At 46.1% G+C, this 71671-nt stretch overlaps 1 protein-coding gene and 1 pseudogene across 1 annotated transcript; both read left to right on the forward strand.

The window, feature by feature from the left end:
* The first annotated feature begins 29549 nt into the window (after nt 1-29549).
* LOC138274906 (ly6/PLAUR domain-containing protein 2-like) lies at nt 29550-60519 on the forward strand. The gene is made up of 5 exons (XM_069219023.1): nt 29550-29655; nt 48973-49101; nt 55221-55337; nt 58192-58363; nt 60219-60519. The coding sequence occupies exons 1-4, from the start codon at nt 29604-29606 to the stop codon at nt 58359-58361; spliced, it is 468 nt and encodes a 155-aa protein (XP_069075124.1). The 5' UTR covers nt 29550-29603; the 3' UTR covers nt 58362-58363; nt 60219-60519.
* LOC138283086 (stomatin-like protein 2, mitochondrial pseudogene) lies at nt 33501-34239 on the forward strand (annotated as a pseudogene).
* Nucleotides 60520-71671: the final 11152 nt, after the last annotated feature.

The following is a 71671-nucleotide window of genomic DNA, read 5'->3' on the forward strand; positions in this document are numbered from 1 at the left end:
ATATTTTAACCCCTTAAGTGCGGCCAATGGCAACACTCCTTCCCCAGTGAGTCTGTCAACCATTGGCCAACACTGGGGAGGACAATAAAGATCCCTCTGGTGCTTCCACCAGAGGGTTTCCTTTCCTTTGATTTTTGCTTGGGCTTGTCCAGAAGAGCTTTTTGAGCAGCCTGGGCCTTTTTTTGTTTGTTATGACGATAAGCACACAGGTCGCACTGACGTCATTACATTCAAAAGTGAAAGTAAAATGACCCAAAGGGCTAATTTCACTTTCACTGCATCAGTGCTCAGGAGGGCATATCTCATCTTACCAAGTACTTATTGTCTTGGGTGAGGCATCATTGGAAAGGGGAGGACCTCCCCTTTCAAATGGTACCTCTGTCCAGTGGATCCTTATATGGGGATTGTCACAGAAGAACAATACCCAAGTGATCCACTCACTAGACACCAGAGAATTGGGGGAGTGGCTCCTTAGGCAAGGGCTTATGCTCCCTCCACCCCACCTAATATTTTAGTCTTTCACACCCCCTCCCAGGGATAGTAGGAGGTGATTACTCCCAAGCTATCCCCCCGGTAGGGGGAGGGGTGGGAGTCTACTAGATGCTAGGGAAAAAATAAATAAAAATATTGGTCATGCCCCCACCCCAAGCAGGCCTCAACAGTCTTTCAGTTGGGGGTTATCACTCCACTCTGTGCATGGGGTGGGCTGAAAGCTCACTAGACACCAGGGAGAAATTACATAAAAAAACATACATATGTTTGTGGATTGCCATGCCACCATCCCAAAAAGGGCTCAACAGTATAGTCATGTGTCTAGATGCAGTGTAATTTGATTGTATTCAATGTGTAAGGTTTGCGAAATATGAGGACTGCTGCACGGATTTTCAACTACCACAACAGAGACTCGTTTTTGCAGAAAGCACATGTAGCATGTCCACTTACTACAGGCAATTCTAGAATGATAATCTTTCCAGACTTTACAATATGAATACAACACTTTAGAGCATATTTTCTACCAGTGAAAAAGGGACTATGAGAGATAAGTTTGAAGAATGCAATGTTGTTTCCCCTCTCACCTGAAGATTTTGGCAGACCAGAAAACCTATCTTTTCATGCCACCTGAAGATGCCCAACTCTGATTCCACCAATATTATCCCTGGGGGTCATCAGTTCAAGATGAGGTGGATAATGTACACACCGGCCCTGCCCTTGCTGCAGGAGGCATACCCAACCGAAGGAGAAACACTATCATGCCAAGCTGTCATCGAAGTAGCAACTACTTTCCAAACAAAGGAGTCAGTCACATCAGGGGAGGATGAAAAGATGACACATGAGACTTTGACATTAGTGGAGACTTGAGGGTTCTGCACCTGGTCATACCATTAACTATATCCTCTGACCAGCAATGAAAAGTTCCATCAAGTACTGACACATGCCCATCATATGTGGTATTGGACTTTCAAATCCTCACCTGGAGGGAGGATGCTTATGTACATTGATCTTACACTGATCATACATAGCCATGGACAGCTGCTCGGGCCAGACCACACAGTTCCCATGAAACACAATCCATTTGAAGAGCCACACACAAACCTGTGTCCATGGACTTTCAGCCATCACTGTCTCCGAAAATGAGATGATTTTTGATAGAAGATAGATTTTCAACATCACGGGCAGGCACTTATGCCTGATCATATAGAATGAGTGACCGGGCACAGTCCAACTAAAGCAGAACACACACCATGGTTTTGCTAGCCCCCTCATGCAAGCATCAGTCTAATGTTGCTATTCCTTTTGTATTATTGTTTTTTTTGGGGGGGAAGTACAGCACACCCCTTAGAGATGTGTACTATAATAGAACAAGGTATATGCTGCTGGTAAGAGGCCACAATTGGCAATAGCGCCATATGGGGCAAAAAGTGAGATCACACAGAACACTGTTTAATGACAGGGACACAGGATAGGTTTGTCATTACTGCCTGGAAAGTTAGGGGCACGAGGTCAATAAATGTGTGCTACAAAATACATATGCAATTGTGGAGATGTGGTACACACATTGCATTTCTCCAGAAAAATCACTTGACAGACACATGAGGCAGTAGACTTCAGAAGAGATAGCTAGGTCATCTATTTTACACATCCACTCAGCATATGCCTGGGGCATGGCAATCTAGATGAGAGTGGGGATGCCTTTTAACAAGCAGGAAGTCTAACTAGATTGGGAGGTATAATAATTGGTTGTAAAGGACAGGCTGGATGGGGATCCAGTAGTACTAAGCAGCATCTACTTCCCTAATGTCAATCAGCCACAAATCCTAGAAATACTATCAAGAACACTGGCACACCGTGCAGGACTACCATGGGTGATATGTGGGCATTTCAATAAAGCATTAGATGTATGGATGAATTGTTCCCATCATTGCTTATTGAGTATGCTGGTGATTCGTAATGCCAAGGCCCACCAGAAGTGGCTAACAGACTGGGGAATCCTCGATGTATGGATGATCATAAATGAGGGACTGCAAGAGTGATCCTATTGCTCGACACCAAATAACCTGCTTGTGCGACTCGATTGTGTAGAGTGCACAGGGGGTCTTTTCACAATCATCACCTTTGTCACCTACCCATGTAAAACCCTGTCAGATCATAACCCACTAGAAATAATGGGCCTCATTATGAACATGGCGGTCCGTTCCGCTCTGCCGGCGGTGGCGGCAGAAACCACCAACAGAGGAGCGGGCCGGACCGCCAAATAATGGTCCAAATGAAATTCAGGCATCCCGCGAACCACCCATCGCCAGCAGAGGAGTGCCGATGACGACGGCAGAGTCTGCCCGCAGGCCGTTGGAAAGGCCCAACCCGCCCATCAAATTATGAACCACCATTCCGCCGCCAGTTCCGGGGCAGGAACCACTGCCACACAAAGCCAGGCAGCAATGAACCAACTATAAGGAAACACTCACCAGAGTCCCGCAGAACGCACCATGGCAGACATGGATAGAGAGCTGCAGATCATGCCAGCCCTGCTCCTTGCCATATACCTCCACGACCGAGACCGCCGACTAAGACGACGACGGTAAGTACCGCAAACTTCTGAACAAGGGAAGAAAGGGCACAGTCACATACCCACCCACCCTGCAACGCCCCCCCAACACTTCACAGCAGCACAACCAATACCCCCATTATCAAGAGGTACTTACCCGACACAAGGCTAATCCAACATGACCATAGTACATACAAATGCCCCACACCCATAACAAATGAAACAAAAGACCAGGGTTCAACAGCATGCAGCCCAAACACAGGCCACACAGAAACTTTAATATGAAGCTCAACGAGCCAAACAGTTTAAACAGGGCCAATGGCCAGTCCGTGTGTCGACAATTGCCTTGGGCCACAACGGGCCCAGCCTTACTCCCACAAGTGGATGGTACTCCACCTCCCGGGGCACCATATGGGCATCCAGGCACCTCACGGAAGGGTGGCCGTGGGTGGTGGGGGTTGGGATTTTCAACGGGGTGGGCCTTTGACTTTCTTTTGGAAGGTGGAGGGGGGTGGGCTTGTCCTTTGAAGGGTGTGGGGGCTGTTTGGAACGGGTGGAGCTAGATGGCCTAGGCTCAGTCGGGGCCTTTTTCTTATCTGGGGAAGGGGCAAGGGAATGTGAAGGGTGGACAGGGGTGGGCTGTGATGTGGGAGGAGCGGAAAGGGCACGGAGGTGTGCACGTTTGGGGACAAGACAGGGTGAGCCAGTCGGTTGGAAGAGGTCAGCACAGGAGAGGAAAAGTTTCTTTGGAGCAATTGGGGTGGGCATGGATGAGGGCGTGGGAGTGGAGGCAGAGGGTGTGGATGTATGTGATGTAGGGGTGTGTGTAGTGGGTGCAGGTGACTGCTCAGTATGCTGTTGTGTGGTGGATGTCTGAGCGGTGGGTGTCATGGTGTGTTTGTGCGTTTTTGGAGGAATGGGGTGGACACAGTGGGAGAAGACAGACAACTAGTGTGGATGTATGTTGTGTGGGTGTCTGCAAGTCTGGTGAGTGTGCTGCATGTGTTGACTACAGTAGTGGTAGTGAGTGCAGGTGTGGTGTATAGGATGCATGTATGGATGTCTGCTATTGTGGTGAGTGCAGGAAGAGGAGCAGCAACAGTGAGTAAAGGTGCAGTGCATGAGGGTGTGGATATAGAAGGGACAGGCGGAAGAGGTAGGCACACTGGGAGAAGTGGACGTTGTTGTGTGTGCAGGTCTCTGTTGGCTGTGTGAATGCTTGTGGTGGGAGGTGTGGTGCATATGTTTTGAAGTGTGTTTTTTTGTGTGTTGATGTGCTTGACTGGGTGTCTGAATGTGTGCCTTGGACGGGTGAATGGAGTGGGGTGCTGGAAGGGGTAGAGGAGGTTGGAGGGGGGACGGAATGGCCAGGGAAACTGGCTGCCGTCCGAGAGGAGGCCAGAGCCAGAAAAGATCTCTGTTGGGCTGACACAGCACCGTGAATGCCATCCAAATAGGCATTAGCCTGCTGCACCTCTGATGCTAGCCCCTGGATGGCATTGACGATGGTTGTCTGCCCCACAGAGATGGTTCTCAGGAGGTCAATAGCCTCCTTTGTGAGGGCAACAGGGCTGACTGGGGCAGGGGAGGAGGTGCCTGGGGCGAAGGAGATGCCCACCTTTCTGGGTGAGCGGGCACGGGCAACTCGGTGGGGAGCAGAAGGGAGGGCGGTGATGGATTGGGGGTGGCGAAAGATGTCACGGTAGTGGTGTGTGCACTAGGGTCTGCCACCGCCGGGGAGCCCCCATCGGAGGAGGTCTCAGAGTCACTTCCTCCTGTGGCAGTAGTCTCCCGCGTGGAACTCCCCTTGCCCTCCCACCCACTGGTCCCCTGGGCATCGGTTGTCTCTGCCTCGGAGGATCCGTGGGCTGCTGCCTCCCCACTTGCCGGTGCCTCAGCTCCCTCACCTGATGTTGAATCTGTACCAAACCAACACAAGAGAACAGGGATGGGGAGACAAAACAGGAGAGACACTTGTAAAAAGCTGAATACAGGTACATAATGGCCAGACTTACACCTAGCCAGAAGACACACCCAACAGGCAGCACCATTCACTATGCCCATGGCCATGCCCCTCTCTAGTGACCAGAATACTGCTCTACACCCATCCCCTGGACTACCTCAGGAGGCAACGTATGGGAGACCTGCCAAAGACACCCCTACACCCCTTTGGGAACATAAAGTAGATGGACACCAGTGAAAGTCCCTGGCTCTAAGCAGCATGAACCCCAATGCACACTCAGACATCCTTCCAGACTGAAGTATGAGAAATGAGTACTCACCCCCTTGTGACTACTGTGCAGCCTTCAAGAGCCCATCCAGGTCTGGGTACGCCACCGCCAGGATCCGTTGCATGAGGGGGGTCAGTGCTCGACAGGCACCCATTCCACGTTGGGAGGACTTCCCCAGCTGGGCTTCACTGATCTTTCACGCCCAGCGCCGCAGGTCCTCCCAACTCTTTTTACAGTGGGTGCTCCACCGGTTGTAGACCCCCAATGTCCGCACCTCCTTGGCGATGGCATGCCAATGTGCCCTCTTCTGGTGGGCACTGACCTAAAAGGGATACACAGAAATGGAACACAGAGGTCAGGCACTTGCACAATAGGAACAGCTGGCTAATCGTCTACTATGGGACGGACAGTACTCTCAGACTTACAGGACAGTCGCACGCAGCTTGCCATGCACCATGGCCCATGCAGGCATGGAGGTGCACACATATGTCCAATCAACACCATCCATTACACACACACAGTGCCCCCGCAACCCAGACTCACCTGTACGTCTGGCCGTCTGTACAGTTTCGTGTACAGGGGCAGGACCCTGTCAACTAGCTTCTCCAGTTCCTCCTGGGTGAAGGCCGGGGCCCTTTCCCCTGCAACACGTGGCACATCCATAGCCAGAGGCAGGCCACACCAGTACAAAGAGTGGAGTACATTACCGCACGAGATCAAGTGATGACGAACGTGCGTACGGTCCGCGGCAGTATGCACCGTCACCACCGGTGGTGATCATGATACGCCAGGATTCCCCATTGGCATCCATGTTAGCCAATGAGGGTGCGAACAGCAGTATACAGCACCTTACGCTGTGACATCAACTGCTAGCGGTATGAGGTCACTTCCACAACAAAAGGGCAGATCTACAGTGGGCAGACATTTTGCCATCACCTACGCATCTAGAATTAATTACTACTCACAATGCAGGCCCTGCTAGCCACATGAAGCACCTAGGCCTCTGTCCATTCAGTATAGTAGCACACATGAAATACTCTGTTCCCTCCTTGTGATGTACATGTATATCTGTCAGGTAGCAGTTATTGTAGAGACACTACAATGAACAATGCAGTGCACAAATGATGACAAGTGTGCCTATGTATGTGTCTTCATCACTCCTTTTTGTAACCCCTCGTAGGTACCGACCCTTGTGGCGAGGAAGGGCACCATCGGTGTACAGACCACTTGTGGATATGGGGACCATGGTGGAGCGTCAGATCATAATCACTTACAGACTCACACGTGGTACCATTCAGGACCTTTGTGCATTACTGGATCCTGCACTCACTCCAGAAAATCGTAATCAGCATGCCATTCCAACTGAAGTGCAGGTGCTCTCCGCACTCCATTTCCTGGCCAGAGGCTCATTTCAAGTGACAGTGGGCATGGGTGCTGGTTTTTCACAGCCAATGTTCAGCATGGTACTGACAAGATTTCTGAATGCATTTGTCCAACATCTGCAGTCCTATGTGAGGTTTCCCCAAAGTACTGACCTTCCTGCCATCAAGTCTGAATTCTATGCCTCTACCAACATACCCCATGTGATAGGTGCCATAGATGGCACCCACATACCGATTATCCCCCCAAGAGTGAGAGAACAGGTGAACAGAAACAGGAAGAACTTTCACTCCATGAACATTCAATTGGTATGTACTGCAGACCAGTACCTTTCTCATGTGAATGCCATGTTCCTAGGTTCAGTCCATGATTCCTTTGTGTTGAGGAACAGTAGTGTGCCGCAGAAGATGGAACAACTACAAGAGGACAGAGGGTGGATCGTAGGTAAGTGTGCCTGTCAGCAACTGACACATTGCAGAAAAACTGCCTGTCTGACTAAGGGTCATACCAATGACGAGTCTGTATTGCACCATTTTCTAGGTGATTCTGGCTACCCAAACTTGTGTTGGCTCCTGACACCAGTGAGGAATCCCAGGAAGGATGCAGAGAGGAATTACAATGAGGCCCATGGATGTACTAGGAGGGTAATAGAGCGAACTATAGGTCTCCTGAAGGCTAGATTCAGGTGTCTACATATCTCTTGGGGTTCCCTGGCCTATGGGCCTGATAAGGTGTGTACAACAGTGGTGGCCTGCTGCATGCTGCACAACGTGGCAGTGAGACATCCTATCCCCCTCCTGGAGGTGGAGGGTGCTATAGGTCCTGATCAGCTTCCTCAGAGAGGTGAGGAGCGTGCTGGTGATGATGAGGAAGGGGAAGATGTCAATTCCAGGAACCAACTGATACAACTCTACTTCCAGTAACTGTGTGGGACTTAGGCCTGTCATTGGGGTTGGTGACTAATACTGTCAGTGTGCTCTGTCATATGGGGGAGTTGGTAATGACAGGCGAAACATAGCCCACTTCTGCATGGTACTTACTGAAAATATACGCATTTCCTCCTTGCCACCCTATGGGCACACAGGACTCCCATCATGCACAGATTCGACAATACAGTTGTTCTCTGCCTGTTGCATCCATACTCCACTTTGTTCACAATTTAACACAGGGGACAGTGTTACTGGTGTGAAAAGTGTTTTATTGGTTGAACTGAGTGAATTGTGCAATTTACACTGATGGGAAGTCGTAAGGGTGGGGTGTCCTCAAGACCAACATGGTGGCAGCCTTGTTCGTAGTATTCATGGGTCCATCTTGTCTAACAGTATTTCATCTTGCCTCTCAACAATGTGTGGTTGGTGATTGGGTGGGATGGTTGCTTTGCATTTGTTGCAGAGTTAATTGTTGGAGGGGGCCTTGTTCTTAGCTTGGGTTCCAGTGCTATATCATTGCCTGAGGGTCCGTTTGGGCGCCTGCTGTTGAGCTTCATGGGATGACATGGTAGGCCCTTGTGTTTCCTGTGTGGATGTTTCTGCTACTGGGGTGATCTGATGCTGGTTGTCCGGTGCTGTTGTGGGGGCCTCTTGTCCTGTGTGGGTGTCAGACTGATTTTTGACCAGCTGTAGCAGTGCTTCTGCTATGGTGGCCATTGTGGCATTGTGCTCTTTCTACTGCTCCATGGCCTGTTGGTGTTGTTCCTGCCGCATTCTCTGACTGTGCTTCAGGGTGGACACAATCTGTGCCAACCTGTCATGAGTATGTTGGTATGCCCCCATTACCTCAGAGATCACGTCCTGGGCTGCTGCATCCATCCTGTGGTCTCCCCCCTGGCCCACTGCGACCCTTGCACTTGCCCTAGCCACCTGTGCTTGTGTCCCCTGCACAGGTCTGGCAGTTCTGTTGTAGTTTAGCAGCGATTAGATTAAGCATTAGCGGAAGACATCTTGTATTTAGCAACTATTGTGAACAATTCGCGGAATCCATTTTGTATTCATGGCAGCCATTTTCTCTGCCACATGCTGCCATTTGCTCTGTCCTACCTTTCTGTGAACTACTCTTGAAAATCTGCCTAGTAACAAGTTATATTTAGCAACTCCCACTTTCACACATGCTCAGTAAGGTCTGCAGCTGTTAGTCCTTGAAAACTGTTAACTCCTCCTACCTGTCGACTGTGCATTTCCACATGACCCTATATGTATAGAAGTCTTGCTTCTATAATTGTACCACCTCCTTTTAGCCCCTGCATGGGTATAAAAGGACCATGCTCTCTCAGTTCAGTGTGCTACTTCAAACATTACCAAAGGGTGCTGTTTGAACTGTAGTACCACCTCATGAGGTTAATAAACTTTTGTCTTTTATTTCAGTTTCTGTGCCAACTTCTTCCTACAGGGTCTGAGGACTTTGTGCAGAGAAAGGTGAACCCCTTGCACTAGTAGGCCTTGCTGAGGCTTACTTCAACAGTACCAATTGTACTGAGACACTCGCCTTCCTGCATGTTGGGAGTGGGAGACTGTGGCCTCTGTACCTGTGTTCCACCAGTCTGTGCCTTGGGTAAACTGGTGTGGGTATGCCTGCTCTGGGCTGCTGGGCTTGACTGGGTGGTAGGGGTGACAGTGGTTTCCTGGGTAAGGGTGCTGCATGGTGAGAGTCCGGGACTGTGTGAGGGGCCTGCCTGCTCATCGGTGTCCAGGGATCCTTCACCAGTGTCCTGTGAGGTGCCTCTGTCTCCAGGGGGGGCACTGGCACTCCTTGTCCCGTCCGTGAGGGTGGCCTGGGTGGTGGTGCCTGTTGGGGGACATAGACATGTCTGTTACATCTGCATGAACGTTTGAGGTGTACAAGACTGGGCTATTTTGTGCTGGGGTTACTTTCAGTGGCCTTTCAGGGTGCCTTTGTGAGGTTGACATTGCATTTTGCACCAGTGTGGGGTTGCATTGTGGTGGGGGGTATCATTCCATTGTAGGTACGTGCAGGGGTGGGTGACTGTGCACGGGGGATGTGTGCCTGTTAGTGGGTTTGTGGTCATGCAGGGGGTTGAATGTAGTGGCTGATGCCTGGGTGGGGTGTAGGTCCTAGTGGGTGTGGGTGAGGTAGGGTGGTGCATGCATTACAGGTGTGGTGGATATGGGGTGATTGTAGATCACTTACTCCAGTGAGTCCAGTGAGTGCCTCTGGGTGCAGTATGGCCAGTACCTTTTCCTCCCAGTCAGTGTAGTCGGGTGGTGTTGGTGGCGGTCCTCCTCCAGTCTTCTGCGCTGCAATGTGGTGCCTTGATGCCATGCCCTGGACCTTCCCTCACAGGTCATTCCATCTGTTCCGGATGTTGTTCCTGGTGCATTGATGGTGTCCCACTGCATTGACCCTGTTCACAATGGTCTGCCACAGCTCCATTTTCTTTGCGATGGGTGTGTGCTGCACCTCGGGCCCAAACATTTGTGGCTCCACCTTCAAGATCGCGTCCGCCATGGTCCTTAACTCTCTTTCGGTGAAGCGTGGATGTTTGGGGGGACATGGTGAGTGTGGGGAATGGTGTCTTCCCTGGGAAGGAGATAGGGGTGCTCTTCTGTGCGTCGGAGGCGTGTCCTGTATGCTGGTGTTCGCTGTCTGGTTCTGGTGCTCTCTGTCTTCTTGTCCTGCTTTCATTGCAAGGGATTGTGGGGAGTGTCTGGGGGTGTTTTATGGGGTTCTGGATGTATGTCAGGTGTGTGGGTCATACGCCTATCTAATGTGTGCACTTCTTGCTGTTGAGGCCACTTGCCGCCCGTGGCGGTCGCAGCGTCAATGGTCGTCCGGCCTCCACTGTCCGCCGATGTGATTTGTGCATCATTATTTGGAGGGCAGGATGTGGGTGTGCTTGGCGGTGACGGGGTGGGGAGGTCCGGGATTCCCGCCGACGGTGTCATGGCGGAGAGTGGTGGACCGGTGATGTTTGGTGATGTTGGGATTTTCGTTCATTAAATGGCGGGTTTCCATTCACCACCAATGGCGGGATTCTGTTTACCGCAGCTACGGCTGTCGGCGGTCTTTCCCGCAATGTTCATACTGACCGCCACTATTCCAGTGGGGCACCATACCCAGGCTTGTCCCCATATAGAAACTCTAGCAGACATGGCTGATGGACCCAGTGATCAAAGAGGGTCTACATACAGCTCTTCAAGATTATTTTCATGATAACAAGGGAACATCCTCCTGCCCCACGTATAGAATGAGGAGCTTTTAAGGTCACAATGCGAGGCACATTTTTGGTGTGACCGGGGGGGTTGTGCAGATTAGTGGAAACCAGTCGGAAATCTTCAGAGCAGATATTGAGAACCTTAAAGAAAGCTGAGGTAGAGGACATCAAGCTAGGGAATGATCTTGCTTGGGAACAGGATAACTATGTGGAACTCACAGAGTGTCTCCAACAGCTGGCCCACTTAGACCCCGCTGAGCTACAACATACAGAAGGAGACACGGCTGGCCGACTCTTAGCATGGATAACTAAACTGCCACAGTCACCCACCCCCATCCTTTCCCTCTGAAACAATAGGGGAGAATTGATTTCAGACACAGAAATTAATAAATACTACACTCAGGTAATACTACACTAGCATATTCATAATCTTAGAAATGCAAAAGGACAAGGCCTTGACACACTTCCTCACAGGATTCCAACTCCCCCCACTGACCAGTGCAGTACACTAGGGGCCCCCATCAGCAAGAAGTAAGACATTCCGTTGGATTTTTAGCTGGGGAAGGATGCCATGTACAGACTGACAGCTAAAACCAGGAAGGAACACAAAAAAGAGGAAAACCAACATCAAATAACAAGTGTAGCTTGGCATTCTAAGTCACATAGAGCAAGGCAATTGACATTGTTTTCAAGGCGTGTGCAGTGAGCATTCAGCCTGTCTTATGGTAAGGTCCCACTCTCAGTCTTAGGGCCAGTCCAACATTGCCATCCGGGTACCATGCTACCTATCTCACATGCGTCTTAGTGGGTCCATAGCTTGTGACCACCTGGGTACGGCAAAGGCCTGTATTTTCCCAATGTGGGAAGGCAGTTAGTCAATGTTATGGCCCAGCAAGTACGACTGCAAGGGGCCGCCGTTATTCTTGGTCCGTTGGGGAGATCATGGAATAGTAGAGTTCCAGCTGGTCATTACAATATACCATATGTTTCAGCTTGTCCTGAGTTCCTGGTCCAACAGCAGCCCCGCTCACACAAGAAACTCACCCTTTACACCGCCAGTAGTGTTAATATTGGACTCGTTGATGTTGACACACACAGCGATACATTCATATACACAAACAAAATAGCATCATCATTATTAGATTCCCACATGGTGAACTCTCCGTCAACCCTGGCACGTAGGTACGTGGTCAGGCAGGCTCTGAGACCTAGGCCTGAGGATAATGAGTGACAGATCACAGGTGGGGTGACACTTAGCCAACAGCCAAACACACAATCAGGAAAACGTAGATCAGATCCCACTGATATGCAGCAACACCCATGCAGCAATAGTCCCCGGAGATTGGCCCCAATAAAACACACATGGCCAGAGGGATGCGTACATTCCCAAGAACAAAATGAAGTTAGAAGCCACATGTAGGGAAGTATACTTAGCCAATCAGGACACAGCACACACAGCAACCACGCGCCCCTCATGCAGGGAACGCTGGCCAACATTGTGTCCACAGCACACATAGAAAGAGGAAACACCTCTCAGGATTGTTTTTGTGCAGGAAGGTGCCCCTTCCTGCACAAAAACAATCCTGCATCCAACGAAGGCACCCTTGCACCATAGTGCAAGGGTGCCGGCGTTGGCTCTAGGTTGCTAAAATGGCACAAGCACAGGGTGAATGGACAGAAAAGCACCATGTTGCATAAATATGACTTGCTGTGCTGCCCTACACAAATCTCCATCAATTTGGCCTTAGGTTTGTGAGTGATAATGGTCTCTAAGAGTCAGGATATCAGGTGGTTTTTCTGGGCTTTAGCATCATAAGAAGGATAGATTCCTGCTTCAAAGGGGGGACTTCCACCCTGGTGCACCTCAATGTATACCTGCAATAACTGCAAGGCTACTAGGGGTGAATACTATTTATAAAACGTAGTCAGAAACCTGTCCCCTTTCCCTTCCAAGCTACACTGAGAGAGCCTAGCTATAGCTAACTGGACTTCCTCAAAAGCAGTTGGTTCGTCCAGGAATCATCACTTCGGTCATTCACTTCAGGCTAAGTACTGTATTTAACCCTCGCAGTGTGGTGTGATGCAGAAGGCATACAGAGTGGTGTAGTAGTCAACCAGTTCCAACTAAATGTCAGTCGCCTTGTATATTGTAGTGCTAGCCCCCTTTTGGCTTGGAGGCATCTATCTGGTTTATAGTTAGTTTCCTGTTTGGCCTCTCTACTTTGCCGTAGGCTTGAACCCATGAATATTTATGTGAGTGGTTGGCCTTTAGCTCTTCTGTTTCTGAAAATTCAGTCTGTTTGCACCTTATTTTTTAAAGTGCTGCTGCAATCTCTAAGGTTTTTAGTTCCCAAAAATATGCTCAATACTGGTTCGAAGAGCATTCCGCACTCCATGTTGTTTCGGTATGCAAATACCCCTATCATACTTTTGAATGCCTCCCAAATCACTCTAAGAGAGCGTACCAATCCCTCATTAGTCTGAAAGTACTGTAATATTTTGGTTTCCACCTCATTTGCAAACACTGTGTTAAGTAGAGCTTGCGGGGATAGGTGCCATGTGAAGGAGCAATGCCTGGGAGCAGGTGTATTTATAGTCAACTTAACAGGTGAGTAGTCAGACAGGGTGCGTGGGAGGTGGTCTATGTCAATTGCCCACCCACATATGTCCAGAATGCTCAGTTAATAGTCTAAGTATACCCAAGACCTGTGGGAGGTAGAAAGATGCATGCCCTCTGTGCAGGGGGCAAAGCGGATCCTCCAAAGGTCCCTCAGGGTTGTGTGTGGTTATGATATTGGAAAGGGCAGTCACAGCTGCTGGGTGAATGCGGGTGATAGCATTAGAGCAATGAAGATGCCTACCTAGCACCAGATTGAAGTCCCCTCCCCAGAGTATAACGGGAGAGCCAGAACTTGGCATTTTGTCTATAGACTGCTTACAAAGTCAGGGTCGTCTTTGTTGGGGGCATAGGAGTGAATGCGTTCATACATCAAGCAATAAGGCACTCCCCTCTTGATAGCAATAGCTGTCCCCCAAGCATAGGAGAAGTAATTAGATAAGAAGCAGTAGTCACCCAACCCAGAGGCAAAGTGGGTCTAGGAATGTGGCGCAAATTGTGTCTCCTGCGGGAGAGTGATGTGTATTTTGTGACCATCAAGCTATGCCAGCACCTGCCATGCTTTACAGAGGTTATTAAGCCCTCTCACATTCCAGTTTAACAGTCGGAGAGGAAGGGATTCTGTTAACCTGCTCATTTACATAGTCAATCAATCAATCAATCAAAAAATGTATAGAACGCGCTACTCACCCGTAAGGGTCTCAATCCACTGGGGGGGAGAAAATAAGGGGGGGGGACGGGCTGCCGTTTTACTGTTCGAAAAGCCATGTCTTGAGGTGTTTTCTGAAGGACAGGAGGTCCTGGGTCTTGCGAAGGTTGGTGGGGAGAGAGTTCCAGGTTTTGGGGGCAAGGTAGGAGAAGGATCTGCCTCCGGAGGTGGTGCATTGGATGCAGGGGACTGTGGTGAGGGCGAGGGCGGCGGAGCAGAGGTGGCCAGTGGGAATGTGGAAGTTCACTCTTTCGTTGAGGTAGGCTGTTCCAGTGTTGTGGAGGGATTTGTGTGCATGGATGAGGATTTTGAAGATGACCCTTTTGCTGATAGGAAGCCAGTGAAGGAATCTGAGGTGGGCGGAGATGTGTTCATGGCGTGGGAGGTTCACGTTGAGGCTTGCGGCTGCGTTCTGGATCCTATGGAGTTTCTGCTGAAGCTTGACTGTGGTGCCAGCGTAGAGGGCGTTTCCGTAGTCTAGCCTGCTGCTGATGAGTGCATGGGTGACGGTCTTTCTGGTTTCTATGGGTATCCACTTGAAGGTTTTTCGCAGCATGCGGTGGGTGTTGAAACAGGAGGAGGTGATAGAGTTGATTTGCTGGGTCATGGAGAGAGAAGAATCTAAGATGACGCCGAGGTTGCATGCGTAGGTGGTGCGTGTTGGGGGTAATCCTAGGGCGGTAGACCACCAGGAGTCGTCCCATATTGTTTTGTTGGAGCCGAAGATGATGATTTCAGTTTTGTTGGAGTTTAATTTGAGGTGGCTTGCTGTCATCCATTTGGCGGTGTCTAGGAGTCCGGCGTGAAGGTTGGTCTTGGCGGTGGTGGGTTCCTGGCGAGGGAGATGACGAGCTGGGTGTCATCTGCGTTCGATATGATGGTGATTCCGTGTGGGCGGAGGATGTTGGTGAGTGGGGCCATGTAAATGTTGGAAAGGGTGGGGCTGAGGAAGGACCCTTGGGGAACTCCGCAGATGATCTTGGTTGCTGGGGATTGGAAGGGAGGGAGGCGGACTTTCTGGGTCCTTTCGGCGAGGAAGGAGGCGAGCCAGTCCAAGGCCTTGTGTCGGATTCCTGCGTCATAGAGGCGTGTACGGAGTATTTGGTGGCAGACAGTGTCAAAGGCTGAAGAGAGGTCCAGGAGGATGAGTGCGATGGTCTCGCCCTTGTCGACTCTGGTTCTGATGTCATCAGTACAGGCGATGAGGGCGGTCTCAGTGCTGTGGTTCTTGCGGAATATAGACTCGGAGGCGTTGAGTGCGTTGTTTTACTCTAGGAAGTCAGACAGGCGGGCGTTCACTAACTTCTCAGTGACCTTGGCGGGGAAGGGGAGAAGAGAAATTGGGCAGTAGTTTGTGAGGTCATCAGGGTCTGATTTGGTTTTTTTCATGAGTGCGGTTACTTCTGTGTGCTTCCAGGAGTCTGGGAAGGTGGCAGCGTCGAAGAAGCTGTTGCTTATTTTGTGAAGCTTGGGAGCGATGGTTGGGTCGGCCTTGTTGAAGATGCGGTGGTGGCAGAGGTCCAATGGGGGAGCCTGAGTGGATGGAATTAATGTTTTTTTTGGTTTCTTCATCGTTGGTATGGGCCCAGGTGTGTAGTAGGTTGGGGAGGGGGGAGTGTTGTTGTTGGTCGTGTCGGTGGTGGAGGTGGTGGGTGCTGGTGGTGTGAAGCTGTTGTGTATGTCTAAACGTTTTGAGGTGGAAGTGGTTGGAAAGGGAGTTGCACAGGTTTTGTGTGTGAGTGGGGTTGATGTTGCAGGATTTGGGTTTGGTGAGCTCTTTGATGATGGTAAAGAGTTCCTTGCTGTTATGTGAGTTACTGTCTATGCGTTCCTTGTAGTAAGCCCTTTTGGTGGTCTGTATGAGTTGGTGATGTTTGCATATGGTGGTTTTGAAGGTGGAGAAGTTGGTCATTGAGGGTTCCTGGTGCCAAACTTTCTCGGTTTTGCGGCATTTACTCTTGGAGTTCAGTGGTGAACCAGGGGGCGTTCTTGATGTTGAGGGTGGTGATGTTCCTTCTAAGAGGGGCGAGTGAGTCAGCGCAAGTTGTAATCCATTGTGTGAGGTTATGGGCAGCAATGTTGGGGTCAGTGGTGTTGGGGGGGTTATGTGCGAGGTGGGCGTTCAGGTGTTTTGTGGGGATCTTGTACCACAAACGGTAGGGTGTGGTGTGTTGGTGGTGGTGGGTGGGGGGTTTCGAGAAGGAGAAGTGGACGCAGTGGTGGTCTGTCCAGTGGAGTTCGGTGGTGTGTGTGAAGGTTATGTGGTTGCTGGAGGTGAAAATCGTATCTAGCATGTGTCCTGCTGAGTGGGTGGGTGAGGTGACTAATTGCTTGAGTCCTAGGTTCGTGAGGTTGTCTAGTTGGGATGTGGAGTTGTGGTTGTGTGGGTTCTCCAGGTGAAAGTTAATGTCACCAAGGAGGATGTAGTCTGTGGAAGTGAGGGCGTGGGGGCTGATGGTGTCAGTCATGGCTTCACAGAAGGGGGGGGTGAGGTCCTGGTGGTCTGTAAATGAGGGCTCCTCTGAGGGTGGTGTTGGTGTTTATGTGAATTAGGAAGTGTGGGTGTTCTACGCTGTCTAGGGTGTCATGTGTGTTGGTGGTGATCTTTATGGTGTTTTTATGTACAATGGCGATGTCACCTCCTGGTTTGTTTAGACGATCTCTACGATAGATTTTGTAGCCTTCTGGGATGGCTATGGCTATGTCGGGCTCAGGTGAGGGATTCATCCAAGTTTCCGTGAGGAAGGCAATGTCCTGGGAGTGTGACGTGATCAGGTCCCAGAGTTTGACGGTGTGCTTATGTACGGATTGGGTGTTTAGGAGCATGCAGTTAAGGTGGTTGCGGGGACTGTTCTTGTTGTGGTGCGTGATGGTGTTGTTGTGGGGGGTGTTAGTGTTGTTGTGGGGTGTTAGTGTTGTTGTATAGCGTGCTAGCGTTGTTGTGGGGCGTGTTGGTGTTGGAGTGGGGCGTATTGGAGGGCAGGATGTGGGTGTGCTTGGCGGTGACGGGGTGGGGAGGTCCGGGATTCCCGCCGACGGTGTCATGGCGGAGAGTGGTGGACCGGTGATGTTTGGTGATGTTGGGATTTTCGTTCATTAAATGGCGGGTTTCCATTCACCACCAATGGCGGGATTCTGTTTACCGCAGCTACGGCTGTCGGCGGTCTTTCCCGCAATGTTCATACTGACCGCCACTATTCCAGTGGGGCACCATACCCAGGCTTGTCCCCATATAGAAACTCTAGCAGACATGGCTGATGGACCCAGTGATCAAAGAGGGTCTACATACAGCTCTTCAAAATTATTTTCATGATAACAAGGGAACATCCTCCTGCCCCACGTATAGAATGAGGAGCTTTTAAGGTCACAATGCGAGGCACATTTTTGGTGTGACCGGGGGGGTTGTGCAGATTAGTGGAAACCAGTCGGAAATCTTCAGAGCAGATATTGAGAACCTTAAAGAAAGCTGAGGTAGAGGACATCAAGCTAGGGAATGATCTTGCTTGGGAACAGGATAACTATGTGGAACTCACAGAGTGTCTCCAACAGCTGGCCCACTTAGACCCCGCTGAGCTACAACATACAGAAGGAGACACGGCTGGCCGACTCTTAGCATGGATAACTAAACTGCCACAGTCACCCACCCCAATCCTTTCCCTCTGAAACAATAGGGGAGAATTGATTTCAGACACAGAAATTAATAAATACTACACTCAGGTAATACTACACTAGCATATTCATAATCTTAGAAATGCAAAAGGACAAGGCCTTGACACACTTCCTCACAGGATTCCAACTCCCCCCACTGACCAGTGCAGTACACTAGGGGCCCCCATCAGCAAGAAGTAAGACATTCCGTTGGATTTTTAGCTGGGGAAGGATGCCATGTACAGACTGACAGCTAAAACCAGGAAGGAACACAAAAAAGAGGAAAACCAACATCAAATAACAAGTGTAGCTTGGTAGTTTGTGAGGTCATCAGGGTCTGATTTGGTTTTTTTCATGAGTGAGGTTACTTCTGTGTGCTTCCAGGAGTCTGGGAAGGTGGCAGCGTTGAAGAAGCTGTTGCTTATTTTGTGAAGCTTGGGAGCGATGGTTGGGTCGGCCTTGTTGAAGATGCGGTGGTGGCAGAGGTCCAATGGGGGAGCCTGAGTGGATGGAATTAATGTTTTTTTTGGTTTCTTCATCGTTGGTATGGGCCCAGGTGTGTAGTAGGTTGGGGAGGGGGGAGTGTTGTTGTTGGTCGTGTCGGTGGTGGAGGTGGTGGGTGCTGGTGGTGTGAAGCTGTTGTGTATGTCTAAACGTTTTGAGGTGGAAGTGGTTGGAAAGGGAGTTGCACAGGTTTTGTGTGTGAGTGGGGTTGATGTTGCAGGATTTGGGTTTGGTGAGCTCTTTGATGATGGTAAAGAGTTCCTTGCTGTTATGTGAGTTACTGTCTATGCGTTCCTTGTAGTAAGCCCTTTTGGTGGTCTGTATGAGTTGGTGATGTTTGCATATGGTGGTTTTGAAGGTGGAGAAGTTGGTCATTGAGGGTTCCTGGTGCCAAACTTTCTCGGTTTTGCGGCATTTACTCTTGGAGTTCAGTGGTGAACCAGGGGGCGTTCTTGATGTTGAGGGTGGTGATGTTCCTTCTAAGAGGGGCGAGTGAGTCAGCGCAAGTTGTAATCCATTGTGTGAGGTTATGGGCAGCAATGTTGGGGTCAGTGGTGTTGGGGGGGTTATGTGCGAGGTGGGCGTTCAGGTGTTTTGTGGGGATCTTGTACCACAAACGGTAGGGTGTGGTGTGTTGGTGGTGGTGGGTGGGGGGTTTCGAGAAGGAGAAGTGGACGCAGTGGTGGTCTGTCCAGTGGAGTTCGGTGGTGTGTGTGAAGGTTATGTGGTTGCTGGAGGTGAAAATCGTATCTAGCATGTGTCCTGCTGAGTGGGTGGGTGAGGTGACTAATTGCTTGAGTCCTAGGTTCGTGAGGTTGTCTAGTTGGGATGTGGAGTTGTGGTTGTGTGGGTTCTCCAGGTGAAAGTTAATGTCACCAAGGAGGATGTAGTCTGTGGAAGTGAGGGCGTGGGGGCTGATGGTGTCAGTCATGGCTTCACAGAAGGGGGGGGGTGAGGTCCTGGTGGTCTGTAAATGAGGGTTCCTCTGAGGGTGGTGTTGGTGTTTATGTGAATTAGGAAGTGTGGGTGTTCTACGCTGTCTAGGGTGTCATGTGTGTTGGTGGTGATCTTTATGGTGTTTTTATGTACAATGGCGATGTCACCTCCTGGTTTGTTTAGACGATCTCTACGATAGATTTTGTAGCCTTCTGGGATGGCTATGGCTATGTCGGGCTCAGGTGAGGGATTCATCCAAGTTTCCGTGAGGAAGGCAATGTCCGGGGAGTGTGACGTGATCAGGTCCCAGAGTTTGACGGTGTGCTTATGTACGGATTGGGTGTTTAGGAGCATGCAGTTAAGGTGGTTGCGGGGACTGTTCTTGTTGTGGTGCGTGATGGTGTTGTTGTGGGGGGTGTTAGTGTTGTTGTGGGGTGTTAGTGTTGTTGTATAGCGTGCTAGCGTTGTTGTGGGGCGTGTTGGTGTTGGAGTGGGGCGTATTGGGGTTGGCGTGGATCGTGTCAGTGTTTTTGGTGTTGTTGTTGTGGAGCGTGGTGGTGTTGTTGTGGGGGGTGTTAGTGTTGTTTTAGGTTGTGTTAGTGTTGTTGTAAAACGTGCTAGCATTGTTGTGGGGCATGTTGGGGTTGGCGTGGAGAGTGTGGGTGTTTTTGGTGTTTGTGGGGGTGCTGGTGAACCAGCATGCATAGCATGTAAAGGGTCCATATGTGTGCTTGGGGTTGGCTTGGCCACAGGTGGGGTGTAGATCTGGGTTGAGGAGGTGGAGCGTGGTGGCTGAGTAGTGTTGTCTAGGGGGGTAAGGGTTGAGAGGACCAGGGGGAGCGGCACTAGGCACGGTCCAGGCGTGAAAGGGCGCCAGTGGTGCTTGCCTCTGGTGCGCCTCCAGCGCGCCAGTGGCGCGGCTGCACATCGTCGGCCATTAAGAGGGGGAGGTGGGAGGGAGGAACAACTGGGAGGCGGGAGGCGAGGGACCAATGGGTACGCGAGGCGGGCGGGGACACAGCGGCAGGGGCTGGCAAACCAGTGTGAGCCAGCTGCGCCGGGCGGGCACTAAAAACAGGCACAGTAAAACAAAACTGGCAAAAACAAAGACACAATGGCAACTCCAAACAGTACAGTGAATAAAAAAACAGTTCTAAACAATGAAAAAGGCTAAATGCAATGACACAGTAAGCCTACCACTAGCTAGGCACCAGGTATGAGGCGCAGGCGGGTGTCTGCGGGTGTTGGAGGGCCTTGATCTCCAGGCGGCTGACGGGGATCAGTGGCACAGAGGCGGCTGGTGGAGCCAAGTGGACTCCTGGCCAGAAACAGGTCAGGGGGTCACACGGGGCTCCGCAGCGGGCGCCATTAAGAGGGGGAGGTGGGAGGGAGGAACAGCTGGGAGGCGGGAGGCGAGGGACCAATGGGTGCACGGGAGGGTGGGCTGCAGGGGATGCACCGGCAGGGGCTGGGAGACCGATGAGAGCCGGCTGAGCCGGGCAGGCTCTAAAAACAGGCACAGTAAAGCAAAATGGGCAAAAACAAAGGCACAATGGCAATTCCAAACAGTACAGTGGACAAAATAACATAGTAGAATATTGAGAACCTAAGTTCCAAGCCCTTTGTGCCGCCACTGTGTCATTTTTTTTTTTAAGCAGCAGTGGCAATAGCAGTGCTTCCTATTTACAAACTGACACATTGGGCCCAGTGCATCTGTTAGTAAAGCCCTTCCTATGGGAGACTCCTCGCATTGCTGGAGCTGCGTCAGTTTAACAACACTTCTCCAGTAATGCGTGAGTTTAGCGCCAACTGATGTGTCAGAATTTCTGATGCATCTGTGAAAACATGCATAATGGAGCTCTGTATTGTAAATACAGTGCTTTGATGGCATCATTAAAGGATGTGCAGAAGTGCAAGAAATCTGAAGCATCAATGGCGATGCATCATATTCTTGTAAATGACACTATGAGTGTCATGGGGCACACAGGAATACCTTGTGTTTTGTGAGTGGTCAGGTCGCTGAGTCGATCACTGTAGTTAGGATTTCCATGTGCCCTATGAGTGCAATTGCTCATCTTAAAGTTTTGTTCCAGCAGCATACATTCCTTATACTCCCCTCCCACCACAGCCATCCCAACCTGCCAGTGAAAGCACCCAAGATAAAACAAACAACCTACAAAAAATTCCAAAAAACAGAAACAACATATTGAGAGTTTCCCTGATCAAATAACGGTTCACCCCTAGGGGATTGCCAGCCTGTCAACTCCACCACCGCGAGGCTGCCTGCCAGGCAATAAAAGGGAACTAAAAGGCATTGACAGTCATCCAAAACAATTGCATGAGGGCACCCTTATCAGGCAAAGTGGGCAGAATGGGCACGTCTGGACCAGTTTACTCTGATACCGTGTTGTGGTCCATGTGAGCATAGAAGACCTATTCTGTGTCGCTTGCTTCAGCCTCCAGTGCCCGCATTTCCTTATGCAACGTCCCACGCTGATCCTTTAGTAACTTCTTCATGAACATCTCAGCTTTCTGAGGTGTGGCAAAAGGTGAGTTTTTCCGCTGTGAGTGATTTTCAGGCGCGCATGGTACAGCATGGCGTATAGTACTCCAGCCAGACATTGTTTACATTTTATGGGCACATACTTGCGGTGAGCCTCCTCTACAGAGAGGATAAAGTCTTAGGAAAGTCAAGATATTCGAGCCCTCAGACTTAAGGTCCTGCTTTTTTCCAGCTAATCTCACTGCAGCGTCCTAGTATTGGTAGTTAAACTGTCTATCAATTATTGGGTACGGGGGCCTTGGCCCAGGGACCGGTGCCCTTCCAATTGCAAAAAAAGAGGAAAAGTGGTCAGATTCCAGGAATGACTTTATTAGAGACTCAATATAGTCTCCCATATAGGTTGTGGCAAATGACTCAGGGAGGCATACTATTTGCAGATTGTTTGCTGTGCAACCTGGTCTCTAAGTTTCAATTCTTTGCTTTTTTGATGATGAGCACCTTCCCCATGTCCAGGAGTTTATCATTGCATTCAGTAGTATCATCTTCCAACTGTGAAATGTGGTTCTCTGCAGTGATGATGCATTAGTTAGTGTATCTACTCTGGTGGTGGGGTTATTTATTTTGGTGTCCACTGATGTAAGGCTCTTTTGGATATATAGCATTTATCTATGCACATCCATCTCTGGCTTTGGTGAGAGGTCACGAGAGGCGGAGTACTCAGGGGCATGTTGTGAGTTGGCTACCCTCTTGGTCTCAAATTGCAGCTTGGCCACTAGGCTCAGGCTTCTCCATCATAATAAGCTAATCTGCAGGGGGTTGTCAGCAGCGAACATCTCACTCTACACTGAGACCAGTCCCAGAATATCTCACAGTCAGAAGCTTCCTCACTAGGGGCCTGCCTGCTGCATCACTGCCCAAATAGATAATGGATGCTTTGTGTGCTGAAAATGTCTTTTGGGACCCGCAAGGGTCCAGTCCTGGTCCCAGCAGCTGTCAGGGTAAGTGTACCAAGTATGCAGTGCCTCTCTTCAGTGCCACAGTGAGTGTGGGGGGGCCAGGGCACAGTTCCCACGGGGCTCGGACCTTACTCCACCACTGCCTCAGCCCCTCGCACCACCTCATAAGCTCGCGGATCACAGACCTTAGGGCCTCGGTGGCAGCAAACAATACAGGGATGGAGGTCGGGCCTTGCCGCTGGACCAATTCACAGAACCGAGAGGCATGAGCAGTCCCGACAGTTTGTTCCGTTCTCCTCCAATTCTCCTCACCTGCCAGCAGGACCAATATGGGATGCTCCCATAAAGGCAGCCCACAGCAGGGAGGGGGGAGTGCAGGGCCCTGCCTACCGGCTAACTCACAGCACCAGGGAGGCATGAGCAGGCCCTAACAAGTCACCTGCTCTTCCCCCAGATCTCATTAGCTGCCACCAGCGTCCCCGTGGCCGACAGCCCTCTCAGGTCCCCTACCTCTTGGAGGTTGTACTCACCACCAGTTCCACTCCCAAGGCCACATGCCTACTCGGGCCAGAACCAGGACAGACAAACAATAGCGGGCAGCAGGCACCTGGCATTCCAAGGCTGCAGCACAATAGGTCGTCCTGGCCCACGGCCTCCGCCAGATTCGGCAAGGCCAATGCAAGGCTTCTCAGTCTGTTTCAGGGCCCACTCCTCCAAATTAAGCTGGTGACAGCGGCAATCAGGGCACATAAATAGGGTGGGCCATTTGGGCCCAAAAGAGTCTTTTGTTGAGTAGATCCTGCTCAGATGGCGACGGACAGATAAGCCGGCACAAGGAGCCTTACTAGATCACAGCCATGTTGGAGCCAGGCACTTTGGCATCCCTCTTCTAGTGCCTAAACTTCTCACAATGTGTAATGTAGATAGAATAAGATGTTGTTTCCTGATATAATTAGGGAATCAGTGATGACAGCCATACTTAAGCCAAATAGAGATGTAAATTTCATAGCGTCATATAGACCATTATCTATACTCAACACAGACTACAAATTACTCAAGGTTTTTTTTAACGTTGAGTAAGATGCCCATCGCAATGCATGGAGAGTTGGATGTGGGCCTGGACTGGCATTGTGCTGCCCCCACCCAAGCTTGCTGCTCCGGCACCCTCCTTGCCATCAATTGTCCAAGTCTATGCCCCTCCTCCCTCATTAATGGACTGTGTGACCGTTGTTCTGCCACAGCCCTTCCCACCAGCCCTGAACAGTTAGCTTGCTGCCCGATCCACCTCCTCCCTACCCTCTGCTGTCCGAGTCCATGCATCAGCCCTGTCTCTCCTTCCGTGCATGGTCCAATGTGCTGCCACTGCCTCCACCCTCCTGCCCTTCATGGTCCATTATGCTGCAACTGTCTCTCCTGTCTGTTTGGTATGGTCAGCTTCCAGAGCCACTAGCGGATTGCCATGACAGCTACTTCCCCTTTAATGTTACTAAGAATAATTGAGGAGGCTGTGTCAAAGTTGTGCATCAGTGTCATCCCATAGTCTATGGCTGTGGTAGCCCCATATTCATTTTGAATTTGTTTCAACACCTCTGGCAAATTAGCAGGTGTGGGAGTACCGTGTGTAATAGTGTGAATTGCATCAACAACTGGGCCCAAACTTCCCGGCTCTCTAGCAGTACCTCACCCAAAGCCTAAATAGTAAAGGTGATTTCTGACAGCCTAGCGCATGGATCTGGTAACCTCTCAGGGAATTCGTGGTGTACCAAATCTCACCCCTTTTCTCCCATTAGGAATACGTCTCTCACACAAACATAGGTAATGAAGAAGATGAAGGTCAGTTTTTAATATATATTAATGATAAGACGGAAATCTACGAAAAAATGCATGTGCTGCATGATTATGACAATTAGAAATAACAGAAGCAGAATGGTGAGGATAAAAGTGGTAAATATGAAAACTCCCAACATAGTACAATAAACATGAGATATGCAATTCCTAGTAAGAAGGCCTAAACCCTACCCTAAAGTGAGAGCTGGACAATATAAGCCTAATCTGTCACTACAGTGTCCATGAGAAACGCCCCCAACCACGTTACCTTGGGGTGAGATTGGCCCACTTAGTCTCCGGCAGAGGCAGGTCCTCGATCAGGGCGGAGGACCGTCACCCCTCTTTTCCCCCGCAAGCAGCAACAGCTGGAAAAACTTCACAGTGAAACAATAATAAACTGAGTTTCTTATTGTTTCCTTGTAAAGGGGCAGGGCCACCGGGGTGATGAGCAGTGAGGGAGAGTGTACAGCACTCCCCCTCAGAGTGCATGTGTGTTTGGCTGGCTGCCTCGGGCCGACCAAACACACATGCGCAGTAGGCTCTCTCCAGCCCAGCAACACAGTTGCCGGGCTGGAGAGAGCCTGCACAGGCTCCCAGTCTGCTTGGGAGCGCTCTGGCTGGACACTCCCAGACAATTCTGATGCTGCTTTGAGCAGCGTCAGGATTGGCAGCCGGGCAAGCAGGCGGCCTGTACCTGCACTCGAGGATGGAGGCGCTGATGGAGCGGTGTGGCGAGCAAGGTGTTTATTTATTATTTTTTTATTGAATTTTTATCACCCCAACTCGCCGCCCCACCCCTTCCGCATGCTGTGAGCCACGACTGGTCTCCGTATCAGGAATTGTAGACACAAATCTGTGATTCGCTGCAATGTAGCATGGAGTCTAGATCATGTATCCTGGTGGAACGCCCTCTAATTACCTTGGTCTTGTGAGGTGTTTTTACAGGGCACATGTTATTGTTTGAGCAGGAATCCTGACGTATGTACCTAAATATAATTTTATGCACGCAAACTTGTGTGTTCAGTTACATAACAAATACCTGACAAGTCCGCATTTTGTTCTAATAAATGTGAAACAAAGGAGCATGTTGACATTACCCATGTACATTACTGATATTGATGCTTTCTCAGAATAACACTGATCAGGAGAAGGGAAGCATTTCTCTAAAAGGCACAAATCTGCAATCAGTGCTAAAAGGAAATAAAAAATTAAATGAAATAAAACAGAGCATAAAAATAGGTCAAAGGGGATCAGGTAAAAAGGGCAACATGTCCACGAGCTAAAAGCTAAGCTATCTCCTGTGCCCAGGCAGGGAACTAAAATGGACCCATGACAATCTTAGTTCAATATTTAATGTAATATTGCATAGATTTTGAATATGGGCCACTTTTATGGTCATCTAAGTCACTAATGGAAGCCACTTTTATGCCCAAGCCTAATTTCTGACTCAGTCCAACCCCGGGATCTGTAACTGCTGTGATGTAGGACACGTATCCTGTGCACATTTTACCTTGTGCTATGCGCCTCGTGCTATGTCCTTCTGACATTCTGTACATCTTGTTATTATTCATATTTTAGTGCACTAGTGCATGAAGCGGACACTGGTAAGTATTAGCAGCAACAGACAGTTGCTGTCGGATCTCCAAGTCAGTTGAACGCAGCATGCCGTTGGCCGTTGGTAAATGATATGTACAAATAAATAAGCTTTATTTGTTGCCTGTTTTGAGTTGGCTTATTTACCACATTTAGCAACAATAGTATATCACCCACCAGTACACCCATGCCAGAATTTTTGAGGATTTGATTTTGGAGCCACATTTCTGGATCTTCATCGAGGAGTCGTTTCTGTGGTAGAGCAGCACAAGAAACTCAGTCTCCAGCTGTGAAGGGCTGTGGAGTTTTAACCCTGCAACCAAGGGGCATGAAGAGCTCCATGTAAGGCACGCTACATTTTTTGGTCACAGACATGCGTGCACTCGCTCAGCATTGTACGGTACCCTTGTGATCAGTGTGATACCATGTCATGACGCAGTGCTACGTTACAACTTTATGCATGGTGTCCATATTGATTATGGCTGCTGGTTCTGGGAGCATCAGCTGGCAGTAACAAGAGCAACTAAATAGCTCAGTTTAACAACAACCAGAGTGCCCGACGCCCTGAGTGCCTAAGGGCCAGATGTAAAATGCTTTTTCAAGAATCAGGGTGTTTACGACCAGAAAAAAAGCATTTCTGGATGTACAGACCCCATTTTTCGATTCACAAATCAATTACCGAATTGCAAAATGTTTTTGCGAGTCTTTATTAGGAAGGGGCACGCCAATTGCGTCTCTTCCTAATGGCAAGCCGCAGGGCCATGTTAGATTGTTTTTCTACCATGAATGCGGTCGCAAAACAATTGCAGTTACCACCAACTTCAAGTTGGTGGTAACTCATTTGCAAACGGGGAGGGGTCCCTTTGTGAATGGAAGCGAAAATATATTTTCAGAGCAGGTAGTGGTGCCAATAAAACTTTTTATTTTTTGTTTGAAATACATCCCGTTTTCCTTTAAGGAAAATGGGGTGAATTTAAAAAAAAATCTGCTTTATTTAAAAAGCAGTCACAGACATGGTGGTCTGCTGTCCCCTGCAGGCCACCATCCCTGTGAGTGCGGCCATTCCCAATGGGTCGCAAATTTCAATATACCTCATGAATATTAATGAGGTAGTTAATTTGCGACCCCATTGGGAATCGCTAATTCTGTCTCAGACACATTTGTACATTTAATTTTGCAAGTCTCTAACTGCCATTCACAATGAATCGCAATTAAAGCCTCACAAAATAAATAGCTGTACATCTAGCCCTTAGTAACAGGCCTGTCCAACAGTTACAGACATTGTAGGCAATAAATAATATATTATTTCTTGCAGCATCTCCAGCATATCAATTTGCTTTCATTTACATAATTTTGGTGACTCCCAAACTGACTCAATGATATTATGGGCCTGATTATGAGCCGTCGGCAGACAGCTTACACCATCTGCCAAACTTCTGATGGGGAGGTTGCCACCATACTTGCTACCTCTCCGCCTGGTCCATTAAGAGTTTCCCACAAGGTCAGCCGGTGGAAAACTGAGTTTCCGTCCACTGGCCTAGCAGGAAACAGGCTACAACATTGTCTCCGGCTCGTAATCGAGCCAGCGGCATGCTGTAGGATGTAGGGTGCACCAGCACCCTCGCAGTATTCAGTGTCTGTAAAGCAGACAGTGAACATTGTGAGGGTGCTGGCCTCATGGGCAAGTGCATGGGCAATGCAGGGACACCCCTGGGGCCCTCAGCAGCCATTCTCTACCAGCCTTTTCATGGCAGTCCTACCACCATGAAATCGCTTGCAGAGAATGACATCATAATCCCCAGGGCAGTGCTGCTTGCGGATTAGGACCGCTACCTCCTGCCAGACCGCCGAGATCACTGATCCTGACAATGCTGGCGGTCCCAGTGAGACCCGATCGCCAGGGTTGAAATATGGCGCTCAGACTCCCACATTTGGGGCTGCCAGACCACTATCCGCAAGTCTGACGGTCTTGTGACTGCCAGACTCGTAATGAGGGCCTATATTCAATATCCCCCAGTCTGTGCATATTTTCTATAGAGCTCGTGCAAAGTATCTCTACAATAACCACACATTATAGAGAAATATAAGGTGGATTTATGCACAGGTGAAGTAACATAATGGCAACTCTGCATCAAATTACTCAGCGTCCGCCATTTCTAAGAAAGCCGGGTAAACTGGTTATAAAATGGTCACAATGGTTCAGGTTGTTTGAGAACCACTTGGTAGCCATTGAGGCAAATGGGTATAATCCGGTCCGCAAGTCTGCCTGCTATTTGTTAGTCTGGGGCAAGCAGCACAGCAGAGATTTTGCAGTATACCAACTATCCCCCCTCCTCAAGCACAATCTGGAGATGGATAATGGAATTTATTTCTAGAGGCCATAGCAAGACTGAACAAACAATTTTCGGATGAGCCTAGCTTTTTGTTGGAACGCCATCATGTTTATTAACACAAACAGCTGTGTGATGAAAATGTGGAAGAATTTATATCATCTCTCACAGTATTGGCAGCTACATGTGAATTTGGCCCTAATCTTGGAAAGGATGGATAAGAACTGCTGATGCACGGGTCCAACCTGTCTGAAGAGTTTGAGGTGTTTATTGCTAACCTGGTGCATTTGCCTTTTATGGGCAAATAATTATATTTGGTGGTTATATGGGGGAAGGTGGAGGGCTGCTGGGAGTGAAGCTGTGTGATTGAAGTGTAGGGGGTGGGGAAATAACCAGGGAAGATGTTCCTTCTGTGGCGGTTTTAAGGGCAGAGGAGTGATAGATGGGCTGGCTAGCTTCCTGGACAAACGAGCCAGCCCTGGCGCAGAGGGAATGGAGTAACAAAGAGAGATTAAAAGTTCTGAAGTGTGAGGAATGGTTGAGAACAAAAAGTTTAAGACTAGGGGAGTTAGTGAAGTACTGTGATGAGTTTTGTTAACTTGTAAGGCAGTATGCCAGAGGATGTTTTAAGGCCTGTTCCCCTAAAAGTGGCCTTCTGCCACATTACGATTGCCCGTTGTGTTCGCGCTGGTTCCCCTATCTGCTTTCGGGTTTTATATGTATGTGCACTGGGATAGATCTTTTGCACCCAAATTGAGGATTAATTATATATAAAATAAATATACATCGATATAAGAATGCGAATCCTGAGAAGCGCGTCTTACAAACCTATGCCGAGGGCCCACATTTCAGCATGTTCGTGGAGCGCCGCCCTGTGTCCGGAGGAATTTGGGCTTTTGTTTATTTTTCCTTCAGCACCTCCTGCCTCCCACCGCTCCCATCAAAGGAGACAATCCATCACTGTCTGGCACACTGTGACGCCTTCTCCATCCTCCTAGAACGCACGGCGCGAGAGCACTCAAGTGAAATAAATGACACACTCTTTAATGGTACCTGAGAGCCAAAGAACCTGCCTCTCCGGGTTTTTTCACTGCTTCTGTATATAAAGCCATCGCAGACGCATTTCCTCTCTTTGGAGCGGGTAATCAGGCTGAAGAAATGAAGGCGAACTGCATCTTGCTGCTGGCTACGGCCATGGTGGCCGGCGCAGGTAAGTCGGGAGTGAGTGAGGAATTCAAGGTGGAATACCTTCTCTCCAGAAGCCAGACCTCAGGGCAATTAGTTGCCAAAAATTCTCAAATTCTTTTTCATTCTGCTTCAAGTCCACCCGGGGCTGCAGTTATCAGATATTTGCCCCTGGAATTCTAAAGCTTTAATTCTTGAGACACAATATAATGTCAAATGGAGCTAGAAGTCAAAGATTGAGGCTTTTCTGAAATGCATTTAAAATTAAGGCTATCTTTTGACAGCTTCAAACCTCAGAATCCTTCCGATAGTCCAGTATGGATGAGCAGCTGGTTCATACAAGGCGCGGTGTAACAGCTGAGCTTCACATGGCGCACATTTAGGGCCCATATCCCATGACTGCTTCTGATGCTATCAGAAGGTGCAAAAGTGATGCTGCGGACCCTCTTACATGAATGGAAGTGATAGCAAACACACATTGACAGAAGATGCTGAATGTAATTGAAATAACCAATGACAAGGTGTCGGACTCTCTTTTTAAAAATGGCGTGACTGGGTATAACTCAAGGAGCAGAATAGCTTTTTAACAACCTAATGTATTTATTTATTTCTACAACCGGGTTACAAGTGTATGCAGCTTATATCATTTTAATGAATTGACATAACGAGCATCACTTTATAGTCGCTGAAAGAAACGTTCATGGGGAATTACCATTATCAAAAGGCTTAAAAATATTTACAAGAAGGTCATTTGGAAGTTCAGCACCAATTCCAGGTCTTCATGTAGGTGTCTGGTGTCTTCTGCCCCAGCATTATTGCTTTAATTGACAGCTCCAGCTGGTCAGATGATGTCTTACTATCTAGGAGAAAACGTGAAACTGTCCTAAGATGATCACTGCTCCTACTTTTAAAACCATCACTGCGTTCATATGAGACTGCAAGCATTGTACACCGATTGGCCAGAAAGGCTAGAACGCTAACCATCCCAAGCGAGGGATTAATTCGAAGCCCGGTTATGGGTGGTACTGCTTGAGAATACTTCACCATCTGTCAGAATTCGTGAAATCTGGTGCTGGGCAACAAACATGGTCGATTCATGCCAGTGAATCAAGACTGATCCAGGTATCTACCGTTTGCTGTCAATGATCACTTCCCGAGTTGTTAATAAAGGTATTACTCCAGCCTCACAAATTGATTTCAGGAAACGTCACTCGACTCTCCAAAAGTAAACTTTTGATCCTACATGTTAGCTGTACACTGAAAATTAGCATCCTTCTTTGTGTTACACTCCGAGCTTGGATCAACCATTGTTTTGGCCCGAATTGCTAAAACTCAATGCAATACAACATCTGAATTAATTAATAACTCATATTCAAAGAAATGCTCAGGAGGGTTTCACAAATCCAATCTTCACCCTGATTTAACATTATAGTTAGAGATTTTGTTTTATTTAACTTTAGTTACTTTTAGCTCGAGCATCCCGAAAGAGGTGGGACTCTGCACCCTACTACGCACCTAGTAGTATCTGTCATATTGCTGGACCAGCATTGGTTACTCCTGCAACGTAACTTAGCAACAACATATTGATAAAGCACAATCGAATTGACGTGAACCAGTGAGTCTCAGACGCTTGATAACAAGAGCCTCGAAGCAGTTTCTTCCTTCCCATTTAAGAGATCACCTTTGATAATGGCCTCAGGTGGGCCAAATGTTTGATACCAAAAGGAGTTCTAATATCATTTGATGCAATGCCCTTATGGGATCACAAGTTTGGTTTGAAAGTTTCTACTGAATACCGCTGAAAGAAGCCTTCGCCGCTGTGGTAACTCCAGCGCACTGCTTAATTTGTGGTTGTTCTTTCCAGTGCTGATCACTGGCACTTATTTTTGAGGGCCGGGGCTTATTCGTATGCCTCAACCATTTGCTATGAACAAAAGACACACATGGGAAAGAAGGATGAAGGGAAAACGAAAAAGCGTCACAAAAGGAGAAAGTAAAAAGCTGCAAGAGTGAGCTGAGGGGGCAGCGAGTGGCTGTAAATGGATTAAAGAGGCCCAAGATGGCTTCAGGATTACGCCACCTGAGTATTCCATGTTCACACATTTAATTACAGCAGCCACGTGTTTAAGAGTAGGGCTTTGGGCACTGGCACCTCTGTATTTACAAATTAAGCACTGCTCCAGCGATGACCTACAGTTTTTCAGTTTATATATCTGCTACCATGGTCTTGCTTTTGATCATCTTCTGCAATGAGGTACACAGTTAGACTGGAAGTAATCCGTTCCCAGATTAATCTATTGAGAACTTGGAATTTAACCAAGTAATCAGATGTTTCTCTTGCCTTGCTTTTACACCATGAACTTGAAATCTTCATTTCAGTTATGGTACACCATCTATGTGGGTATTATCACAACCCTTGGGCACATTTACCCTCAATTTGCACTGGGTTTACATCACAACAGGGCCCTATTGACATCGTAGACAGGGCTTGGCACAAAAAGTAACACCTATTTAAGACTGGCCTTAACTTGGAGAAATGTTTTTATTTCTCCAAACAAATCCAACTTAACATGTGCGTTGCACTGTACGGCACACTTGAAAAGTGGGAAAAGTGTTAAACTATATCTACACATAGTATTTTGTTCTGAAACAGTACCCTCCTAGTACCGTTTTGATACAACCTTAAGTTTGGCATCACACACAATCCCGAGAGAAGAACACATCTCCACAGCTCGGTAGAAATGGGGTTGTTCTGCTCTCTCCCTTTCATGCAACACAGTGCAGCAACTTTGGATGGTGCCATGCATTGCATGAAGCATGAGTACATTTGCCCCTACAAATTTGTTACTTCCCGATACACTTCTTGCTAACGTTTACTTCTAAGAATAACAAAACTGATATAAATTCAGAAACAATAGGGTATGAAGGGGAAAAAAAACAGAAAAATCCGGGGAAACGAAGAGGGGAAGTAAAAGTTGTGGCATAAGAACAATTAATAAAAGAGATGAAGCCAGAGGAGGATTCAGGAATAAGATGAGGACGAACGGCATGCAAAATTAGAAGAAAATAAGAAGTTTGAGTAGTTACTCTAAAAAAGGGAAAGTAAAAAAGTAAATAAAATGCATGAAGATAAAATGTAGAACAGAAGAAAAAAGAAGTGTAAAATACTAAGTAAATTCTAAATTCCAAAATACACAATTTGGACACATGTTTCATTTTAAAACACTCTCTAGCTGTAGTACTTTGTTTGCCATCAAAATAGATTAATACTTAAGGGGAGAGAAGGCAACTGTAATTAAGGGCAATTTAAATGTCTGGCTAGGTTCGTGTTAACTTATTGTTTCTTCACAGTATTTCTAGTAGATTGCCCTTTCAACATCCATAGGTTAGAGAGCTTCACCATGCATGTGCTCAATTGCAACCATAGTCCAATTCCTCCCATTCAAACCTTGCCGAGCTTTGTCAATGAGAGGCAGTCATTGCTATGACAACTTTTGGTTGGTGTCTAACCTTTTCCACCTAATGCAAAACAGCTATGTTCGGCCTAATATTAAATAGTACCAATAAATAAATTGTCTAGTTCCACTACCTTTACCCTAAAAAGCATCCCATCATCAACATCTCTCTTCTCTAGGTTCCATTTTCTCATGCCTCTGGACGCGTGACCTTTATGTTCATTTTCACCATTAAAATACGTTCCCAATCTATATTAACTTGATAATCTTCCTCACAAGACCTGCCGTGCTGCTTCACCTTCCACAATTCCAAGACTGTGAATGAGTAGTTGTACACAACGTAGAGTGTTGTTCCAACCCCTGTCTAGCTTACCTTCACTTACCAACACATATCTCAATGATAAATCCTGATACCATGCTGCAGCTGCCATGTGCTGAGGAGTTGGCCAAAGGTTCTTGTAGAGTGGACCCCTATGATCTTGTTTGTCCCATACAGGAAGGGCGCAGGATAGAGCGCATGGGCAGGTTTCACAAGATACTTTGAGCCGGGTAAAGATTTCCACATCTCTGTTCTAACAGGATTAGATATGTCCACAGTCTGAAAGAAATAGTCATCAAAGTCACTGAGCAATCAGTTTTGGTAATGTGTCACTACATCCTGAAGGAGTTCCAGACCTTTGGATAATCTGATCCTTGTAAGGCAAGCAATAGAGTAGAAGATTATGAGTATACAGTAACTCTGCTGGCTCAAATCACACTGCGGGCAGAGGTGTCGTGCTAGACAAGGCTGTCCAGGGAAAAAAGTCTCTCAACTGCAAGACTGAGGATGCCATCAATCAAGCCACGTATATTTGGATGATTGGATTTCTACATAATGAGATCAAAGACATCCATGTACCTCACAGAGTCAAATAGTCCATACAGATGGAGGTGGACACAAAGAGAAGAAACCGGCTGTGGTGCATGACTACGACGGAGCTCAAGAAGTGGTCATAAATGTGTCAGAAGGCATGAAGCGGGCCCAAGTTTTGGCATATGAAGAGAGAAAGCGGGACAGATCCGCAGGTGAAGCAAATGCAATCCTGGCAGTTGTCACATGTAAAAACTACAATGTAGCATACCATGACTACCAGACATTGGAACTCACTAGCTAGGTGTACAAAATCCTCTATACTTTCCAACACTTTAAGAAAGGTTTCATTTTATATTACAAACAATTAAATAATGAATAGCTAGAGTAAGTGTGCATCTGCATGAAAACAGGCTCAGCAATGACCAAACTAAAATATAAAACATTTTGCAGCACCCGGAGTCCATCTTTCTGTGTCAGGTTCCATGAGATTTTGCCCTGTTAGCAATTGTCTCTCTCCCACTTAAGCACTGCTGTCCTTTTAGGCTGCCGGGCAGGCACAGAATTGTGGTCATTTCTCCGGTCATCTTTTCTGAGGAACTGGAGACATGAAGGTTCTAGGGTCTGTACACGATGTTGAGTTAGGTGACATTACTTTGCAGTATCTACACCAGGGCGCTACGATGACCAGGTACATGCAGTAATGTAGTGTCTAAATGTATCAAACTACAACTCCTAGCACATAAGAGGCGTGTTAATATTGATGGGCTGCTGATAAGGCTCTCATAACATCTTTTAGTGAATTGCGTAATCTTGTCTTGTCTTATTCTACATCTAAACTCAAACAATGCATAACAAGTCTTGGTCCTGGTGGTAAGGTATTCAACCCTGACTGACTTAGAGATGACTTGATGCTCTTAGGCTGCATGCTGCTTTCAGACTTTTCTCCTCTTACTTGTTAATTTGCTTCCAGGTCACAATATCGACCTGGGTGCTCCCTCATGCACTGGTCACTCCTAAAGTATTGAGTGAAATTGCTCTCAAAACCAATATCCTGCTCTGCACCTACTATTTTAAAGACAGGGTGTTTTTTCTCTGCAAGTCACCTATTATTGGAATTAAGGGAACATTGACTGTCAAATGTTTTGCAAAGTCACTTGAAATCTGGTTCCATAAACATTGATCCTTTCTAATGCCATGAATGCCTAATTTCTATGTATTTTCCTTCTGAATTCTGTTCTTGCTTCACTTGCATTGACCATCCTTCCTATAAACTATTTTATGTTTTTGTGACCTATGCATTGTGAATCTGACAATACCTCTTGGGATACTCCCACAATTTTGCCTTCTCTTATCTTTGTTACCCCATTCTTCTCTGTTTTCTCTTACCCCTTACTTGAACATTTTTTATATTATCTTCTATTTACGTAAGCTTTCCCACCTCTTTACTGTACACACTATTATATTCTCCTGCCTCAGAAATTTCTCTCTTGAAGTACAGATCACTTTATTGACTTATGTTCAAGAATTAATTTTCTGCCTTCAACATTCTTGTGTATTCCTACTGATGGATATGTCTTTGGGTTTATGTGATTTCATTGAAAAAAACTATTTCATGGAATACCATTACTGGGAAACTATTTCCTCTAAACATTGTAATGGACATTTTCAGAATGAATGACATTTACCTTTTTATTGAAACACATTCATAGAATGTATTTTTGGCAGAAATTGGCTTTTGAATGCTTATTTTTTTTAAAGTAAATGTAATGGTTGCATGTCTTACTTCCAGAAAAAGGTTTGTTGGAGATATTTATTTCTGTGCTTTATTTCATGGGACATTCATTCATAATTATATATTTTACATTGTCAAACAATTACTTCAAATACTTTTCATTTGCTGACCCATCACCACCAATAGAAAACCCTTTCTACACCTAAACCCCAACCATCCCATACCTCTTAAAACATATCAACACAAGCAAATTCCAGCCATCCCTGAGCCTTAAAAAATCTTCAACTCCCTTAAATCCATGACCCATAAGAACTCCTCATCACCCTAAAATACTCATCCCTGAACGCCCTAAAATCATTCTACATCTAAACTCAAACAATCCCTGAATACTTAAAGCGCCTCGCTATGTCAGCTGCTACCCATATTTGTACCTTAAAAATCTCATCAGTCCTAAACTCGGTCCATCCATGAACCCTAAAACCCCTCTAAACCCCTTACACTCCTCCCATCTCCGAACCTTAAAAACCCCTTTCTTTGCCCAAATGCCAATCATCCTTAACTCTTAAAAAAAAAACATCAACCTAAAAATTATGCATTCCTGAACAAGTTTATTATAACTTTGGGTTTTCCCCCCAAATTATCTTTCTTTTTAACATGTTTCCTTAAATTTTTCATTTTTTTGTATTTCATTAAAATTGTCTTTCCTTGAAATTGGTTTTCTGTGATTTGATTTACTCCAATGTGGTTTCTCAGTTTTAGTTTTCCATTAACTCACACACATCAATCTATCTGACAAATATTCATTCTTTTTGTTTGCTTTGTAATTTCTTTTGTTGATATGTCATTTGGTAAGTTCAACCATGTTACTTGACTGATCATTTGTAAATTGTTAAAACAAACTTTTTCACCATTTAAAAACACACATACATGAAGAACCTTCCTGGCATCCTAACATGTAGAATCTATGTCTGAGATGGAATACAACTGACGCTACTTTTATGCACATGTTCTGGTAATGCTCCCCCATACAAGGAGTTAAGTGGACTATCATGATAAAACTAAATAGCTTGTGGGTAGAACAGTCCCTTAGAGATCTGAGCTTTTCCTCTTTAGCATTATTCCAAGGCCTAAAACACAGATGGTGTCATCTGAGCTCCCAGGTACAAGGAACACCCAGTGCTTCCTCTCCCTCTCAAAAGACACCTCAAACACTGTAGTGAACTTCATCAGCTGTTAAGTCAAGGTCACAAACTAAATGAAAACTAGCTGCTTAAACCTCAACACAGAAAAAAAGCAAGTGCTCATATTCAGAAAAGACACCTCTCTCTGGGCCTCGGTCTGGTGGCCTTTAGTATTGGGGCTGACATAAAGCAAGTCCAACTTGGCCTAGGAGCCAGGGGATCCTGATCAGCAATCAATTCACGATGTCCAACCAAGTCAGGACCACTGCAACCACCTATTTCCATATCATCAAGCTCCTCACGAAAGTCTTCTGATGACCCCTGCTGGACACTCATAAATTGGTCATTCAACTCCTGATCACAAGCAGACAAAAGACTTCAAATCATCCAGAATACAGGATTTATACTCACTGCCAGACTACCTCTCAGCACTTACATATCCAAGCACCTCAAGCACCTCAACTGCCACTCTATCCACAAATGCACCCTTTTCATCCTCTTAACACATACCAAACAGTACACAACCAAGGCTCAGCATACCTCAGCAACCACATGCAGTTCCACACACCAACCAGACACTTCCTTTTTTTCCCAGTGAGCATTCACCGGACACCTGCTCCCCATGTGCTCCCCGCCACCACTCCAAAGCAGAATCCCTCTATGTTCTACTTGATCTCCATGCAGTTTCCGTTGACACCAAGAAGCTTCAGAGCATATGTGCTGCCCTTCTTCTAGGCTTCACTTGATTGCCCAGGAAACCCATAAGCAATCCTGCTTTGGTCCTAAATTACCTTCAGAGCAGACTCTGCTACGCTGTGGCACATTCGGCAGTGTCAACACCCATTTCATTGTCCAAACTTGAAAATACCTTAATAACAAATTGCTTCCTCAAGGTTCTTGAACTGTTTGTTGATTCTCACTACCTTTGTTGGGCACCGTCTCCTGCCTCACTTTCTCTTGCAATGGCAAATTACAACAATCATCTGCCCTTGAAGGTGCCCTGGCCTTCCCCTCATGCTTCTCTGACCAATCACCTTCTCCACCTTGGCTCACTATACCAGCATCAGCAGATGCCCGGTGAGCAGACTTCACTCCTTAATTATTCATGGGCATTTGCTCTTCGTATTGCATCTCTTTCTAGGGGCTGTACTCTGTAATTGTTGTCCTTTAGTCAGTTATTGGAATAACTGTATGCCTCTTACACTTTCTCTCATCAGTGTCTGTATCCCAAAACACCTCCATATTATGTCCATGTAACTTAGCTTTACCCTAAACTGTTGTCAATCTAGGATTTTTTCTCTTTACACTTTATACATACTCTATGTAAAACCCCATTCCTGTAGGTGGTCATGGCCCACAATGTCTCGTCCTAATGTCCTAACAAGACACCTGCCATTCATAATGTGGTTCCCTCATGGTAAAGCTCAACTGTTTACAGGCCATTTTTTCAACAGGGTTGGTTGCACCACTTCTTGAGTCTGCAGCTCACCTTCTTGAAATCTCCACGCATGCAGCAACTGTTGTGCTCACCTTTGCTGATGATACCTGTGAGGGCGCTCCAGTGCTCAGCTGTCCTTCAATCTCAGCATTACGCTTGCTGTGTTTCATACCAACACAGCAACTAGAATTCCCTTGACCTCACACCAATGGCCTCAGATTGCCTACCCTTGCATCTGCTAAGTTGTCAGCAATATTTACTTTTGCCTGCAACAGGAGAGCTACTCTCAACGCACCAGAGAAGTTCTACTTGTGGTGGTGCAGCTGAGACCACCGTATTTTGGGTCATGCTCAGTCTTGGGGCATTGTTATGTTATGTTTTGTTTCTTGAGTGTAGGATCACAGACCTTTTTGGCACTAAGAATTCAGAATACAACAAGTAGGAAAGTTATAATGAGTCAAAAAAGGCTAAATGGAACCTATGCATTAAAAATGTCATGTTTTCAAGAGTTTTCTAAAAAGATGTCTGTATCTAGTTATTTCTAACATTATGGTACTTCTAAGGGGCAAACCTAGCCAAAAGGAAATGGATCACTGTACATGGTCAAGGACAAGCTAAACTCAAGTAAGAGGAGAGGAGGCTGGGTTGTGAATGTGTAATACATTTTGATGTAGTGGTCTTTAACACCTTTGGTGCTAGGGACATAACGGTTACGTCCTCGGCAGCACCGCTCGGGTGCCGAGGACGTAACAATTACATCCTGCACCTGTGCCAAATGACAAATCGCTTCCCTTTCCACCCTCGCCCCCAGTGACGTCTGATGACATTAGTGCACGATTGTGTGCTCACCTCATCGGACGCCGCTCCAATTGCGCTAGAAACTTGGAAGAGAAAGGCTTTAATTTCTCTTCCGATTGGGGGATTTGTTTCTGCACCAATTTCACACAAGGGCAGCTAACCCCTAGGCAAGGGTCGCTCTTTATTTTGGGCCATCTCTGCTCCCCTTGGGCACCAGGGACTTTTAATTTTTTTATTTTTTACAGATGGGGAGCGACCACTTAAGCAAGGGTCGCCCCACCGGAGGGCAAATTTATTTTAGGCCATTTCTGGCACCCTTGGGGGCTGGTCGTCCTATTACTATTAGCCTGATTCACCCCCAGGGGGGCAGACACCACTTAGGCACCAGGGATTGGGGGTTGTGTGTGTTTTGTTTGTGGGTGCAGCCCCTTGGGCAAGGGTCGCTCACCCTGGGGGCACATTGCAGTTGGCCATTTCTGCCCCCTTGGGCCATACCCCCACCCCAAATGAATGGGGACAAAGGTGTTCTTCCCACCGGTGGACAGATGGGGCAATTACCCCCGATGCACTCCCTGGGGGGTAGAAAGCCTAATAGATGCTGAGGAATTTAAAATACAAATAGTGGGTTGGTGGCTACCAGCCAGTATGGGCATGGTTATGCCCCCACTCCAACTGAAAGGTGTAACAGTCTTTCAGCTCTCCCCCGCACACTAAAAGGTCTTATCCCAAAGGCAAGCAAGAGGAAATTTGATTATTTTGAGTTTTGGTTTTACATTTAGGCCATGAGAGCTTGGCTAACTCCCCAAATCGTCCCACTTGGAATGGTGAGGGCTGCATCTTTTGGACTTTGGGACACTGCCTTGTAGAAAAATCAACAAGACTTAGACACATCTAAAAACTAAACATCTGGGTGAGTCCAGGATGGTGTGCTTCACATACACCCCCCACCATTTTCTTACCTACAATGCCCTGCAAACCTCCAACTGTGCTTGAAATCACACATTTTTGCCACATTTTTGTGATGGAACCTTTCGGAATCTGCAGGAATTCACAAAATTCCTACCACCCAGCATTATTGCATCTATACCAATAAAAATTCTGCCCCACTTGTCAGCCTAAAAATGTTTTTTTCAAACTTCCCTTTTGGACTCGCTTTGGTTCCCCCTCAATTTCGACATGTGTTGTGCTCTTCCCTGCCACAGGCACTTGGACCACCTACACAAGTGAGGTATCATTTTTAGTGGGAGTCTTTTAGCTAAATTTGACGTTTCCTGAGGATTCTGGGTAAGAAAACACTGGGGGGTCCATGCAAGTCACATCTCCCTGAACTCCCTCAGGTGTCTAGTTTTCAGAAATGTCTGGGTTTGCTAGGTTTCCATAGATGGCTGCTGAGCCCAGGACCAAAAACGCAGATTCCCCCCACAAAAACAGGCAGTTTTGTATTTGATCATTTTGATGAGTCCACATAGTGTTTTGGGGCATTTCCTGTCGGGGTCACTAAACCTACCCACACAAGTGAGATGACATTTTTATCAAGAGTGCTGGGGGAATACTGGGTGAAAGGAAGTTTGCAGCTCCCCTCAGATTCCAGAACTTTCCATCACCGAAATGTGGGGAAAAAGTATTGGAAACATTTGAGGTTTTCAAAGGATTCTGGGTAACAGAGCCTGGTGAGAGCCCCAGAAGTCACCCCATCCTGGGTTCCACAAGGTTTTAGGTTTTCAGAAATGTCCAGGTTTGCTAGGTTTTCCTAGGTGCCGGATGAGCTACACGTCAAAATCCACAGCTAGGCACTTTGCAAAAAACAGGTGAGTTTTCTTTGGGAAATGTGATGTGTTCATGTTGTGTTATGGGGCGTTTCCTGTCAGGGGCGCTAGCCGTACCAACACGAGTAAGATACCATTTTTTTTGGGAGACTTCGGGAAAAGCTGGGTGGAAGAAAATGTTGGCTCCTCTCAGATTCCAGAACGTTCTTTCATCAATATGTAAAGAAAAAGTGTGTTTTAATCCAAATTTTGAGGTTTGCAAAGGTTTCTGGGTAACGGAACCTGGTGGGAGCCCCACAAGTCACCCCATCCTCAATTCCCTTAGGTGTACAGTTTTAAAAAATGCACAGGTTTGGTAGGTTTTCCTAGGTGCCCGGCTGAGCTAGAGGCCAAAATCGACAGCTAGGCACTTTGCAAAAAACAGGTGAGTTTTCTTTGGGAAATGTGATGTGTCCATGTTGTGTTTTGGGGCATTTCCTGTCATGGGCACTAGGCCTGCCCACACACACAAGTGAGGTACCATTTTTATCGGGAGACTTGGGGTAATGCTAGGTGGAAGGAAATTTGTGGCTTCTCTCAAATTCCAGAACTTTCAGTCACCGAAATGTGAGGAACACGTTTTCTTTTGCCAAATTATGACGTTTGCAAAGGAATCTGGGTAACAGAACCTTGTGAGAGCCCCACAAGTCACTCAATCCTGGCTTCCCCTAGGTGTCTAGTTTTTAAAAATACACAGGTTTGGTAGGTTTCCCTAGGTGCCCGGCTGAGCTAGAGACCAAAATCCACTGCTAGCACTTTCCAAAAAGCACATCAGATTTCAAGGTAAAAATGTGATGTGTCCATGTTGCGTTTCCTGTCATGGGCATTAGACCTACCCACACAAGTGAGGTACCATTTCTATCTGGAGACTTGCGGGGACACGGAATAGAAGAACAAATGTTATTGCCCTGTAGGAAAGTACCCTCTTTCTTGGCATGGTTACCCCCATTTTCTGCCTGATGTCAGTGTGTTTCACTGTGTTCACTGGGATCCCAATATAAAATAAGAGATTTACCGTGGCATTTACAGGCAGTTTTATTTTATCCTTTACTATACACCACAAACCACTATCATCACTGGCTCACTATCATTACTTAAAGGGCAGAAAAAAAATCTCTACCACAGTGCCCCTATTTGAAGGGACCACTAGGCATTACTCAGCCTCCCTGGTGTGTAGAAGGATCCAATGATGATACATACCACTTAGGAGGGTAAGGATCCTTGCATTCTGAAAAGGCCATTCCTATGACCAGTGGAGAAATAAATAAAACCATTATATTTATTTTTAGTTTGTTACTCCCAATGGAGGTTAGGGAGCTATCCAGAACATTACACTTTTTGATATAGGTTTAAGTTCTAGAGAGGACATTTGATGGACCTTTATCAGTCTCCTTGTTCCTCTTTTTGATCATTGCTGGTGAATCCCATACAACACTCCAGGGTGCGTATGAGGGTGGGATGGTTGACTGTGTCAAAGGCAACTAAGTTGTCCAACAATAGCAAAAGGAAGGTTGTCATCTTGATCTGTGGTCAAGAGAGCATTGGTTAGGATGTGCCATTGGGCCAGTCACAGCTCCCCAGCAGCTCCATAGCCCGCCTGTCTGCCACTGACAGCTCCGTAGGCATTCCTGAGCATGATTGCAACAGCTCCACCCCACATTCCTGAGCCTGATTGTGACAGCTCCGCCCACATTTCTGAGACTAATTGCCTCTTCCCATGCCCCTGCCAACACCTCCTTTGTACCACCGCCACTCCTGCCCTCCCACCATCCCACCTCTCACCACAGTCCACCCCACCTCCCAGGACATATAATGGAGGTTGAAGCATGGCCGCATTGCAGGTGCTCCGAAGGCACAGTAAAGGCAAGCCTGTCTGCGCCGGTCTGCACCTGAATCATGCACAGTGCCAGGGCCCCTCGTCCTCCCACTCCACACTGCTACACCAACAAGGAGCTCCGTTCCCTGAAGGTCAGACACCCCATCAACAGCTGCTTCATGGTCTCCCCACGCTCAACCAAGGGGCCCTTCACCTGCCTATACTGCAGTTCCTCCTACAACGAGGGCAAACCTGAGCACACTAATGCCCACACTGCACCCAGACAGAAAATTAAGAAACAACCAAGTGCCACTCCAGTGCATCCTGCTGCACACCTGCTCCTTATGCAAATAGGCCATGGAAACTAGGACACCATCACCACCCATGACCTGGATGTCACCTTCATCACCGAAACATGGCTAACACCCTCTTCAAACTCCAACATTGCGACGGGCATCCCTAATAGCTACAAGATGATACAACGAGACCGCACCATCAAACACGGCCGGGGCAATGCCATCATCTTTAAGGGAACCATCCAATGCGCCATCATCGATAATGACCCAACACCGCCCATGGAACACCTCAACTTCCGACTCCAGACCAATTCCAATACCATGAAGCAAGGCACACTCACATACAGTCCCCGGGGACCACACACAGCTTTCTGACATGCCCTCGCCAACCTCATCACTCCCCTTGCCATGGACTCCCTCCACTGCATCCTACTCAGTGATCTCAATTTCCACCTTAATGACCCTAACTACACCAACTCCCCTTCCCTCATACAGAACCTCAGCAACATCGGCCTCACCCAACTGGTCACCAAAACCACGCATAAAGCCAGACACACACTGGATGCAATCTTCACTTCTAGCGACAGAATCAATTTCACCCATGTGAAGCGACAGAATCTATTTCACCCATGTGACTGAACTCACTTGGACCAACCACGTCATCATCCACTTTACCATCTCTAATTCCCAGCACACTACATCCAAGCACCTCAGCACCCCCCACTGAAGCTGGGGCAAGATAACCAAGACCCTTTGGACACAGGTCCTAGGCACCAGGCCGTCCAAAACTTTATCATCTGGACCACCAAACCCACAGACAGAGTCACCCTGCTGAAACCAGCTAAAAGCAACAACACCTCCCAGCCAGTGAGATGGTACAATCAGGAGCTCAGAAACTCCCAATGCAACTTCCACCGACTGGAGACACAATGGCACGTGACCAATGACCCCTCTGACTGAGCCGCCTACAATGCAGCCCTCAACAACTACCACCACCACATCAAGGCAGCAAAAAGAGCAGCAATCACTACCTGCATCGTCACCACAGCCAGCCACACAAAATAACTTTTCAGAATCATCAAGGAATTATCTAACCCAATAGCCAATGAGACATGCATCTACTCATCCCAGGAACTCAGTGACACCCTATCAGACTACTTCCACAACAGGATCACCATGCCAAAACAGAGGTCCTGATCTCCGGGAAGAACACCTTGTATTAAACCACAGCTGATGGCCAGCAGATCTCGGACTAAAGCCCTCTCCATCGGACCACAGGCAATACCTTAGCGGCATCCTCGACTGCCAACTATCCATGAATCGACAAGTAAACTCAGTCCCCTCCTCTTGCTTCTACATCCTCCATATGCTCCACAGAATCTTCAAATTAATCCCTACCGACACCAGAAAGTCAGTCACGGATACTCTGGTCACCACCTGCCTCAACTATGGCAGCTCTCTCTATGTGAGAGTGTCCTTCCAGCAACTTAAAAGACTTCAGACTCTACAGAACACTGCAGCCAGACTCATCTTCAACCTCCCCAGGTGCTCAAGCATCATCCTGCACCTCAAGATCCTCCATTGGCTCCCCATTCAACAGAGATGCCAATTCAAAATCCTCACACTCGATTACAAGGCTCTCCACAACATAGGGCCATCCTACATTAACTATCGACTGACCATGCCAGCAAGACAACTACGCTCCACGTCTCTAAACCTCACACACACACACACACACCCCCGCATCCATCGCAGATGCTACATAGGCCACTCCTTCTCCTATGCAGCAGCCAAGTCCTGGAACAGCTTGTCCTACACCTCTGAACAGCTCCCTCCCTGGGGGACTTCAAAAGGAGACTCAAGATGTGGCTCTTCAACTGAGACACGGCACCGTCAGTACCCAGATACCCTTAGGGGTGATAGTGCTGCGATTTACAAATGCTATGATTGATTGATTGATTGAGTGTAGCACATAAGTTCTGCTCATTTAGTCCACCTAGATGTTTCACCTATGACTGCTCTGTTTTTGGATCTTTACAGTGGGTGAGTCTGACTACCTCTGATTCACTGCCAATTCACAGTAATTGGTCTGATTGTGTTTACCACAGTTGCCACCTTTTAAGAGGATGCCTCTGTGACACATCTAGGATAAGAGGCACTCAGCTGGCTACCCATGAACAAGTGTGCACTTGCACACATGTGCAGGCTGTGGGGGGAAGACTACTGTAGTGCGCAGCCCGGTAATTGTGCACAGGTAGCCTGGAGCAGAAGGGACTCTAAGAGGATATGTGCTCACCTGGTGTAGGCCTTATAATATTAGGGTGCATAAAAAGTGATGGATAGAATGCTTGAATTTATATCAACCGCTGGTAATCACGCAGGCTGTATCCCATCCATTTTTATTGCACACACCCAGCTATATGCAAACCAGGTTTGACCCTGCTCCAATGAGAACAGTCAAGCCCTGACTGCCAAGCCAAGTCTTTCCTGAAATGGAGCATGAGCAACCCAGGACTGGTTCTGGCCTTGTTACAATCTCATCAGCCGGGTATAGCTTAGTTTCTGTCCCAATTAGGGTGACATGCTAAAGTGCACCAAACTGAGGTGGCATGGTGGGTGAAAAAAGATGGAGTGGGATATGGCCCGAGCTATTGCCAGAGGCTGAGATTAATTCAAGCATCTCATTGATCACCTTGTTGTTGCAGTTAATGCCCTAACTGTGACGGGTATGCCCAAGCATGGGTCCCATGCTCACTGCAACACTGGACTCAAGCAATACCTAACTAATGAGCCCCTAACAAGTGGGAAACAGATCCCAAGTTGCCTGGTTCAGGGAGGACCTGGCTTGGCTGTTCAGGCTTGACTGTTCCCAGTGGAGCAGGGTCAAGAATGATTTGCATTTGGCTGATCCAAACTGAGGTGGCATGGTGGGTGAAAAACAATGGATTGGGATGCAGCCCAAGCTATTGCCTGTGGCTGACATTAATTGAAGCATTCCACCTATCACCTTGTGTTATTGCATTTGATGCCCTAAGTGCACTGGAGATGTCCTGACGTGGGTCCTGGGCTCACAGCGCCACTGGAACCAAGCTAAACCTGGCTGAGGAGCCCTAACTAGGGAGAAATCAGTCTGAGGTTGCTTGTGTTCCCATTCAGGGAGGACATTTCCTGGCAGTTCTGGCTGGACTCTTCCCATGAGAAGCAGGGTCAAGACTAATTTGCATATTGGTGGTCGAAACTGAGATGGCATGGTGGGTGAAAAATGATAGAATGGGATTCCGCCCAAGCGATTGAAGTGGCTTAGATTAATTCAAGTATTCCATCTATGACCTTGTTGTTTTTCCATTTGATGCCCTAAGTGTGCTGGGTATGCCCAGATGTGGGTCCTAGGCTCATTGTGCCACTAGAATCAAGCTGCACTTGGCTGAAGAGTCCTAACTATAGCTAAACTGCTTCTAAAATGCTAGTGTTCTGTTTCAGGGAGGACCTGACCTGGCAGTCTGGGCTGGACTATTCCTATGAGGAGCAGCGTCAGGGCTGATTTGCATATGGCTGGATCCAACCTGAGGTGGGATGGTGGGTGAAAAATGATGGATTGGAATGCGGCTAGAGCAATTGACATTGGCTGAGAGAAATTCAAGCATTTCATCCGTCACCGCATTGTTTTTGCACTGGATGGGCCCAGAGAAAAAACATGGAAAGAAGACAGGTGGCGTGAATCCATGCAAAAACAGAGTTGAGATAGCTGTTCATTAAATATTTACTGTTACAGAGAGGAGCAATCCATAAAGCCCTTCAAGGGCTTTATGTGTGCATGATTTCTTTCTTGTGGTGTTGCAGGGAGGGACAGTGGCAATATCAATGAATTGGCCAAGTATTGTGGGATGCAGCAGGGATTACAGCAGCCCCAGCATTGTTTAATAAACCGACCCTAAGTCTCCTGGCCCCTAGTAAACGTGACTTTGGGAGAATGTTTCTACTAGTTTAAAGGCACACCTACAGTAGAGTTGGAGTTTTGGCTCAAGAGATCTGGATTTGGGCATTTCTTGTGGTTGGCTGTATAGCTGCATTATGTGGTCTGAGACATGTAAACGAAATACTATGACACAGGTTTCTGATTGTGTTGAAATTAAATGCTTTATTTATAATACTTATTGACAAATAATATGGATGAACATTGCAATATTCACATTAATAATTAATGCATTTTAGTATGGTTTTTGATTCTATTAGTTTTAATGATGAAATTTAACATGTGATTATCATTAGTAATGAGTCAACACCCTGATAAAACCAATTGCCCTGCCTTATTTATTTTGATGTGTTTCCCCTTGACAAAGTCTGTAGACCTGCCTAATAAGTAACACCACTCTCTCATAGTGTGCTATTACAGTGATCATGGGGCTCAGGACCCACTAAGGGTAGAATGTGGTATGTGGGTCTTACCAAAGTATATACATCTACCTAGTGTGCGTGTAAGTAATGTACCTTTTGAAAAAGAAAAAACACTGACTAGACAGTAATTTATTGAGTGCTGTTGTTCCTTGCCAGCATATTGGGATTGTTAGCCTACAGCACCTACCCTGAATAGGCCTAGGACTGCTTTGCCACACTGAGACAGTCAACTGCTATAACGGGGTACTTGGTTCCCAGTGATAAGGCTCTATTTCTTAAAATAAGGTAGCACGTTCCATGTTGCAGCCTCATCAGAAGCCAGAGTGTTAGTCATGCAGGAGATGCTTAGCACTGTTGTGGTCGTGGAGTTGAACATAGACTGTTTTTTCATTGATTTTGCTAATGAATGGTAGGTGAGCGATGTCACCAGCAATTGAAGAGGTCATCAGGGTCTGCTGTAGGTTTCTATAGGAATGGGGGATGTTCTGGCTTCTCTTGAGAGCTTCTTAGAAGATGCCTTGAGTGAGGCTGGTGTTGACAATAGTAAGTAGGAGTAAGAGAGCACCTCGAGAGAGCTTTGATGAAGGTCGATGGTAAGACATCATCTTCCTAAGGAGTGGCTTAGAGAGAATTCAGTATGTCATTGAGATCTAGAAGACATAGTGCTTTATAAAAATTATTAGCTTGTTTCTTCTTACACATTAGATCCATAATATGACAGTGGGTATGAAGAACACCCTTCTTCCATAGGTCACTGATCTTGATTTTAGTACCATGAGCAAGTCTTGTTTTGATGTACACAGGTATATACTAAGGAAATAAACAGGCATCTTCAGGGCCAAAAAAGATAAAGGAGTTCTGATAAATTGCTCCAGGAACCACAAATATGTGTACAGTTTGCAAGGGATGGAATCGTTTTTGTAGGAACTGGTAAATATATAGATTAGTCTAGTCTAGTTTTCAATTTCATGAAACACTCACAACTGGAAGGTGAAAGTTGATGTAAATTAAGGGAAGGTTCTTTTGATGGTTGGTAGTTGGCCAAAGCGGGTATTTACTGCCTTCTTCACCTGTGATTCAACTGTCAAATTGAAGTCCAGCTGGATACCAAGATGGTGGATGACTTTCACTGAGACAGGGAGGTCCCATTGTTTCTGGTCAGGGAATATTTCTCCAGAGAATGACACCCACTGAATGAGGAAGGCAAACAATGGCAATGAGAATTATGCTTGGATTCTGCAGGCTCTTTGGGCTTGAGTGATTACTCAGAACAAGTGCTGAGAGATGGTCAAAGGATTGAATGCAAAAAAAAAAAAACAGAATTGCATTTTTAGCCTTGTTCCATGTGTGGGTGACTTTGGTGGTGTGAGGTGAAGCATGCCCGACTGCAGAGCAATATTTCCAATGGATAATGTGATGCTGGTGTATGTTTTAGATAAGATGTCAGCATAGGATAGGTGGTTGTATAGGTTGAGCTCTTGTGTTGAGATGCTTGGCTCTGTATGTTGTTTTCCGCGCACGCCATGTTCCTGGTGTGTCCAACAAAATAGCTTATGTGATGTCTCATTCCCAGTGGGAGAGGTTCTGTGGCTTGACTCCGGAGGCCAGAAAGAGACCCACGCCGATGCCAGAAATCCTGTGGCAGCTGGGAAGATGACCGCAAGACGAATGTTGGAAGACTCGGTTGCTGCTACCACTTTAGGTACTAACAAGATGGTGTAGAGAGAGTTTGTGTCCGGGGCAAAGAATCACTTGAGCAAGAAGAATGTTGCCCCTCCAACATTTCAAGAAAATATATTGGAATATGGCATGTTGGGACTGAATTGAGTAGAAGGATGCCTGAATGTTGCTCATGGATGAGAGAGGACACTGTAGATTGGAGAACACTGTGGTGGCAGACAGCTTGAAGTAGGTTTGTGAAATGTTTGGGCATCATGTTTTATTCTTGTTAGGAGAGTGTGTTACAAAGGGCACTGTTTTTCACAACATTTCTTAGAGCTTTCAGAGTGATGAGGTGGTAATGGGGTTTCCATAGTGCTGGTTTGTGGTGAGAAGAAGTGGAAATGGATGAAGTGGGGGGGGGGCTCTGTGAAAAGGGAAGTCAAAGACCAATGTGGTGTGATTGCAGAGTTTAGATGGAGGTTTCTGTATGCCCAAGGGCTGTAGTAAGAGTATATAATGAGTTAAGTGTTTCCTCTGAGATCAGACGGAAGAAGAGTGAAAGGATTCTAGGTGCTAGTGGTTATGAGGATTTGCCTTTACAGACAAAAGTTGCCTGCTGCCTCATTCAACACCCATTCTCTCCAAATTCAGACAGCCATCAAAGAGGTGGGGATTGGGATGACCAAGAAGGAGTTTATTAGATTGGGCAGGTGGAAAGCACATGTACATGAATGCTTGTAGTTTTAGAGAAGCAACAATGAGGGATCTGTGCATTACTTGGTTTGTTATTTTCGGGAGTGACCTATGTACACCTATCCTTTAGCAGGACTGAAACTTACTTGATAGCTCTGATGATCATGGCCAGAGAATCTGTGAGGAGTATAAGAAGAACAGTTTCATAGGCCATTTGAGGAAGGTATTTATGAGTATCAAAAAGAAGGAAATCAAAAGATTTGAAGAATATAGGTTAGACTGATATGTTGGGTGATAAGAAACAACTTGGCAACCGTGCACATTAAGAGTGGGCAGGTTGTATGTAATTTCATGGTAAAACAATTTAGTAGAATATAGTAACTGAGAAACCATTTCACCTAAAATGTTTAATTGAAATTGTCAGGGTGAATGGCATTTACAATTGTACATGAACCAATACATAGCATGTCTTTTTCTTCAAAATTTGCTTTGGCATATTTTCTTTTTAAGTTCAAACTGAAATAGTTGCAGGCCTTACGTTCAGAAATATCTTTGTCAAAGGAATCTATTTCACTCCTTTACATCAAGGCAATTTCAGATTTATATCTTTTACACTGTCAAACAATTATTTTGGATGCTTTTAATCCGCAGAACCCTCACTACCTCAAACAACATCAATCTCTGCCCCCTCAAAATTACGTCCTAAACATAAACTGCACTCCACCAATTGCTGTACCCTAAATGCTGTTTCTAACTCTAAATTCAAGCAATCCCTGAACCCTAAAATCCCTTCACCACACCAAAACCCCACCCATCCCTCACCCTGTTAGTCCATTTCTACTCCTAAATTTGATCCATCTCTTAACCAATCAAAAACCTTCACTACCTTCGAACTCCACCTCTTCCTGAACCTAAATATGAACTATGCCTCTACCCTACTCATCCCTCATCCCTGCACCAGTCCTAAACTCTACTAATCCCTGAACCCGAAAAAACCTCACCATCCCTAGTTCCCACCCATTCATGACCCCTAGAGCCCTAAACTCCCCAATCCCTAAACCTTAAACCATTAAAACCCAAGCTATCCTAAACCTCACCCATTTCTGAACACTAAAAACCCTTCCCCACTCCAAAACTGTTCCCATCAATGACCCTTAAAAACATTCACCAGCTCTAAACTCCACCCTTCATTGCGCCTAAACATCACCTGTCCTTGAACCCCAAAAAAACGCTCACTACCCCTAATCTTCAGCCAAGTGTGTGATTTTGGCTATTTGCTTCAAATGAATCCTTCCTTCAACATGTTTCCTTTAATTTTTGATCTATTTTATTTCCTTAAAATTGTCTTTCTTTAAAATAGTTTTTCCATGATTTAGTTTTCCTCCACTGTGGTTTCTCAATTGTCATTTTTTCATTAACTTGCATACATCAGGCCAGTCAACATGCTGAATGGGTTCAAAGATCTGAGGAACAAAAAAACTGTGAATGAAACTAGATAACACAGGCCAAAATAAAGTGCACCCATATTTATAACCAAATTTATGAGCTTCTGTTGGCATTTGTACTGTTGTGAGTTAAACAGTGAAATATAAAATCTTACCCATGTCAAGCTAAGAGACCCCTTGTACACCTTTGAGTTATTTTTGCCATCCTCCCAAAAGCTAAGAGGAAAAAGAGGTTCAGGAAGTGAGAGTGGAAAATTTGGCTTCCAAACGTATTGCTGACTGTGTGAAGTTACAAGAGAGTTGTAAATGTTTTGATTAAAATAGGAAGAGTAAAAGAGCCTCGGTCCATGAGAAGCCAGACAGGTCAGTTATTGACGGCTTGAAGAAGAAGGCATGTAACAGGTCAAGGGGCTTGTGGTAGGCTGCGGCTTTCCAGCCATCCTAAACTAAAGTTTATGTATGTGGTATTTTTTATAAAGCAAACTTAGCCAAATGGCAGAGGAGTGCTGTGAAGGGTCACAGACAAGCATAAGTCAAAAAGTGATAGTTAGAGGTAGCTGGTATGGGTGGTTAATGCATTGAGATGTAGTGTTCTTAAAAAAGGTGCGTCATCCTAAATTGGAGCAGTGTTTGGGCAGTTCTGATGGAGACAGGGATATTCCTCCAGACAATAGGTGCACAACTAGATCTGCATGTTTCAGCAGAGGCTGCTAAATTGCCAAGGGTCTTTAAATAGGGTGGGCTGGCTGAGGGTGGACTGTTGTGGCGGTGCCTCTGCCATCCAACCCTTAAGGCTAGTGGCTCCATAGGCCCTCAATGAGGGCCTTTGAATGTATGCATTATTATTTTAGGTAGCTTTAGGAGTGAGCAAACTCTGATAAAACATTTAAAACCTTGGTTATCTTGTCTACCTTGTCTTGCTCATGAATCACCATATCCCCTTTCTCTCTCAATTTAGGATATATGGATTCAGCCCTGCCTTGTCCTTGGTGTAGGAAGTTGGCTCTGTATGTGCTATTTCAAAGTAAGGAATAGCATGCACCGAGTCCAAGGGTTCCCCTTAGAGGTAAGATAGTGGCAAAAAGAGATAATACTAATGCTCTATTTTGTGGTAGTGTGGTCGAGCAGTAGGCTTATCAAAGGAGTAGTGTTAAGCATTTGTTGTACATACACACAAGCAATAAATGAGAAACACACACTCAGAGACAAATCCAGCCAATAGGTTTTGTTATAGAAAAATATATTTTCTTAGTTTATTTTAAGAGCCACAGGTTCAAATTCTACATGTAATATCTCATTTGAAAGGTATTGCAGGTAAGTACTTTAGGAACTTTGAATAATTACAGTAGCATATATACTTTTCACATAAAACACAAATAGCTGTTTTAAAAGTGGACACAGTGCAATTTTCACAGTTCCTGGGGGAGGTAAAGTATTGTTAGGTTTTGCAGGTAAGTACACCACATACCGGGTTAAGATTGGGGTCCAAGGTAACCCACCGTTGGGGGTTCAGAGCAACCCCAAAGTCACCACACCAGCAGCTCAGGGCCGGTCAGGTGCAGAGTTCAAAGTGGTGCCCAAAACACATAGGCCTCAATGGAGAGAAGGGGGTGCGCCGGTTCCGGTCTGCCAGCAGGTAAGTACCCGCGTCTTCGGAGGGCAGACAAGGGGGGTTTTGTAGGGCACCGGGGGGGGGGACAAGTCCACACAAAAAGTACACCCTCAGCAGCGCGGGGGCGGCCGGGTGCAGTGTGCAAACAAGCGTCAGGTTTCCAATGGGAGTCAATGGGAGACCAAGGGGTCTCTTCAGCAGTGCAGGCAGGCAAGGGGGGGGGCTCCTCGGGGTAGCCACCACCTAGGCAAGGGAGAGGGCCTCCTGGGGGTCACTCCTGCACTGAAGTTCCGTTCCTTCAGGTGCTGGGGGCTGCGGGTGCAGGGTCTTTTCCAGCCGTCGGGATTTTAGAGTCAAGCAGTCGCGGTCAGGGGGAGCCTCGGGATTCCCTCTGCAGGCGTCGCTCTGGGGGCTCAGGGAGGACAACTTTGGTTACTCACGGTCTCGGAGTCGCCGGAGGGTCCTCCCTGAGGTGTTGGTTCTCCACCAGTCGAGTCGGGGTCGCCAGGTGCAGTGTTGCAAGTCTCACGCTTCTTGCGGGGATTTGCAAGGGGTCTTTAAATCTGCTCCTCTGTAACAAAGTTGCAGTCTTTTTGGAGCAGGGCCGCTGTCCTCTAGAGTTTCTTGTCTTTCTTGAAGCAGGGCAGTCCTCTGAGGATTCAGAGGTCGCTGGTCCTGGGGAAAGCGTCGCTGGAGCAGGTTTCTTTAGAAGGCAGGAGACAGGCCGGTAGGTCTGGGGCCAAAGCAGTTGGTGTCTTCTTTTCTTCTTCTGCAGGGGTTTTTCAGCTACGCAGTCCTCTTCTTCTTGTAGTTGCAGGAATCTAAATCTTTAGGTTCAGGGGAGCCCTTAAATACTAAATTTAAGGGCGTGTTTAGGTCTGAGGGGTTAGTAGCCAATGGCTACTAGCCCTGAGGGTGGGTACAGCCTCTTTGTGCCTCCTCCCAAGGGGAGGGGGTCCCAATCCTCCTATTGGGGGAATCCTCCATCTGCAAGATGGAGGATTTCTAAAAGTTAGAGTCACTTCAGCTCAGGACACCTTAGGGGCTGTCCTGACTGGCCAGTGACTTCTCCTTGTTATTCTCATTATTTCCTCAGGCCTTGCCGCCAAAAGTGGGGCCGTGGCCGGAGGGGGCGGGCAACTCCACTAGCTGGAGTGCCCTGTGGTGCTGGAACAAAGGGGGTGAGCCTTTGAGGCTCACCGTCAGGTGTTACAGCTCCTGCCTGGGGGAGGTGTTAGCATCTCCACCCAGTGCAGGCTTTGTTACTGGCCTCAGAGTGACAAAGGCACTCTCCCCATGGGGCCAGCAACATGCCTCGGTCGTGGCAGGCTGCTAGGACCAGTCAGCCTACACAGATAGTCGGTTAAGGTTTCAGGGGGCACCTCTAAGGTGCCCTCTGGGGTGTATTTCACAATAAAATGTACACTGGCATCAGTGTGCATTTATTGTGCTGAGAAGTTTGATACCAAACTTCCCATTTTTCAGTGTAGCATTATGGTGCTGTGGAGTTCGTGTTTGACCAACTCCCAGACCATCTACTCTTTTGGCTACCCTGCACTTACAATGTCTAAGGTTTGGCTTAGACACTGTAGGGGCACAGTGCTCATGCACTGGTGCCCTCACCTATGGTATAGTGCACCCTGCCTTAGGGCTGTAAGGCCTGCTAGAGGGGTGACTTATCTATACTTGCATAGGCAGTGAGAGGCTGGCATGGCACCCTGAGGGGAGTGCCATGTCGACTTACTCATTATGTTCTCACCAGCACACACAAGCTTGCAAGCAGTGTGTCTGTGCTGAGTGAGGGGTCTCCAGGGTGGCATAAGACATGCTGCAGCCCTTAGAGACCTTCCCTGGCATCAGGGCCCTTGGTACCAGAAGTACCAGTTACAAGGGACTTACCTGGATGCCAGGGTGTGCCAATTGTGGATACAAAAGTACAGGTTAGGGAAAGAACACTGGTGCTGGGGCCTGGATAGCAGGCCTCAGCACACTTTCAATTCAAAACATAGCATCAGCAAAGGCAAAAAGTCAGGGGGTAACCATGACAAGGAGGCATTTCCTTACACTTGGTTTTTGTGACAAGAATCCACTGGGCTTGTTCCCATATTCCTAATGTGTATTTATGTTTCAGTAGGCAGAAATCCTCCTGTGGAGCTCCTAGGACATTGAGATGACCTCGCAAGGTTACTAACTTTTTCGAACTGCCCTGGAACATGTTTGCTTCCAGTTCACTTAGTTGCACTCCAGTCTCTCCTTCTCAAATATTCTCTAAATCCTGCGACCAATTGTGCTTACCTTAAAATTCCAACATTTTTCTAGTATTTCCACAGTCAAGACCTGGATCTTAACCATTAGTCTAATGGCGCATTACTATATCCCTGACTGCGTAATCCTTTTTCCTTTTTACAGCACGTGCTTTAGAGTGCTACGTGTGTACTGACGCAAGGAGCCCTCATGGATGCATAACTCCCATCAAATGCAAGGAGGACGAGCCATTTTGCAAGACAAACCTCACTATTTCAGATGGTAAGAAATCACATAGATTTACAATCAGCGACTGAGATGTATCTTTTTCAGGAATGTAAAGTGGCTTCCACAGACCATCTTCAGTGAAACTCTAACATTCTTCAAGGCATTGTTATCTACTGTCTATCACATGTTCTTTGTACCTCATTATTATGTGACACCTATGTTGTGCCTACCAAAGACAGCCTTTGTTCAGATGGTGCCCCTGCCAGAAACAAATTTGGCACCTAGGTTCCAGCTAAAGGGAGAAGCAACAGGAGATCCCATTTCTATTGACAGTCTAGTTGCTACCTTATGTGGTGACTTCCCTTGATCACAAACATTTCTGCTTCTCACCCAACCCTCCTTAATTACCCACAACTTACCTCCTAGTGACCTTGGAAGGACAAGTTTCCAAAAAGTTATCACACTAGTTTCCATTAATGTGATTCATCAGACGGACCACAACTACTTTTAACTGTGGAGTGTGTGCATGGTACATAGACACACGGGCCCTCATTCTGACCTTGGCGGGCGGCGGAGGCCGCCCGCCAAAGTCCCGCCGTCAGGTTACCGTTCCGCGGTCGAAAGACCGCGGCGGTAATTCTGACTTTCCCGCTGGGCTGGCGGGCGGTCGCCTTCAGACCGCCAGCCAGCCCAGCGGGAAAGAGGCTTCCACGATGAAGCCGGCTCGGAATCGAGCCGGCGGAGTGGAAGCTGTGCGACGGGTGCAGTTGCACCCGTCTCGTATTTCACTGTCTGCGCAGCAGACAGTGAAATACATGTAGGGGCCCTCTTACGGGGGCCCCTGCAATGCCCATGCCAGTGGCATGGGCACTGCAGGGGCCCCCAGGGGCCCCGCGACCCCCCCTACCGCCATCCGGATCTCGGCGGTCCGACCGCCGGGATCTGGATGGCGGTAGGGGGGGTCGGAATCCCCGCGGCGGTGCAGCAAGCTGCGCCGCCGCGGAGGATTCAATGGGGCCGCGGTACACTGGCGGGACCCCGCCAGTGGTGCCGGTCCGACCGCGGCTTTACCGCCGCGGTCGGAATCCCCATTGGAGCACCGCCGGCCTGTCGGCGGTGCTCCCGCGGTCCTCCGCCCTGGCGGTCAAAGACCGCCAGGGTCAGAATGACCACCACGGTCTGCTGCCAGAAGTGCTTTAAGGGGGCATACACATTGACCATGCACCAATATATAGGCTGTGTGATGGCGTAGTGGATGGTGGTATAGCAGAACATGGCACATAATACACACAATAATACATCATTTGCTGTGCTGGCCTTTGATAGCCAAATGAAGTGTTATACTTGAGCCATCGAACATGAATACTTTCTAGAAACCAACTACAACGTTCATGGAACCCTGGGAATGTCGAGGAAAGTGTGCTGCAGCTTGGAGACCTCGAGTGTATCAAATCTGCCACCAAGATGTTAGCAGAGAAGGATATAACAGAATGCATGACAACAAAAGACAAATGTAATTGGGAGGTTAAACAGAGTGCATTGCAGGTGACCTTGTAAGAGTTGTCTGCTGGATGAAACCATGAGTGGATTCCAGAAGATGTTAGAGTAAAAAATAGTGTGTAGTTGGACTATGATGTAATGTTCAGGTGGTTTAGAATGTGTAATGACACAAGTTAAACAAGATACACTCTGTGCCATCCAGATGACTGAGAGATTTGATTGAAAACTGTGTGTCTTATTCGCAAAGGTACTTGCATATAGTAAAGTTATGAGTGCTGAGACTCCATACTCATGGCGGAGTTGCCGCACTTGTGGCTAAGTCTTTACACTCAGTGCAATTGACCATGCAGACATTTGGCCCTGAGTGGGGAAACTCCACCCCAAGTGCAGAGACTCTGCACACATAGCTTTGGCACACGTAATTACCTTCATGAATCGGGCCCTTAGTATTTGTAGCACTATAAAAGTTGCCGCATATGTCTTGCCGAGAATAACACATTATTCATATGTCTATAAACTAAACTGTGAGGGACTATATGGTCATAGCCATTGATTATTTTTATTGGATAGACAGTAGTGAATATTTAGGGAAAATGGTTTTGCCTCAGGCTCTTCTGGTTTAAGCTTATATTTTCAGGCATATTTAGTAAGAATCCCTAAATGTGTATGTGAACTGCTGATTTGTTGGAAAGCCTTTCAAGGAACACACACATGGAGGCCGAAATCAACTGCTTTAAGGAAAATTAACACTCTGGTAGAGGGCCTGGGGAAGCCTAGAAAGTTGTAAAAAGGGTAGTTTGTATCTCACTGAGGTGTAAGACAGACATGAACTTAGCAAGGTGTCCCCTCTCACCAATGTTGTTTACACTTGCTTGTATATTTAGAGATCATTTTACACCTACTGTAGCAGATCTGGTAGAAAGATCCCATGTGATTTTATCATACACTGATGACCTCCTTTTGTGCTGTAAAGACCCATCAATCCATTCGTCAAATTCTGAAAGCTATTGAGGAACTTCTGGTGATAGCTACTTGAACACAGACCAATGGATGTCCTGTCTAGGCTGGGCCTTCAGTGGGACCCTATTTCGTTTCTGTATTTAGGTATTTGAAAACATCATCACACAGTTGAAACTCATGAAGAAAATACATGGAGAGTTATGATTATTCTACAAATGGAATTTTCAACCGGTTTAGAAGTGGGGTGTGGTGTTTTAAATGAGTACTCTGCTTAAGAATTAGTTGCATGTGGCAACAGCATATCAGTCATTCAGCGTTGCTTTGGTATTTTGATCCCACAGAACATGTAAGCAGAAGTAGTGATTTTTTTTGTAGGTAGTCAGGTTTGTGCGGTTTAGGTATAAAATGAATTATCTCCATCACAGCCTTTTCTTTTTTTCCTTAATAGGGGCTTTGCACATCACCAAGTTGTGTGCATCTACTTGTTCACCAACCATGGGCCGTGCTACTACCATCTCCTGCTGTAACGAATACTTGTGCAACGTAGCTCCTTTCAAGAACCTAGACCAGGGAGGGAAACTCCAGAAAGAAGGACTCTTGCTTAGAGTCGGCACTTAAAGGTAAGACGCCCTAGTGGGACCATCTTTCTTTCATAACATTCACACAAACATTTGCAAGAAAGAGTTACACAATGCTAATAGCGTGGAATGTTTGAAAAACAATTTTGACCATATCTTCAAAAGTTTACTGTTGCTATAGTTTTATGTCACTGAGAATTTGTTTAATTGCTGTAGCTGTGGGAAATAAAAAGCAAGAACTGTAATAGACACCTTAACAAAGTCGATTTGAAAGGAATATTGAATGTACCTAGGCAATACTTTAAAGGGGTCTGCCCATACACCTAACATCATCTAATTCTGTTTAAGTATTGGTCACCCCAAACTTAACACGTTTAATCCTGAAATACACATGACAATGACCAGAATATTTCTGCAGATACAGCAGCCGTTGTACACTTGCTATGGGAGAGCCCCATTTTTGCATTATGGGAAAGCAACAAGCTTATGAGATCAGAGGAAAATGAAATAGATTGAGATTGTTACAAAGGGCACCAAATTATAGCTTTTTCTGAGTGATGACTGTTCCAGAACACAAAATGCAATTTTGCCTGATGCACTGGAAATTGTTGTACCACTCCTTATTTTAGGACATACATGAGAGGGTGCCCTGAGGAATTTGAGAAAACACTGGGCCTTATTCACAGGGGTGAATCTGGTGGTAAACGTAAATTTATGACCACACAAAGGGATTCTTCGTAGCCATGAGTCCACAAAAGGAGTGGGAAGATGTGTGTTTGAAGTTGTAGCTGCCTTTAAAGTTTGGGAACACCCACAAATTTGGTACTTGGTTGCAGTCGCGACTGGGCAATGTGGTGGGGGTGGAGGTGGCGGATATAACACAAAAATAAATAAATATATTAAAAAATAACGTATCTGAAGCTCACCACCTCTCTTCGCTGCACAGCAGGCTCCCAGACTGTCCTGCGGCCAATCATGACGCTGCTTAGAGGAGCGTTATGATTAGCTGGAGAGCCCTCGCTGTGTGCTCCAACGCAGCCTGGGAGCCTGGGCTTGCCTTCTCCAACCTGGCAACTCAGTGCCGGGTTGGAGAGAGCCCCTGTACGCATGTGCGTTTGACCGTCCCGAGACGGCCGGCCAAACATAAACGGCTCTGAGGGGAGTGCTCTGTGCTCTCCCCTCACTATTCATCACTCCCATGGCCTTGCCCCTTTAAAAATAAAACAGTAATAAACATTGTTTATTATCGTTTTATTATTAAAGGATTGCAGCTCTTGCTGCTAGTGGGGGATGGGGGCAACGGTTCTCTGCCATAGCAGAGGAGCTGCCCCTGCTTGGTTGGCATTCCAACCTACGATCTCACCCTTTCCCACCTGGAAATGGTTGGAGATATACTTGAGCAAGGTGCTGGTGTTACTCATCTTCTATGGTGGGAATGAGAAGGGGTCACCCTCACATTTCCTCATAGACGGGTGTGAGATAAGGGCTTTCCACACAGTGAAAAATGTATTCATCATGAAGAAAAATAAAATGGACAAGTGCATTTGCACAAGGGAATACGTTAACTCTGTACAGATTTCTCCATTAGGGAGTACTCTGTCAAGAGCAAATGCAGGCAAAATTTGGAGTCAACTGATTCCCAGTGGAATCCACATGTAAACCTGCACCAGGTGAACCTTCCATGTTGATTCCAGTAGGAATTGGTGAATTCCATAAAATTGCAAATTTGCAACCACACGTAGAAGAAAATCTGTGGGCGCAGATTTATTACTTTTTTGTGCTATGTCCTTGATCTTATGATAAAAATGCCTATTGCGTATTGCCTATTTTTAATCATTTGTACACATTATTGTTTTGTCTTCATCATGCTAAAATGTCCCTGCCTGTTTCTCTCTAGATCAGTGGTTTCCAAATCTCCTGCTTCTGCAGTTCTGTGGACTCTCTTTGGATAATACATGAAGTCTTTTGACTAGTAATGGATGTCTACTTCTTTGTAGAGTTCCCATCGATTCATCATTAAAATATTGTATCTACATAAATCATTATCATTAAAATAATACATAAATGTATCTTTCCACTAGCTGTCAGTGAAGGGGTATAGTTGTGTAGTAACTATGTTATAGAATAAGAAAGATTTTTCAATTACTTATTGGTGTTTTATTCACTTCATTTCTGGTAATAAAGAATTTCATTCCCTTTTTGTTGTTTTGTACATTTCTGAAAAATGAATAAAGACATTCACCCACAAGCCGGTGCTGGGAGGGATATCATGTTGTTGTGTTCAGTGCATACACAACTGTGTGCTTCTCCTTAACAACTTAGCCTTGCACGTGCAGTGAGACAGAGCGGCCCACATAGAGACACACAAGGTTGTGCTGCTCATTGACCACTGTTGTAGTAAACACACACAGGCACAAACAGGATATGGGCTTCTTAACAACTGAAAAGGTATTTCTGGGCACAAAATAGTGCTTGCACCTTAACTAGAAAAAAATTTACAAGCATACTGAATGCCTTTCCCTATCAAATGCTAAATCTTGCACATGCACATAGACACACTCATCCACACACATACACACACAGATGTTGTGCTGCTCAGAGGAACACACAAGAAGGGCTACTTCTTACAACTGGAAAAGGCCTTGTGGTGCACACACAATAGTGCAAAAACACTACACTCACACACAGATGTGGACCGCTCCTTAACATGTGCAATGCATTGTTGTACACAAAGTCCTGTTACACACACCCAGTGTGTGCAGCTGTGAGCTGTGCAGCTGTGACCCTAGTGCTTTGCTAGTCTGAGTGTAAGAGAGGTTGCATTCCTTGCACATCTTGTATATGTTCTCTTGGATTCCTGGGAAAGGTATATTTCATGAATATCAGGTCCATAAACCACTCTTCACCCCACAAAGGAAGGGCAAAGGTTGGACGTGAGAACAGACGCCATGAAGCTTGGTACAGAGTAGACACGGGTGCCATTGGACACCAAAGCAGCTATTCTACATTTGTGTGAGTGCATTGTTTATAGCCTGAGCTTTGTGTATAAAGCGAGCCTGTTACAGAGCTCAAGTTCCTTCTCCTCCATTCCCTTTATCCTTTCCTTCCTTCTTTTCTCCTATTGATTTCTCCTTTTAACCACTAAGTATGTTTTTACTTTCAATTTTATTTGTTTCATGTTACTTCTTTCTTCTCAACTTTCTTTCTGACTTTTTTCCTTCAGTCTTTCTTTTGTTTTTGCATATTTGTTCTATCATTACTTCCGCCCTCTCTTCCTTTCTTTCTCTGTTGCATTTTTATTTCCTTGTTTATTTCAAGGCCTGTTGTATATACTTTGAGGGCTTACAGCTCACCTACTCCTTTTCATTTGTTTTTTTCAATTTTATTTAAAATTCTTTGCTTTCTAGTCGTCAGTCCTTCCTCTATGTCCCTCCTTTTTGTCTTTTTCCTCCCACAAAGCAGGGACAAAGAGCTGTATCTTTACCCATGCCCTCATTCACATCCTACATCTACCAGGGTAGAACATTTCTCCCAGGATAATGTGCTGCATGGATAAACAATTATATGATCCCAAAAGGGAGCCCTATTGGCTATGCCAAAGCTTGTTGTCACTGTTTTCTAGTTGGGAAGGTGCCATGGACTTTGCTATGCACTTTCCACTGTTTTCTAGTTGGGAAGGTGCCATGGAATCTGTTATGTACCTTTCACAGTTTTTTAGTTGGGCAGGTGTCGTACTCTACTATGCACCGTTCACTGTTTTCTAGTTGGGCCAGTGCCATGTACTCTGTTTTTCAAATTTCACTGTTTTCTAGCTGGACGGGTGCCATGCACCTTTGTGTGCACTTTATTTAGCCATGCGATGTACTTTAGTGTTTGAGGGCACTGTTTAAAGATCTATTTACCTAAGTGCTAATGCAAACAGGTGGTAGTGATTAGCTAAAAACCTCTGTTTCCTGCTGACCTCAAGGTTGACTAATATTCCTGTTTGTTGCTTATTTATTCAGCTGCTCTAGCAGGTGGTGCTGATTATTTAAAAGCCTCTCTTTCCTGCTGCCCTCAAGGTCATGAGGCATGCTTGTTTGTTGTTTATTTGTTCAGCTGTCTTGCCATCTAATTAAAGGCATATGCTCCCTGCCTCAATTACCACAGTCACCCACAGGAGACAGTTTTCTAATTGACAGGAAACACTCAGTAACCTTCTAGAAGGGTCAAGATCAACACTTGCATGACAGGCAATAAACACAGTTGGAAAACACAACCCCTGCTTGGCTTCTTTGATCTGTCTTGATAGAGTGATGTGTCTCCCGTCAACGCCAACCTTGGGGTTTTGGGCCCCACCACCCACAACAAGAATAACCTGTTGAAGTTGCCATGCCCTATCACTTTAGTGCACTAACTGGGAGCGTCTAATTAGTTTTGGAAAACCCTTTCACTTTAAGGACACTCAGAGGTGTCTCGATTTTTCTGGACATCCGTCTGTCACCTAAGACCATTAAGAGATGGGGCAATCCTTCTGCACCTTGCAGGACTCTGGTCCTCATTCTGAACATGGAGGGATGGCCCGCCGCCGACAATGCTGACGGTCGACGAAAGACCGCCAGTGGTGGCGGCAGGCAACCAGACATATTCTGATGCATGGAGCCTCACCGCCATTGATGGCGGCGAGGGCTGTCATGCGCCATGCTGGTGGTCAGTGGCAGGGATGGATGCTGCTCCACCCTCACCACCACATCAGTCGGGACACCGCCACACCTATAATGATGCAGTCATAGGCGGGGCAGTGTATGGAGGCACGGCAATGCCGGCCGAGCAGCATCCAAGATGCCGGTTCCCTCCCGGAGCAGTACCGTGGAACAGGTAAGTGCTGTCCGAGAGGGAAGGGGGCAGTGTGTTTAGTGAGTGAGTGCATGGGGGTGTGCATGTGTGTTTGTGAAGGGGGATGTGTGTCTGCTTGTATGAATGCGTGTGTGCATGTAGGAATATGGGTACATGTGGATGTGAGGGATTGGGGTTTGGGGGGACCTGCATGGAGGTGGGGGGTGGGGTATGGTGAGGGGGGTTTGGGTAGGCCTACAAGGAGATTGGAGGAAGGAGGGATGGGGGGCGGTTTTCAGGGATTGGGGGTGGGGGTGGTTCTAGAGGCTTCGGGGTGGGGCCTCTCGTGTCACATACAGGTGGCAGGAATAAGTATGCTTTCTGCCAGGGATTACCTGGCGGGGTATTCCAACAGGAAATCCCTGGTGGAAATGGGATCATTATCCCACCGCCGGTCTGGCCGGTAGCACCGGGTCAAAAGTGCCTACCGTCGGCCCAGCGGTTCAATCTGGCCTGGCGGTGGGTAGCAGTACTGTGTTGATCATATGGCGGTCTGAACCACCATGCCATTTGCAGTAATGACTGCCACCGCTGGCAGGGCGGTCATTACCGCCATGTTTGTAATGAGGGCCTCTGTTTGGAATTGTCCTCCAGTAGCTTGCCACCTGGACAGCTCAGGCGGGACATAGCTGGACTCTTCCTGGGCTCCGGGACTCTTCATAGCTGGTTTCCCACAGCCCTACCCCCTCTCTTCTTGGTGGGAACCTGGGACACTGTTTCAGACTCCAGGTCCTTGTCACTTGCCTGACGAGCTGCGATGGACCATGTTGCCATATAGTTTGCTCTAGATCATTCCACAACAGACTCTATACAGCAGTGCCTCAGAAACGTTTTAGAACAATGACCAACAAACTTTCACACCCACCTAGCTTTAATAAACATGAGGTGGGTGATATTTGTAATGTAAGTAAAGCAGAATGGTGCAGTGCGTTGGTACTAACAGAGAGCACAACTTCCATTGAAATGTCCACTAAAATAGCACAGACATGCAATTATATTGATACAATTAGTTCACACAAATGATAATGTACGGAAATAGGGTCTTAGTGAATATTTATCATTTGTGCACCATTGAGAAAGGTGTCTTGATTTATTTTGATACTATTAAATTCTTTCCTTCCACCACAATTTAGAAATAAAAAATAAGCCTTATTTTTGCTTTCCTAACTGCTGAAAGTGTATAGTGCATTTACAGGTATTTATACTTTGTTGTGCATTACAAAAATGAAATGACATCTTACATCTTTTCCTTTCATATTCTCTGTAGCCCAGCAAGATTGTCACATAATTCACTTTACTTTTCTTTCCTTGACTGCACAATGAGAGGTGATTGTAAAAACTAATCGCCAAGCCAAACATTTGACCTCTGTCTTTGTTAGAGCTGCAAATTTGGCATGTTAAATACAGAATTTGAAGACATCTTTATTTATTGCTTGGACTTTCATGACTCACCGACAATTGGCTCAATCGCAACCCACAGTTTGAGAAACACTGGCATACAGGCATAGTTGAAGTCACAGCAACCTTCAGAAAGACAGAGACCCCACTCCAGGGTAACAGTTGACACAAGGTAGTGATTGATCTGGTTGTCAGCTGTCACTACTTCTTGGTAGATTATGTTAGGGACAGCCTGCTGTGCGGACACCAGGTGCCAGACAGTTTTCCTACTAGCTCCTGGGACTCACAGAGATTTCACCATCTGCCCATTGATGGTAAACCACAACCTGTATTTTTTAGTGCTGTCAGCCATACGGGCTTTAGGTGCCATATCTTTGTCACCAGGTGCACCAGGGTTACCACAGTACTATTCTCAAAATTAACTGGGGCAACCTCCTCCCATAGCACTACACTAGCAATGCCTGGTATAGCCACACCAACTGGGGGCTTCTTCTTGGGACAAATGGCATCTCCCCCATTTGTGCCCTAACAGGAGACAGTCATACCACCTGGACTGGTAAGGTGTCTTTTCACCAAAACTTCTCCTTCTTGTTATGGTCTGCAGATGAATGGGACTATCTCCCTGGGAACTCTCTTGGGGTCTTGAGAGAACTCTCTTTGGTTATCTTTGCTGCCTCCTATCTTTTTCTGGTAGGTGTCTGGTCTACGTTTCTTGCTCCTCTCAGCTACCTTCTTTAACACTCTGGTGTTGATCCAGAGAACAGCTTCCTTCCCAAGCTCTCTGTGCACAGTGAGCCTAGTGACTATCAGATGACGGAAGAACTCTTAAAACAATTTCTAAAAATGTGCTCCCTCAGAATCAGAGTGTAGTGCCAATCATAATCTTTTATTTTGCTGTCCTTCACCCAACCATCCAGTGCTTTGAAAGACGAGCCCACAAAATCTATCTATGACCGGTGTGTCTGCTTCTGGCAATACACCTCAGGGAGTCAAACCAAACATACATATGAAGGATTACTTCATGAAGGCACATTTCGCGTGGTCAGCTAATTGTAGGGCAAATTGCCAATCCTTCCCAGCAACTGGCATGTGCTTCCAGAGACTAGTTCTCCTATTGGACTCTATGCCTATGTAGGTTCACCTCACATGCTGCAATCCACTTCTGTATATCATTCAAAACCCATAGCTAAGTTCCATGTCTTTGAAAATGTGGACTCTTTAGTACCTTCTTGGCACTTCACTGTCGTTGCCTCAAGTCCATCTTGCATTGACTCCTTTAGCAAGGTCTTCTTCTCCTTCAAAGCAAGTTTCAACTTCTTTTCCTCCAGTGACAATGTTGTTACTGACTTTTTTAATGTAGGTGAGGTTGTTTTTAGGGTTAAACACTCACGGGAGATACCTCAATGTAATCCTCGCTCACACTGATACCTCATCGTCATGTTCCAGTGAGGAGGATTATATTAGCCTGACTTCTTCCTAAGCTCTGAAGGCAATATGGTAGTCCTCCTTCTTTTACTCCCTGCTCAGCCTTACCCCTTTTTCCTTACACAACCTCCTCAGCTCTGCAGTGCCAGGGCTCTCTTTGTTGCTCAGATCCACTTCTAGTTATTCAGTGTGGAAAATATTAGGGAATTAGTGACCTAATGAAAATCTTAAGCCAGTTAAAAGTCCAAAAAGTCAATGTTTTGCTGTCAATTTCAAAACTGTATTTTTCATTTCAACTAAATCTTTGAGTGGTACTGTAAAAAACAAGTCATGGGTCCAACTTCTGAACAGCAATGTAAGCAATTGGGTTGTTAGTTAAATGGGGTAACTATGTCTTCAAGAGATAATGACAATGCTTGTCAGGGAAAACCACAAAAGTCAATAAGCCACTACAGTCACTAAATTGACCTGAGCTCAACCCCTTGCTATTTATGGCACAAATGAGACAGACTTAACTTCGATACACTGTCTAAAGTATTTATACATGCCCAAAGCTAACTTTAGGGGCCTTATTTAAATACTGGCATTGGGCTTATTCTGTCACGACAGTGAAAGGCATCCTGTCTGCCAAACTCTAAATCCCATTATATCTAATAGGATTTAGATTTCGGAGGAAGGCATATCTATCACCGTTGTGGCTAAGTAACAGCTCTGCCAATATCCAAATCAGGCCCAAAGTGACAACACAATAATAATACCAAATACATTCAGAAAAATTATTATAAATAAAATAACACCAAAATGCTAATCATCCAATAAGGGAAACCTGCGATCTGAATTTTTAAGGTTTTAAATAAAAATAGGGCCATAAAGCATTAAGCATCAACTGCAGCCAACTGGTAGACTGGGACCTAGGCTAGGATGACCAGATTTTCCCAACCAAAAACCGGGATGGGCACAAACATAGAAATAGGGCTACATAGTGACACGTCATTCAGCGATATACACTATACACACAGACACACACATATATATATTTTGATTGATATATATATATATATATATATATATATATATATATATATATATATATATATATATTGAAATTGCTGTCAGAAGCTTCAGGGTCTGACTGTTGATGAGCTGAGCCCTAGCTTATGGGAAACCTTATTCACCCCTCATTAAATCCTGCTGTGCTGCTTGAATGAGTCACAGCAGGTATACCAATTCAACCATGCTAAAAGGGGAAGCACTTCACCTCTAGTCTAGAGCCATTAAAATAGATACAACAAAACTCTGGGGGTACAGCACACAAATGATGGCCATCTTTTACAGGTAGTTTTTACAATACACAGGCAATACTGTTTCCTCACCGAACCCTCCAACTACAACTTCATCAAGCCTCAAATAGATACTATGTAATGTAAGCTTCTCCCGCACTCACAGAGAAAAGATACAACATGGGTATCAGCCATGTAATGTTTCTTTACACATAGGTTTGAGAGGGGCAGCAGTAGTGCAAGATCCACACAAATGCTACATGTATAGAGCATGCAAAAGCACTGCTGCCCCCCCCACTCTGGAAGAAAAGTGATAGCTACTCTCCCACACATGTAACATATACGTCATACCACCCTCTAGCACACAGAAAGCAAGAAAACAAACCGTTTAGGCATCATGAGTACAGGATTCCCTAATTTACAGAGAACAAAACAAGTAACATGTGCATCAGCTGAGCACACAGAACTAGAACTACATGGGGAGGAGAAGTGCAAACGTTCTGCACATTCCCAAAGAGAAACAGTGCTGAATACTCATCAAGATTCCATGATCCATTTTAGCTCTCAAATCGTAGAAGGAAAAAAGTGAATGCAGCTGGGCACATGTCCTAGTTGAGTTTTCTGTGACGTTGCTAAGGGCTGCACACTCCTGTGTACATGTGCCTTCAAGCTTGGAGATCCCCTCAAGACTGAGATGTAGCCTGCTTGTGAGCTGCCTTTCCCAGTCTTAGTCTCAGTTTTGTAGCCTTCACTCTCACCTACTGGATTTTCACTCAGCTGCATAATTTGATGTGTCCACACCCTACCCTACCTGTCAGTCTTTCTCAGTCAGACTCAACCTCAATTTCTCCATCTCTCATTCCCAGTAATACTTTATCTTAGCCACAGTCACTCTCAGTCTAAGCCACTCTTAATTATTCTTAGTCTCAGGTCTTCAGTTCCAATCACTCTCTGTCCAAACCACTCTTAAAACCAATCATTTTAAGATACGGTCACCCTAATTCACTCAGTCTCCTTCAGTCTTAATTTATCGTGTATTATCAGTCACACAATATATGTCTCAGCCATTCTTGGGTCCAATCACTTTCTATCCAAGCCACTGTCAGTGCCAGACACTCTCATTCTGAGCATCAATCCTTTAGGTCAGTCTCAATGTCAGACATTATCATTCAGAGTCAGACTTAGACCCAAACACATTGTCTCAGTCACACTTGGCCTCACTCCCTCAGTCTCATTCACTCTCAGAGCCAGTCAACCTTGTTTGAGGTAAAAACACTATGTCAGCCATTACCAGTTCAGCCCCTCTCAGTGTCTGCCACTCTGAGTTTCATCTTCCTCCTTCTTCTGATTCTCTGATTTTGCTTCCTCCATCACATTTTCTACTATCTCTGCATACGTGTGCCTCACTCTCTTCCTTGCTCTGCTCACACTCAGACTTTTCTTAAAACATCCTTCAAATACATTTTCCACATTTTCTTTTACAGCCTTTTCACACGCTTCCATGATCCTCCTGTCTCCCACATGTTCCTTTACTAACCTGCTGTCTCTCTCACACACACTCTGGAAACTACTTTCTCACATCTACCGCTCATTAAAACTTTCCTCTTTCTCCCACACACATGCACCCACATACATACTATTCTGACCCTTAAATCCAACCTTCATTGATAAAACCTTCTTAGACACACTCTTCCTCCTTATACCATAATTTCCCTTAAACTCAGCTTTCTCCCTTCCGTGCCTTTTTTTCTCTTTTTGTTTCCCGTTTTATGTTTGTGATATTCACTTTCACTCTCACATTTTCAGGCACACACTGTCCAAGAATAGCTGTATTTCTTATGCTGTCTATCACAAGGGCACATGTTGAATGATAAGTTTACGAACTTGCACATGTGAAATATCTTTGCTTCACAATTAGGCAATCACAATTAGGCAGTACTGGCCCAGTGGCTCTGCTTTTGATCTCAGTTTAGCAAATCAAATACAACTGTAGACTTAAATGATTGTAATGATTATTTCAATATGAGCAAACATTGGTAAAGTCATTAGGTATGGAATTGGTTGCCAGCCTTTTGGCAATTCTTTTTTTGTTTACAACAGTTTTTGGAAAACTTTATTGTACAGGTCACTATTGGGCCATCATCAATATAAAACATATAGCTAATGGCAAACACTTTTTGGTCAAAAAATAGCACAGATTGCCATAGTGCTACCAGGCACTGAAGGGAACTACTTTGTGTGTGGATGTGCTGCTTGTGAAAGGACAGCAAACTGTAAGCCATACTAAGCAGACCAATGGCTAAAATAGGCTGACACATTGCACATTGATGCATGCTGGAGTGAGTGGAAGAAAAATGTGAATGACACAACCACAGACTAATGGTTGAAGTCTGGCAGACAATCCCTATAAGTAACTATAATATATGCATAATTTTCGTAAAATTTCAAGTTCTTGGCTAACACTTACTTAAAAATGTCAATCGGTCAGTCTCAAGAAAGAAAGAATGAAAGAAAGAAAGAAAAAAAGAAAGAAAGAAAACCAGAAAGAAAGAAAAAGAATGACACAGAAAGTTACGTTTGCAAAGATAAAACATACTCATGATCTTATGTTCAGAGTTTATGTCCGGTGCTGGTATGAGGTGAAAAAGTAGCCGTCAAATAAGCAAAGGCCACTTCAAAAGTAATTTACATCGGCATTGTCATATACAGGAGCCGATAAAGCTGGAACGTACCCTATGCTCACATCTGGTAAATAGCATTTTGCTATCACATCAGGGTCTACCAATAAAGACAACACTAAAGCAAAACTGAAGTAAAAGCTCAAATGGGCCTTGGAAGATAGGCCACACAGCCCACCTCCTATAAAATCTACATTCAGCCTGTACCTGGGAGGTGGTGGTCACTGGGGCCAAGACTGACCATGGGGAGTGGTGCTGTGTGTGACCCCTCCGAAAAATATGTAATTTTATATGCCTACAGTACCTGACCCACCCGGGGGCTAAACCTTAAACAGTGGATGACCACACCTGTTTATTTTTTATTTTTCTGGGATCCATGGATCATTCGCAGTTTCACTAAAAAATTAGAAAAAAAATGCTTTTTGGCCCCTTTGGGATCGTAGGGGTACCCCACCACCTGGCCTGAGGGATCAGTGTACTCCCACCATGTCGCCTTCTCTTTTTTCTAACTTTTTTTTGAGACTCAACTAAATATTGATGCACAATCATTTTCTCATCTTTTCTTTCCTTACTCTCTTCTTGACTATCATTGGTTTTATTTATGTTTTTTTGTGTATTTATTTGATGTTAACCTCTTTTGTTCCACAGGTATTTGAAATGCAGAATATAGTACTGCTGCCATTTTTCTTACCCTGCCAAGATATTCTCCTTTTAAATGGTCAAAATGAAGGGAAACATTTGGCCATGTTAAATTATGTGGTTTTTGTATCACACCTGAAAGCAAAACTTCTCTTCGTATGCACTGTTTGGGCTGTGAAGGCCAGAAAATATTTGAGAAGTTACCTGATCTGGAGGAGGACGAGGGGTAGGAAAATTGATACTGGTGTAGCAAAATTGGATTTACCTTGTCTTCTAAAGGTTAGTACTGTATTGGAAAGATATCACTTTAGCAGGAGACAACAAAGATGTGGAGAAAATGTAGATGAGTATGTTACCAATCTAAGGAAATTGGCTTCTTCTTGCAAATTTGAGTCTACATTAGAGGCACGTATAAGGAATCAGTTTATGCTTCAATGTAATTCTGCTAAAGTGAGTCAAGAACTGAGCTTGAAGGATGATTGTACACTAAATGAAGTTATTTCATTAGCTAAACAGATTAAAGATTGACTAGCTTTTGTTGAAGAATTGGGTAAGAACAACAAGTCCGTGATTAGTAAAACTGATCTGAAACATGAAAACAAGAGCAAAATGGCTCATGCATATCAATTTGAGTTTAAAGGCATCCGTTTGCGATGTTGGAAATCTAAATGTTGTTGTTCAACTAAAGCAAGTGGGTGGATCAATGAAGTGTCTTCTGAGTCTGTCAAAGTTATAGATGATTATATTTTGTCTGTCTCTACTGAAGTGGAAAGAAAGAAACACCCAAAGGATTTTATCTCTGATTGTGGGTTGCATGTGGAAACTTTATTAGATTCTGCTGCGTGGCTCACATTGATATCCAAAGAATTATTCGACAAGGAGTTTTGTGATAAAATAGAATTGAAAGATCCCAATTTTATCCCTGGTGGATATGGTGGTCAGACCACAGAAATAAGGTTGGTTCTTTGGTGCTGAAATTTAACTTCAAAGTAGCAACTTTCAGGGTAAAGTTTATGTTCCTGTTAAGGGGAATAGCGTTTTGAGTTGGTGGCACC

Source organism: Pleurodeles waltl, chromosome 2_2 (assembly GCF_031143425.1).
Source record: "Pleurodeles waltl isolate 20211129_DDA chromosome 2_2, aPleWal1.hap1.20221129, whole genome shotgun sequence".
Classification (NCBI taxonomy): Eukaryota; Metazoa; Chordata; class Amphibia; order Caudata; family Salamandridae; genus Pleurodeles; species Pleurodeles waltl.

What these genes read in the sequence shown, in the direction of transcription:
- LOC138274906 (XM_069219023.1), top strand. Translation starts at nt 29,604, where the DNA reads ATGAAGGCGAACTGCATCTTGCTGCTGGCTACGGCCATGGTGGCCGGC. An exon ending in GGCCATGGTGGCCGGCGCAG is followed by an intron (nt 29,656 to 48,972) that starts GTAAGTCGGGAG and finishes TCTCATTCCCAG; the next exon opens with TGGGAGAGGTTCTGTGGCTT. An exon ending in GGTTGCTGCTACCACTTTAG is followed by an intron (nt 49,102 to 55,220) that starts GTACTAACAAGA and finishes TCCTTTTTACAG; the next exon opens with CACGTGCTTTAGAGTGCTAC.